This window comes from Pagrus major, chromosome 5 (assembly GCF_040436345.1).
Source record: "Pagrus major chromosome 5, Pma_NU_1.0".
NCBI classification, from domain to species: domain Eukaryota; kingdom Metazoa; phylum Chordata; class Actinopteri; order Spariformes; family Sparidae; genus Pagrus; species Pagrus major.
Genome location: NC_133219.1, coordinates 12,426,988 through 12,487,935, shown reverse-complemented (window position 1 = coordinate 12,487,935; position 60,948 = coordinate 12,426,988). Strand labels below are relative to the sequence as shown.

The window sequence follows — 60,948 nt, the reverse complement described above, 5'->3', positions numbered from 1 at the left end:
AAAGATCAGTATGGCCACATATTTTTGAAAAATAAAAATAAAATTGCAGCTGCCTTATTTACAACCAAAGTGCACAATGTCTAAGAGGAGAAGGGAGGGAAAATCTGAAACTACTCAAGCATGCATCTGTAAGTCATTGTCTTATTATGCATTGTAATAAGATAAAATAAGATAAATAAAGTTCTATCTTATCTTATCTTATCTTACCTTATCTTATCTTATCTTATCTTATCTGTAGGGAAGGTGTTTGCTGTACTGTTTGCAGTCTTTGTGTCTATTCTGGCTGATCAGTCCATCTAATGTATTACATTCTGAGTTTTCAGTATATGCTGAACATACGTATTATATAATGCATAATAGCAGTTTTCTTGCACATGTTGTAGGCTGTTGCTTAACCTTAGTTTATAGAGTACTGCAGGCCTACATATCAGGTTGTGTGTTAAAGTTGTGTCATTTCACACCAGAATCAGCAGCAGCCAGTTTGTTTAATTTCAGTGTTCTTATTTGTTGGCTCATGTTTTTACAAGCCATTTTTCATTTAGGACAAATTTTGCTTTTGTGTGATGGTGACAAAAGCTGATGGGGACATGTCCTCAGCATCCCAGGTCTAAATGACACCTGTGACCTGGGTGAGTAAAACCAAAACTGCCATTCATCAGTATAGACGTAATGTAGAGGCAAGAAATTAGATACATTTTGTATTTTGAGTGAGCAGAAACTCTTCATCTTCATCAGTCCTGTGCAACAACAAGAGGCCCTGACTCTGCCTCAAACCGGGGATGGGCCGGTGGGATCGGCGCATGCGCAGTCTGTTTTACTATTTTATTTTTGTGTACGTCTCCTTGGCCTTTTTTCACTGTGAGGAAAGTTTTGCCTTTTCGTAAACCAGATTACAGATTTCTGTTTATTGAGCCTTATGTCGAATCTCAACGATGTTCGAGCAGACGATCAAGAACTTCATCATCAATCTCAACGCCCTGAACGAGAGGAGTACTTTCTCCAGTGGTGATCTAATCACAGGACACATCTCCTTCCAGCTCACAAAGAAGACGACTGTCACTGCGATAATGATGGCAGTGAAAGGAATGGTGCACGTCCAGTGGACCTCAGGAGGGAAACACAAGAAAGTACACAAGGCAAAACTAGACTTCTTTGAATTAAAAAGCGTCATCGTGCCTGAAAACAGCGGTATGACCACACTGACACAATCTGGACACAGTCAGTCATTGTTGAGCAAAGTCACTCAGTCTGTGTTCCTCTTGCAGTTACTGGTGGTGGGACAAAACTTCAGCCTGGCACGCATGTGTATCCGTTTACATGTCAGCTCCCACAGGGGTATGTATGTCTGAGCTTTCTGCAGCTCTCAATTCAATTCAACTGGCTTCAATTCAGTGTGCGTGCGTACGTGTGTGTGTGTGTGTGTGTGTGTGTGTGTGTGTGCGTGCGTGCGTGTGTGTGTCGGTCACTCACTGTCCCTCAGGTTGTGGCATGTTGACACATATTGGGCAGCAAGGTATGCCCTATCTCCCTCTTCCAGGAGTATTTTTAATTTTGATATGTCGTTCAGCTCTTTGAACTCTGAGATTACAGAGTTGAACTTGTTAAAATAGATGTTCCTGGTTTCGTTGAATGTTTTACATTGTAGGAGAAAATGCATCTCTGTCTCAACCTCAACTGTCGAGCAAGCTCTCACAGCTCTCCTTGTCTCTGTTGCAGCAGTGTTGTACACAAGTACAGACAAGTCACACTTTACTAAAAACTAAAGATTTGTGTTGAAATCAGGGGTGGGAGTAACTAATTACAACTAGTCAAATAACTGTAAAGAAGTCATTTTTTGGGTAGAAAACCCTGACATACTGACAAAAAACCAACAAGTCTGCAGCAGTAACAGGGATGGAGTGGTGACCATGACCACTGAGCAGAACAGGAGTTGGGACTTATATATGCATGAATCAGGAACGGTTCAGAAGTAACTAATACTCTTGTGTAGCGTCAGAGAAGAATACTTTGTACTTTTACAAAGTGAACCATTAACCTATCAAAGGACAGTTATCACTTCTTCCACGAGTAGTTCTGAAAGAACTGATCTGCGTCTGGAAGAAATATGATATTTGGGTTGAAATGTCATGTCTCATGTTTTCATTAAGTTCTGTTCAGTTATGTTTATACTATATGATACAGAAAGAGAGTCAGAATAAAGCATTCAGTGCCATCTAGTAGTTAAATGGCCGCAGGGTCAGTTCACCCAAAGTGGAGAAAGACATGCAGTATTTTCTCTGAGGTATGCCACTATTGTTTTCTTCTACCATGTGATCGCAGGGCCTGTAGATGCTTTAACAATGTTTTCTCTAACATCGGAGCTTGCTGAATCTTTATTCCGCACCAAGATGTTTGTCTTGTCTCCAGGTTGGATCTGTTCCTATTATTTCCAGTTTGTAAAAAAATATATATTTTGTGACAATGCAGAGACTTCCCATCTTCCTTCAGTGGATACCATGGAGAAATAAAATACACCGTGAAAGTGGACATCAACAGATCCTGGCATCGGTCCAAGGACTTTGTGACAGAGTTCAACTTCGTGGACCGCATTGCTATCAACCAGCCAGAGCTGTCGGTAAGTCACTGTGATCATGTAAACCTGCCGAGGAGCAGCTAAAAAAGAGCTGATGGGCCTTTATTAACTCCAGTGTTCCTCCCACTTTATGTTTAGCTTGTACAGTTTCTATACTGTAAGTTTGCTGAGTGGTAATTTGATTGAACACATTAATTCAGGAAAATGCAACATGTAAGCATAAAACTGAGACGATAGAGGTCTGAAAACTTTTGTGACTTTGACACAAGGACCTTTTACAAGACATGGCTGCAGTGAGTGATGAAATGGAGGCAGTACTCACAGCTGCAAGAAGTTCAAAATATTTGGAAAAACCGATTTCCTTTAAAGTGTGAAGTTAACTTTGCAGTGGTATTCTCCCATGCAGTAAAAGAGAAAAGAAATCTTCTGGTATCCCCGCCCATTTTATCCAATCAGGACAGAGAACTCCATATAGAGGTGGTCCTGTCTGCACTTAACAGGATCGTCCTGTGTAGTGCTATGTCTAGTGATCACTGCTAGAGAGGAGGGAGGGGATTGCTAACTGCAAAACAGACAGGAAGTTCACTAAAATGACGCTTTCAGCAGCTTTAACGATTCATCAGATGCATTTATTTCCATCCCTCGCTTGTTCTCCACCACTGTCTCTGTGTTGTTTTTCTGCAGGCTCCTCTCTCAGGCAGCAACACTATGACAGTGTGCTGCCTGTGGTGTGCCTCGGGTCCCATCACAATTACAGCCAGTTCAGAGAAAAAAGCCTTCATCCCTGTTATTGTATCCATCCATCCATCATCCATCCATCCATCCATTTAATAATCATGATAACGAAGCTTGAACATTTTTAATTTTGTGTCTGTTCTTCCCTCAGGTGAAACTGCAAAAATAATTTGTGACATCAGCAATGCTTCATCTCGAATGGCTACTCCGACAGTAAAACTGAAGCAGAAACAGGGTTACTACTGCAGCAAAAGTGTCAACATAATTCATTTCAAAACCTTGAGTTCCTCGACTGGACAGCCCATCAGAGCTTACACCACTGACGTGAACACTGAGTTCATGCTCACTATACCCTCGTCTGCATCGTTGACCATCTCTAACTGCAACATCCTGGAGGTTGAATACTTTATTGAGGTTAGTACCAACAACAGACTGATGGTCTGAAGGTGCAGAATTTTAAGATGCTGGAAGAAATCCTTCATTCAGAGAGCTTTAATGTACTACTTTAAATACCTCTAAACAGTATAATAACCTGAAGTAATAATACTGAATGTGTTTTGATTTTCAGTGGATCAGAATTTGATTATTATCTGGTTCTTTAATACAGCCTCATGATGAATCTCACATCTGTGTCTTGTTTTCTTGTGTCTCCTATAGGTGAGCCTTAAAGTGTTGTCTTCCTCTGACCTCACAGTGATGATTCCCATCATCCTGTGCGATACCCCTGTAAACCCTCGTCCCCCACAATATTCATGAGTAAATGTGCGCATATGGTGAATTGTTACAAAGGCATTTAATATTACATAAAGGGAGGAATGCTTTTCTGTTGGGCTACACACTGTAATATCTCAGACTGGAGTTTTATTTCTCAGGGTTTTATTATCAGACTGAGCCTCAAGTGTGTACAGCTCAACACACAGTTTGTGTTGAAACTTTAGTTTTATGATATATTTTTTTCTCATATGCACTTTTAAACATGTTTCTTCTCTTTTACTTATTTGGTATTATTAAGCTGCTTATATAGTATTGCAACATTCAAATCCTATCTCTGTTTATATTATTGTTCACTACTTGATGTATCGCATGTCTCAAAGTGTTATAATAATTACCACTGCAGGTGGTATCACCGCTTGCCTTACTTTATTTTATCATTGAACCATCAACAGTGTAAACTGATTTTATGTTTACTGTCTCAAAGCAACTGATTAGTCTGTTAAACATTCCTCCATGTTTTAACTTGTTGTATAAGCTTTTTAAACTGGAATTGTAGTCAGTGTTGGTTATCAAACTACATAAATGTCATGTCAGGTTTAAAAGTATTGACACCATAGTGCTTTGTTTATACAGCAAGTGACTATTCAGTATGTTTAATATAAGCTAAAGTCACAAAGCTTGCTTGATGAAGCTGTGTTAAAGCACCATACTGCCTTAATTCAGCTGTCAGAGTAAGTTTTGTGTGTGTTTTATCTGTGTACTGTTTACTATGGATTATTGTTGACGTGTAGAGGAAATCTATTCTGTTTCAGGATATCACTGAGTAGATTGGAGCTCAGGGGGGAAAGATGTGTTACAGTTTGAATGTTTTTGCCACTTACACAATACCAAAGACTTCTGGAAAATATATTCCAGCGTGTGAAATCCCAGCTGAATCTTGAAGGGATTGTCTCAGGTATAGAATATAAGAGCCTCAAGAACATGATGCATTATAAATGTAATGAGAAAAATGATTGGGACTATATTATTGTAAGGATGTGTTTAGTGTATATGTTTAATATGTGTTGTGATTTTTCATCTTAACCACCGACATGTCTTTCAAAAAATATATAATATATATCATATAAATATGTTTTGGTAATTAAACCTATTCACTGCTAATTTTTAACTCACATGGTTTTTCCTTTTTATTTCTGTGCAATATGTGAAATATTCTCCTGTGGTTTGTAACTTGTAGTCTATTGCAGTATGACTCACTGTTATCGCGTATTTGTGTGTTATTCGTTACTCTGCCTTTAATGAGGGCTGGTCATCTGGCGCATGCGCATTGGTGTATTGTTTATTTTCAACGGGTGTTTCCTGCACATTTACTTTGACGGAAAGTTTTGCTTTTTCATAAACCAGATAAGTCTGTTGTGGGATTTTTGTTTGTTGAGCCTGAACTCGAATCTCAACGATGTTCGAGCACACGATCAAGAACTTCATCATCAATCTCAACGCCCTGAACGAGAGGAGTACTTTCTCCAGTGGTGATCTAATCACAGGAAACATCTCCTTCCAGCTCACAAAGGAGACGACTGTCACTGCGATAACGATGGCAATGAAAGGAAAGGCGAACGTCCACTGGTCCACTGGTTCAGGAGGGAAACGAGGCAACCGGAGACACTACTCGGCAAATTTGGATTTCTTTAAATTAAAAAGCGTCATCGTGCCTGAAAACAGCGGTATGACCACACTGACACAATCTGGACACAGTCAGTCATTGTTGAGCAAAGTCACTCAGTCTGTGTTCCTCTTGCAGTTACTGGTGGTGGGACAAAACTTCAGCCTGGCACGCATATGTATCCGTTCACATGCCAGCTCCCACAGGGGTATGTATGTCTGAGCTGTCTTCTACGGGAAGCCATTTCGGCCAAACCTACATACTTCACTTGCACATACATACTACACTTGCACATACATACTACACTTGCACATACATAGTTTACTTGCACATACATACTTCACTTGCACATACATAGTTTACTTGCACATACATACTTCACTTGCACATACATACTACACTTGCACATACATACATTACTTGCACATACATACTACACTTGCACATACATACATTACTTGCACATACATACTTCACTTGCACATACATACTACACTTGCACATACATACTTCACTTGCACATACATACTACACTTGCACATACATACTACACTTGCACATACATACATTACTTGCACATACATAGTTTACTTGCACATACATACTTCACTTGCACATACATACTACACTTGCACATACATACTACACTTGCACATACATACTACACTTGCACATACATACATTACTTGCACATACATAGTTTACTTGCACATACATACTTCACTTGCACATACATACTACACTTGCACATACATACTACACTTGCACATACATACCAATATACATCTGCTGTAGTCTCAAAATTTAGATCAACCAGTGATGGAAAGTAACTAAATGCAACTTACTCAAGTACTGTAATTAAGTACAATCTCTAGGTAGTTACTTATGTATTTTATGTATATATTGTACGTACTGCCTCGACCAACCGGTTGATTGAGGCAGATGGCCGCCCACCATTGAGTCCGGTTGTGCTCCGATGTTTCTGCCTGTTAAAAGGCAGTTATTTCTTGCCACTGTCACCAAGTGCTTGCTCATGGGGGAAATGTTGGCTCTGTAAATAAATGAATCAAGGACTATGGTGTAGACCTACTCAATTTGGAAAGTGTCATGACATGACTTTTGTTGTGAATTGGCACTATACAAATAAAGATTGATTGATTGATTGATTGTATTCTATGTATGTATTGTATGTAATGTATTCCTTTTATCTGATGACTTTAGTTACTAGGTGTTGCAGATTCAGGTTATTCAGTCTTGATAGGCTTACAGTTCTGACGTGTAACCAATCAGATATTGTTGTGGGCGGAACATTGAGTGAGACCACAGAGTGGTGACTACAGACACACGGGGATGCTGCAACAGAGGCAGAGTAGCACATTTTTAAAAGTCTTTATTTTGTTGGCAATTGGACAAAGAAAATACCAATAATGATAATAAAATGCAGAATAATCCAAATAATCAACCAGGTCGATAGCCAGTCTATCCTTAACTATAATTCCATCAATAAGTAACATGATGAAGGAATGTGTCACTGTTTTGGTCAATGGTTTCATATACTTTCTATAAGAAAACCTCTAAAAACATAATTCCAGACTAAATCTTATCAAATGTTTTTTTCTTTCTGTTAAAAGTTTCTGCTCCAGTTTCATCCATATACACAGTACATGATGCATGTTTTTTCTTTTTCTGTTTCATTTTTCTGTGTTTATTCTGATTCTATACATGACGGCACTGCTAGTACTCTACTATCACCTCATTCTTAATTCCTCTCGTGTCTGCAAAGTTTGCTTGATTGTTTTCTAATTCTCAATTCTTTGTACTTTCCTATTTCATGTCTGTATTGTTATTGTTTTTGTTTTAACTTGGGAGCCCAGGAAGACTAGAGGCACATGCATGTGCTTCTAATGAGGATTTAAATAAATACATTTCTGTCAGTTTGTGGGTCCTTGATGTGAAAAAGGTTGATGACCTTTGCACTGCAGGCCTTCTGAAATCTGGTCACACTGTAACATTAGCTCGGGATATTGTGTCAGGGATCTGTTATTGAACAGAACATCAGCTCCGGAGGCAAAAAGGCAACAGGATTATTATCACACAGTGTATTACTTCAGTTTGTTAGTTGCTTCTTATTCCTTACTCTGCCCTATTTTGATGAATAAAAGCAAAAAAAATCAAGGAAATAAGGGATGCCTGTGCTTTATGGGACAGCTTATCAATAAGCTAAACTTCCAGGAGTGTCCAGTCCAGTCTGAGTCTCCCAGTACGAGGAGATTAATGGACAGTTAGTTTTTATAACAGATGACGATTTACATTTCTTCATTTTGGATCTGTCTGCTTCGAAATGATCTGTCTCGTCAAACACTGAACTTAAGCCTGAAGTCCCGCTTATAAAGACTTAGCAAGTATATTGAACAATAGCCACACACTGTAGTGCTGCAGAGATGCCCTGGCCTACAAATCTTGTTGTCAAGATGGAAGACAACATGACTGTTTTGAACAGACCCAACTAATGTCGCATGATCTGGATTTTAAGAGTTTTCCAGTGCAAAATAAATATTTTTCAACACACAGTAGATACAAACCACCAAAGGGCAAATCTGATATATTGAGTAATGCACAGCATTCTATACATCTGTAAGAAGCCAAGCAAAAGTTGTGACTGGTCATTTGTACAATATGTTCTCCCTCTCTCCACTCCAGAGAAAATCTCATAACTAAGAGGAAACTGCTGGCAGGTCTGTTCCCTTCTTAAATAGAGCAAGTATGAAAAGATATGTGGTCAAGTTAACTTGTGCCAGGAGTTTTTATTTGCCTTGTGCTGTCAGTTTTTAATGGGTCTTTATGGGTGTATTGTGTATCATTAATCTGTCAAAGGGCAGTTATTAAAGTATTGATAAACATTGTGTTTATAATGCCACAGAGAAGCTTATTCCACGAGTAGTCCTGAAAGAACTGATGGGCATCTGGAAGAAATATGACATTTGGGTTTGAAATGTCATATCATGTTTTCATTAAGTTATGTTCAGTTATGGTTTATATGAAGTGATGCACAGAGGGTGTCAGAATAAAGCATTCAGTGCCATCTAGTAGTTAAATGACCACAGGGTCAGTTCACCCAAAGTGGAGAAAGACATGAGAGTGAAACCAGGACATGTCAACAGCTTCTCTGGTATATTGATGTGCACAGATTACCATTACATTTAGAAAAAGACTGATTACTAAACTGAGGTACATTACTATTGTTTTCTTCTACCATGTGATGCCTTAACATGGTTTTCTCGGAGCTTGTTGAAACTTTTTTCTGCACCAAGATGTTTGTCTTGTCTCCAGCTTGAAAAATATATATTTTGTAACAATGCAGTGACTTCCCATCTTCCTTCCATGGGGTTCATGGACAGATAACGTACACCTTGACAGTCGGCATCAACAGACCCTGGCATCTGTCCAAGGACTTCGTGACAGAGTTAAACTTCATGAACCGCATTGATATCAACCAGCCAGAGCTGTCTGTAAGTGATTTGTAAATGTTTGCTGCTATGTGATGATGTAGAGAGGAGGGAGGGGATTGCTAACTGCAAAACAGACAGGAAGTTCACTAAAATGACGCTTTCAGCAGCTTTAACGATTCATCAGATGCATTTATTTCCATCCCTCGCTTGTTCTCCACCACTGTCTCTGTGTTGTTTTTCTGCAGGCTCCTCTCTCAGGCAGCAACACTATGACAGTGTGCTGCCTGTGGTGTGCCTCGGGTCCCATCACAATTACAGCCAGTTCAGAGAAAAAAGCCTTCATCCCTGGTATTGTATCCATCCATCCATCATACACCCATCCATCCATTTAATAATCATGATAGTGATGCTTGAAAATTGTGCATTTTGTGTCTGTTCTTCCCTCAGGTGAAACTGCAAAAATAATTTGCGACTTTAGCAATGCTTCATCTCGAGAGGCTACCCCAAAGTTAAAACTGAAGCAGAAACAGGGTTTCTACACCCACAACAGGGTCAGCCGGAGGATTTATTTCAAAACCTTGAGTTCCTCGACTGGACAGCCCATCAGAGCTTACACCGCTGACGTGCACACTGAGTTCATGCTCACTATACCCTCGTCTGCATCGTTGACCATCTCTAACTGCAGCATCCTGGAGGTTGAATACTTTATTGAGGTTAGTACCAACAACAGACTGATGGTCTGAAGGTGCAGAATTTTAAGATGCTGGAAGAAATCCTTCATTCAGAGAGCTTTAATGTACTACTTTAAATACCTCTAAACAGTATAATAACCTGAAGTAATAATACTGTATGTGTTTTGATTTTCAGTGGATCAGAATTTGATTATTATCTGGTTCTTTAATACAGCCTCATGATGAATCTCACGTCTGTGTCTTGTTTTCTTGTGTCTCCTATAGGTGAGCCTTAAAGTGTCGTCTTCCTCTGAACTCACAGTGATGATTCCCATCATCCTGTGCGATACCCCTGTAAACCCCAGTCCCCCACAATATTCATGAGTAAATGTGCGCATATGGTGAATTGTTACAAAGGCATTTAATATTACATAAAGGGAGGAATGCTTTTCTGTTGGGCTACACACTGTAATATCTCAGAGTGGAGTTTTATTTCTCAGGGTTTTATTATCAGACTGAGCCTCAAATGTGTACAGCTCAACACACAGTTTGTGTTGAAACTTTAGTTTTGTGATTTTTTAGAACATGTCTCTTCTTCTCTTTTACTCATTTTGATATTAATGAGCTGCTTTTATTGTCTTGCAACATTCAAATAATATCTCTGTTTATGTTATAGTTCACTAATTGATGTATTGCATGTCTCAATGTGTTATAGTAACTACTACTGGCCTTACGGTATTATATCATTGAACCACAACAAACACAAACACTACAAAATACAATAACAGTGTAAATTGATTTAATGTTTACTGTTTCATAGAAAGTAACTGAACACTCTGTTAAACACTCCTCCATGTTTTACTTCTTGACAGCTGTGTGTTCACAGGCCCTCTTTGAAATTGTTGTCAGTGTTGGTTCTCAAACTATATAAAGTGTCATATCAGGTTTAAAAGTATATACACCATAGTGCTTTTCTTTTACAGCAACTGACTATTCAGTATGTTAAATATAAGCCAAAGACACAAAGCTTGCTTTGATGAAACTGTTACAGCATTTAAGTGCCTTTATTCAGTTACAGCGAGTGTGTATTTTCTCCATTCACTGTGGATTATTATAGACTTCTAGCAGAAATCTGTTCCATGTCATTGTATGACTGAGTAGACTGAAGGAGGGAAAAGTTATGTGGCTGTTTGAATGTTGTTGCCACTTAAAAATAACAAAGATAATATTATCGATGTGTATTTCCAATGTCGATTGTTACCATTCAGATAAGATTCTCCTGTTCTTTAAATGGAAAATATGTTAAATGTTATGAGAAAAATCTTTTGTAAATATTTATATTGTGTAAATATATCATTATATCAAGTATATGTTGGTATTATTCTTATTTTCTTCCTCTCAACTACCACAACGTCTTTTAACTGTGTATATTACTCTGTAATCTGACTAAATTAATAGTTTGGGTGCACTAATGGTGAATGTAATCTATATGATGATGATGATTATAGTGATGATGATGACAAAGACCTACCATGCAATCAGCTGAATTTTTGGCTGAACTGATTTAACACAATGCACCAAATTGTATCAAACGTTTTGCTCCCTTCAACAGAGAACATGCAGCAAGTACCGTGTTAACTAAATTCACTTATTTTGCCTTATAATGTGCGGCTGTGGCTCAGGGGTAGCGCCAGTGTCTTGTTCGCTGGTTCGATTCCTCTGGTCTGCACGTCGTTCCTTGGGCAAGATACTGAACCCCAAACTGCTCCTGATGTGCTGGTTAGCACCTTGCATGGCAGCCACCGCCATCAGTGTATGTATGAATTACTGTAAGTCACTTTGGACAAAAGCTTCTGCTAAATGCCCTAAATGTATAATTGCAAACACCATCAGCTTGATGTTTTGTCATAAAATGTGTTTTTTTCATAGAAAACATTTTAAAAACATTGATTTTTCCCTTTGACAGCTGTGCGTAACACAGTCTAATCACATATGACATAATGACATAATGTCTAACACATATTTCTAGTACTATAAAGTTGTTCCTGCGAATGATGTCATAAACCCCAGCAAATATCAACAATGTCACTGTCAAATTCGAGGAAAGTAGAAAATCAGTTGTCCAACATGACTGTATGGCAGGTGACAGTATCTTGACAACTGGTAAAGTCACATAAGCCTTTTTACAGACATCCATTTACGACTTCCTCATTAACTTGTGTAATGTACTGTAAAAGGTAATATACTCAATAGTACTATGATAAAATGAGACATGATTTAGTCAACATGGCACTGACAAACTGTATGTTGTATTTATTAGTTTCTGGTAACCGAAGCACTGTAGTTATAAATGACGTGTCACTTTCTAACTCACTCTCTTGATAAGAACTGCTTACCAAAATAACACTGAAAGATGATTAGTGCTTCTTACACACATTTCTGTAGAAAAGTATACATTTGCCAACATTATGATGCATTCAAGCATGTTTATCCTCACACCATTAATATATCAACTGACCTGCAGAGCCACTGAACCAACAGTCTGTTCACCATACTGCTGAAAAACAAGTAAAAGCAGACAATTATTAGAAAAAATGTTTACCAGAAATAACAGAAATACAGAGTATTATAAAAATAACAATAAAGAGTTTTTGCAGTGCACAAGTATCTGCTGTTTTACCACCAGAGACTCCTGAATTCTTCCTCGGCATTCCACCTTAAAAAATATATTTTTGAAATGTGTCTTTTATGAATCAGAATCAGAAATGAATTAGTATATATGGGGAGTACAGCAATCATTCTAGGATATGTGTCTTAAAACGATAAATAATTAACCTTGTTACCTTGTAACTGATAGACTTCTCATGGAATGCATATACTAAAATATTATTTTATTATTTCCTGCAACATGAACATCTGACATGATCCCTGCTGATAACATGTTTGACCCATATAAGGATAGCCCAGCCCATAGTGTATGCTGCCAGCAGTTCTAACCACTAAGCAAGATTAATTGAAGCGATGTGTGACTATTACCAAAACCAGAGTGTCTATAAGCATGTAGACACGCCTCTCAAGATATAAAATCTCCGTCCTCACTGTCTTACCTGGCACTTACAGCTTTGATTGGTGGTCAACATGTCAAGTACTATCAAGAGCTTTTCAGTGGGATATAATCCCATAAACAAAAGCAATACTTTCTCCAGTGGTGATTTTATTACAGGACAAATTACACTGGAACTGACACAAGACTGCAACATCAAGTCACTCCGTATAAAGCTGAAGGGAAAAGCAGAAGTCACATGGTATGAGTATGGTAGAAAAACACTCCTAAGGTTCCATTCTGAACTGAAGTACTTCAGCATCAAGCAATTTCTAATTGAGGAGGGCAACGGTAAGTGAACTACTTATGTCATATCATGCTGTAATCAGATAGTTTTCACCTATTGTATTTTTTAAAGGAAAACAATTTACATGGCCTTATGAAAAGGTGTTTTTGTATTTCCTCTTTTGTCTCTTAACTGTATTGTTTCAATCCTGCATTAAGGGTATCTGCACATACAATATGACACACAGCATAGTATTAGTTTGTGGTAATTTTAAGTTTTCTGCCACTTGGTTTTCCTTATTCAACACCTTGAAAAATGGGCAAACCTGCTGAAAAAAGTAGTCTTCGAGCATGAAATGTATTCATTTATGGTCTGGTTAACATATCCCGTGGTGGAAGCTACATTAAGGCTTTACCTGTTTTATTTGATATTACGCCCTCATGTGTCACTTCTTGCTTTTCAGTTCCTCCTGTGTTCTTCCCTCCCAGTGTTTTTCCGTTAGTTCTCTCACCTCCCCTCTTCCCTCCTCACTCCACCTGTTCCTGATCCCCTTAGTGTGTCTGTGTATATAGTCTTTGTTCTCCCTCTTGTCTTTGTCAGTTCGTTCCGTGATGTTTCGTTTCCCGTCCGTTGTTCGATTGTTACTACGTCTTGGTCCATCATCCTGTCTTCATCCAAGTTTCCCTGTGATGCCCCCCATGGTATGTTCCGGTTTTTGCTCCTTGTTGTTTCCATTGATTTGTACTTTGCTTTTGTTTGTACTTTGTTTAAGCTCTTTTGTTGATACTTTGTCTTTTGTCTTTTGACTTGCTTTTTGTTTTCGCTTTTTGGATTTTTGGATTTGTTTGCAGACCTCAGCTTTGTTAAATAAAGCTTGCTTTTTGTTCCCTTATTCCTGCCTCACCCGTGTGTCTGCGTTAAGGTCCTCACCTTACTAAAAAACAGTATACAACATTTATTGCTTTTCAGGCAATTGTATTGTTAGCCAAGGGTGCCATGACTACCCATTCACCTTCCAGATCCCTGCACGGTGAGTTCTCTCTAAAAAATACTCTAATAAACATTTTAGTCTTAAACATAAACACATATGATTTGTTTTTTATAATATAATATAATATAATATAATATAATATAATATGATATGATATGATATGATATAATATAATATAATATAATATAATATAATATAATATAAAATCATATCATATCATATCATATCATATCATATAATGTAATATTATATTATATTATATTACAATTAATAATCATTAATTATATATATATATCTTTTTCATTATCTATTATTAACAAGCATTTATCATAATGTAAACAATCTTTAATTTTCACTTGACCTGATATGTAGTTCCTCCTGCTGCTTTGTGAGTATCAGCCTTACACATGTAATTATAGTGCTACTGAAAGAGTACTGCTGTCACTAATCCAGTCTGTTTTTTACATTACAACTTGCAGAGACCTGCCACCCTCCTTCAAAAGCAGAGAGGGAAAGATCCTGTACACACTGGAGGCCAACCTGAGCCGGTCGATGAGAGTAGACAGTAAAGCTATGGCGCAGTTCACCCTCAGACAGGACTGGAAGCTAAACAGTAATCCATTGCTGATGGTACTGACCTTACCACAAAAACACACACACACACACATACACACAAAAGCATGTATATATATGTAATATATGACTTTGACACTGCTGCAGTGATGACGAGTAACACTATCTGAGGCAGTAATTTGTCATTTTCCTGTCAGAGTGCACAGCAAGATGTCAGTGAGAAGAAACTGAAGCTCTTCTCATCGGGAACAGTGAGCATGGATGTAAATATTGAGCGAACAGGCTTCTACCAAGGTAATTTTAGATCATGTGTCATCTGAAATTATTGAATTATACATACAGACATGTTTTATGGTCTACAGATAAGACATCAACAAATGAGACATGAAGCAATAGTGATGGAAAAGAGATAATCCTAATACTTTGTCTAGGTTGGAGGGTTTGCTCTTTCAAAGCACACAAAGCAACGTCAGAAATGTAATTTGAAAATAATTGTCAAGCTTTAAATTCTCTCTCCTACAATCATGGTTTTCTGATACAGCTTAACTTGCTCTGGCATGACCAGTAGCTCATAGTGTCTCATGTAAGCAAATGTTAGCAAAGTTGAGATAGATAATAGTTATATAACTGACGTTACTCAGTCAGCATGCAGATTTTGTAACCCTTTTGTATGTGTGCTTCTTTTTTGGCAAAATTATAGCGTTTATCGACGCGAGGGTTACATAGACTAATTTTAATATGTGAGCATTACTGAATAGAAATTGTGGATATTATTTTAATATCTTCAAAGGTTTCTAATTTGGTATTTAGTTCTTGTTAATTCAAGTACATTGCACACTTTAATTTGTCATGCGTCTACAACTAGTGCAGGGGTAAACACTCGACTTTAGTTTTGTAATATAAAATACTGTATGCAATAAGATTATGGCTGTCTATCAGTCAACCAGAGAATAAGAAGTTATGTTTAAGAGAGCATGTGTTGCGATTACAAGCATTGTGAATTATGTGCTGCTCTGTTTTGCAGGGGAAGGCATAAAGGTCCATTCACAACAAGTCGTCTCGTGATATTAAACCCAAGTACTTGTTGTATATGCAGCATAGTTACTTTGCGGACCGAAAGATGAGAGTCGGAGACAAAAAAATCCTGAAAGAAGTGGGTGACCCCATCCCACCCTCTGCAGCTCAGACTGTCACCAGGGTCCTCGCCATCCCTCCTGACACGTGTGTGTCCATCTTAAACTGCGACATCCTCAAAGTGGAGTACAGACTCAAGGTGTGTGTCTCTTCACAGAACATTTCAAAATGTCTTTATGTCTTAATCGCTGTGATAAGTGCTGACTATGTCTCCACCACAGGTCTATTTGGATGTGAAGTATGCTTCAGACCCCAAGATTGAGTTCCCCATAGTCATCCTGCACGCTTTACAGGGGCCTGATGAGGAGCATCTGCCTGCTGATCCTACCTTTGGCTCTGAAGCATCATAAGAATCTTGGATAATGGAGTTGATCAGCTCTTGGATCACTGGGGTGATTTGACTGCCAGTAAATAACTTACTTCACTTGATCTTGTGTTTAATGAGGCACCCGGACATGTTGTAGGTTACGTCATGAAGCACATGTATTCAAAATGTATAATATATAAAAATTTGGGTTTGATTGAGTTTGTATATGAACCAGATCCAGAGTGAAGTAACACCATGACAGTCATGTTTGGTTAGCATTAGCTGGAGTAGGATAAACATGTGTTGAGATGATTTAATTTTGATGTTCTGCCTGTAGATGTTTTTGACGCAAATATGATGCAGTGCATTTCGTTTCCTATAGGAGGCAGCAACACTTAGGGTCACTGTGTCAGGAGATTAATTTGGAGGTTTTGTTCGTCATGCTTGTCTGTATCATATCTTTTTTTATTCATTTATTTGTATTTTTATTACAATGGGTCACAAACCGGTCGGATCATGGCTGAAAACTGCCACACGTTTCCCATACTGTTGTTCCTGCCAGTGATGACATCAACCCCAGCAAATACTCATAATGCCACTGTCAAAGTTGTAGAAAGTAGAAAGTCGCCATCAGCTGTGCAAGATGACAATAACCATAGTCACATAAACAGGGAAGCCTTCATGACAGCTTTACGGACAGTCTGATATCAAGAGGCTATGGACTTCCTTACTAACTTGTGTAATGTACTGTAAAATGCAATATACCTAATTGTCATGTATTAAAATGAGTCATGATTTAGTTCACAAGGCACTGACACAATATGGAAATAAATTCTATGTGTTGTATTTAATGATTTATTTGTAACTATGACGCACTGTATAGATGGTGTGTTACTTTCTAACGCACTCTCTTAAAAAGAACAGAATGACACTGAAAGATGATTAGTGCTTCTTACACACATTTCTGTAGAAAAGTATACATTTGTCGACATTATGGTGCTTTCAAGCACGTTTATCCTCACACCATTAAGACATCAAGTGGACTTCAGAACCCTGTTGATGAAAAATAAGGGAAAAACAATCATCACAAAATATTTCTTACTAGAAATAAGACAAATATAATCAAAATTTTGAGTTTTTGCAGTGCAGAAGTATCCTCTAGCATACCACCAGACTACAGACAAGATTCTTTCATCAGGCTGTGGGACTCCTGAATTCATCCTCAGAATTCCACCTTAAATAATATACATTTTCAAATTTTTGTCTCACTGAGTATATGTGACGTCTACACCAACCATTTTCTTACACAACTCTGTGGTTTTGCTTAGCGTCTACCAATCTGTTCTGCAGTGGTCATCAACTGGCAGCCCGCGGGCCGGGTCCAGCCTGCCGAACCTTCCAATCCGGCCCGCAACTGGATTCCAAAATTGTGAGGATCAAAGAGAAAATATCGTGTGGTACCCGCTATTCAAGCAACAGAAAAAAACAACTGAGACTGAAAAAACTATCAGAAATCCCCACCTTTTATGACTCTCATAGTCTGTTTACATTCCAAAATGAGGACAAACTCGCTGCACTGTTTAACATTTATTGTTTTACATACTGTTCTTCTTTGACATAATTTTTCCACATGCCCTTGCTTAACATTTGTTTTTATTTCAAAGTCTCAACAACAAGCTTCAAACTAACAGACTTCTCAGTACAACAAGAAAAGAAGAGAAACCAACTGGCATAACCTAAAAGAGCATGGTAAATACCGTGGTAACAGAACAAATCACAAGTCACAAATAATGCTCGGCACATCAAATAAAACGTTGAGTAGGCTAGACTACTCCTGGTGGTTGCCTGTGGTATAGGTGATAGGAGCCTGACTGGTAAAGGCTAAAAATGCCTTCAGTTTTGTAATAAAATTAAAATATCTAAACAATAAACATGAAACAATAATGTTTTAGGCCAAAATGTGATTTTTATTTCATTTAATTTGAATGTCCGGCCCCCAAGGTGTCTGTCCAGAAAAATTCTGGCCCTCCGACAAATATAGTTGGTGACCCCTGATGTACTGGTTTATTACAAAAATCAGTGTGTCTATTCCCTGTCTCTGGCCTTACATTCAGCTTTGATTGTTGATCATCATGTCTCAGAGATTCAAATTTTCAAACTGTTAAGCTGATATTATCAATTCTAAGGGGAACATTTTTTAATGGTTTCAAATTTGAAACAAATACAAAATGGAAGTATATTGACAAGTAGTCTCAGACTTTTGACCACACTGTATTTCAAATAGTTGTTCATGCTAATGAACACATCAACCCTAGCAGATAACAACAACGTCACTATCAAAGTGGAAGAAAGTAGAAAGGTGTGTCTTGGACTGGTGACAGTAACTTGACAACTTTTATAGCCACATTCCCACAGTAGTTTTCAGGACGGCTTTAAGGACAGTCACCAGTCACCAGTCATACCACCAGGCTATGGACTTTAACATTAGATTATGTCATACACTTGTTAATATACTCAAGTGGAATATAATAAAATGAGTCATGATTAAGTGCACAGGGTGCAGACTCAATATGGAAAAAACGTGTTCATAGTAAATATAAAATTTTGTAACTGTATAAATAAGGTGTCACTTGTTTTCTTGCTGTCTAAGTAAGAACTGCCTACCAGAATAACATTTAAAGGTGATTAGGGACACTTTCACACATTTCTTTAGAAATATACGCATATATTCACTAGCATTGTATTGCTTTCAAGCATGTTTATCCTCACAACTTCAGACATCAGGTGAACTGCAGAACCACTGAACAACAGTCCGTTCACCATGCTCCCATCTGAAGTATCCACTGCTATACCACCAGACTATAGACTGTGAGACTCCTCAATTCAGTCTCCACATTCCACCTTAAAATACAACATTTTAAGGCTGTGAATTGTTGCTTTATGAAGTAGCATAGCTACTATAACATCTGTTTCTTACCGGAGACAAAGATTTATTGATGTTTTGGTTTAATTATTACCAAAATTAAAGTGTGTCTCTGTATGCAGACACACCTCTCAGCACATAAAATCTCTGTCCTCACTGGCCTTACTTACAGCTTTGATCAGTGATCATCATGTTAAGTACTATTAAGAGCTTTTCAGTCGGATATAATCCCATAAACCAAAGCAATATTTTCACCAGCAGCGATTGTATTACAGGGCAAATTACACTGGAACTGGCAAAAGACTGCGAAATATATTCGCTCTGTGTAAAGCTGACGGGAAAAGCAGAAGTCCGGTGGGTGGAACTAGATGGAAAAAAAAGTAAAACCTACTATGCCAAAGAGAAGTACTTCAGCATCAAGCAAGTTATCATTGAGGAGAGCAAAGGTAAGTGAACCACTGATGTCTGAAACAACCTGCTGTAATCAGATTGATTTGAATAATTCATTTCATTGTGGTCTTTTGTCACTCAACTACTGTTTTTATTGAGCAAAAAAAGTGTATTTGCACATACAACATGACATAGAGCCTGGTATGGTAAGACTTAAGGATGTACAGGAGGTCAAATAAATCCCATAATCTGCATTCAAACAAAAATACCGTACATACTGCAGATACTGAAACATACTCGTCTAAAGTGAAAGTTAGATGTTTGTGCCTTCGTGACCAACTCACACTTATAGCAAACACAGGTTAAAACAGGAGGTTTGTTCTTAAATTTTCTCGCAGTGGGCAACCATGCTGACTCGAGTAGTCTAAGAGAAATGTATTAATATGTTTGCTTAACAAACCTTGATGGAAGCTTTATTAAGGCACTTTATTGTCTTTCAGGCAGTGTTAATAACAAGGGCTGCCATGTGTACCCGTTCACCTTTCAGATCCCTGCACAGTGAGTTTCTCTCTTTAAAAAGACATAAAAACAATTTGAATATTTGTGTCTCTAAACATTAACACATTAAAGTTTGTTCTTTATTTGTCATTAATAACTAGTGTCTGTCATACTACAATCTTTAGCTTTATGATGTAGTTCCTCTTGATGCTTTTTGAGTATCAACTTTTGACAATCTACGTATAGTGCTGATGTCACTTATCCAGTCCATGTTTTTTACATTACGTCTTGCAGAGACCTGCCGTCCTCCTTCCAAGACACATATGGAAAGATCGTGTACACACTAGAGGCCAATCTGAGCAGGCCGAAGAGAGCAGACAGCAAAGCTAAGGCGCAGTTCACCCTCAGACACAATGAGAACCTGAACAGTAATCCATCACTGATGGTACATACACACACATAAAAGCATGTCCAATATGTTTGACTTTGACACACTATGCTAATTTGTCATTTTCCTGTCAGAGTGGACAACAAGATATCACTGAGAAGAAACTGAAGCTCTTCTCATCGGGAACAGTGAGCATGGATGCAAATATTGAGCGAACAGGCTTCCACCAAGGTAACTTTAGATCATGTGTGATCTGAAATGATTGAATTAAACATTGACTTTACAGATTATTTGAACAGTGCTGCAGCAAAACATAAATGCTTTGCACTTGAACCATGCAGAGCTCAAAGTCCATTGCCTTCTGACACATTATGTACTGTCAATAATGAAGTGGCTTTAATTGGTCATGTGTCTCCAGCTAATGCAGAGGTTAACAGCTGTAGTTTTGTTTATAAATATTGAATGCAGTATAAGATTATTGCTGTCTATCACTCATGTTTAGGAGTATTGTGTATTAAATGCTTCTCTGTTTTGCAGGAGAAGGCATAAAGGTTGTGGCCACCATTTACAACAAATCGTCTCGTGACATTAAACCCAAGTACTTGTTGTATATGAAGAGTAGTTACTTTGCAAAGGGGAAGTGGAGACTCGACAGCAAAAAAATACTGAAAGAGGTGGGTGACCCCATCCCACCTTCTGCAGATCAGACTGTCACCAGGGTCATCACCATCCCTCCTGACACGTGTGTGTCCATCTTAAACTGCAACATCCTCAAAGTGGAGTACAGAATGAAGGTGTGTATGTCTCCACAAAACATCTCAGTATGTCTTCATGTCAACAGGGCTGCATGATCATTATAATAAGTACGATGTCTCCACCACAGGTCTATCTGGATGTCAAGTACGCTTCAGACCCTGAGATCAGGTTCCCTATAGTCATCCTGTCCGCTTTACAAGGGCCTGATGGGGAGCATCTGCCTGCTGATCCTACCTATGGATCTGGAACATGTGCAGGCTCAGACATGCCAGGAGGAACCAACTACCTACAAAACCCAGCAGCCTCTGGCCCTCCACCTCCAACCTATGAGACATATGGGATGCACCCCCCATTAAAAGATTCCACTGAGAAATTATAGATTCTCAAATATAGATTTGGAGCAAGCACTCTTTTTAGACACTATCAGTGCATTGTATTGTATCCAGACAAAACAACAAGAATGATGGCATTGCAAAGATTTCTCTTTTCTAAAATGTTTGGGAAAAACTTTCTTTACTTGATCTTGTGTTGTGTTAAATGACGAATACTGACATGTTGCAAATTATGTCATGACAAATATGTATTTTGCTATGCTTGCCCCCTGTACATAAACAATAAATGCAAATGTGCATAATCTACTGCTCCTTAATAAAATCCCTTATTCCAGAGATCACCTAGTGCCACAGAGACATAATGCAGTTTTCAGTCTCTCTGGTGTCTGACAACACAAGACTTGTATGAATAAATTGTAATGGAAACTATGATAACGTTGTAATAGTAGGATTTCCAAATTTGGAATCTAACCTCTTTGCCACAAGCACGATACAATTATATGATATCACAGTGTAGAAATAGATTTGTAGCAAAAATCATGAATGGAATAATGTCAAATGCACCTTGGCCTATGGAACAAAGGCACCCCTCTGGATCCAACTGCTCTGACCCATAATCTTTATGACATATTGGTTAATACGAATATAAACCAACTCAAACTACAGATAAGCCTTCAGTCACTAGATGTTGGCAAACTCTCCTGAACATTTGACACATGGAAAATAAAATCTGATTGAGTCACATGCTGGCTGTGGTCATACCTGTAGTTACCTGTGGAAGAGTAAGTAAGTTATGAACTTAATGATCAAAAGTGGGCTGGAGGGGGTTTCTTGTGTCGACTGATTTCATGTGAACAGAACAGCGCAGAGACTTCAGCTGATACAGATCATACTTGTACATATAACGGTTGATGGAAGGAAGTAAATAAGGCACTGGGCAGCAAATCTTCCAAACTTTCTTTTTTATTGTTTGAGCAGCAGTTTTCTCACTCTGTAAAAATGAATGCTTATCATATAAATATCAGTATCAGAAATGTTATACTTGAAACCTCTGTACTCCCTATGATACATATTTGAATCTTATTAGTAATAATGTATGGCTATGATATTATTCACTTGTTTTAAATCAGGACTGATGTTTCTATAAACCTTCATAATAACAATATCTTACAACAACAGTCATAAAACAGCTGAGGCATCATAATAATTTATACAGTCAAGAATCCCAGTGACTCAGAATTCACACCACACATAACAACAGTCACAGAAATCATAGCATAATGAAGCCTGTAATGTTCAGGCTGATGTTGTAGTTAGTGATGGTTCCCTTGTTGAATTGCATTTAATGAGAGGTGTTGATAATATTCCATGCCTCCAAAGGGCTCCAAACACACACAGACACACACACACACACACTTACACACAGACATTTGTCATGAGTCCTCAGCAATTGGTGGCCCATGGTTTACCCACCAGGTTACAGTAATCATTTCGTTAAACAACTCTGTGTTGTAAACCCAGAAATAAATTAACCTTGTGAACCAAAGCACTTTTCATTGATTCCATGTACTCATTATTTCCAGCAGCATGATAAGCTCACATGATCTGTGCTGATGACCTGTTTGACAGGTATTAAACACAACTACATAAGCAGAGTCGGCTTGTTGTAGCGTATGCAGCCAGTAATGCTATCCTCTCTCTCACACAGACTGAACTCATTCATTAAATGGTGTGGTTTAGTCAAATCCGTGTAATATTCGATTTACACCAACTTTCCAAAGTACCATTTTATTTTTTGAGAGAGCAAAACTAATCAGTCAGCAAGATTTATTGAGGCACTGTGGTTTAATTATTAACAAGAAAGTGTCGATCTGCACGCAGACACACCTCTCAGCTTATAAAATCTCGATCCTCACTGTCTTACCTTGCACTTTCCTCTACTTACAGCTGTGGTGATCATCATGTCAAGTAATATCAAGAGCTTTTCAGTGGGATATAATCCCATAAACAAAAGCAATATTTTCACCAGTGGTGATTGTATTACAGGACAAATTACACTGGAAATGGAAAAAAGGTGCACTATAGATTCACTCTGTATAAAGCTGAAAGGAAAAGCAGAAGTCAAGTGGACTGAGAATTATGGAAAACAAAGCGTAACATACTATGCCAAAGTGAAGTACTTCAGTATCAAGCAATTCGTCCTTGAGGAGGGCAAGGGTAAGTGAGCTACTTACTACTGTCATTCAATCTAGAAACAACCTTCTGTAATTAGATTGGTTTCACTCATACTCTTTATAAAGAACTTACATATGATATGAAGAGGTTTTTCACTCTTTGTTTTTTGAAACCGAGCAGTATAGTTGTAATCCTGCATCAAGGGAGTTTGCACATACAACACAACATACAGCATAGTATCCTCCTGTGTTAATTTTCTAAATTTCACTGGTTAGATTTAAGGATATAAAAGAGTTGAATAAATCCTATGATCTGCATTAAATACACACTGCAGGATTCAAGAATCTAGACCCTCACTGACCTCACATTCAAGTTAGATAACAAACACAGGTTATAACAGGAGGTTTTTTATTACATTTTCTCCCACTTTTGTCCGCCTGATTTAACACTTTTTCCATTCAAAGTGGGCAAGCATGCTGACAAGAGTAGGCTTAGAACGAGAAACAAACCTTCTCGATAAACAAACTTTGCCATAATCAGTTATGTAACTTTATTGCTTTTCAGGCAATACTATTCTCGGCCAGGGCAGCAATGTCTACCCATTCACCTTCCAGATCCCTGCACAGTGAGTTTTCTTTAAAATATAGTCTAATAAACAATTTTATGTCTCTACAACACCTTTAATTATTTCTTCATTTTTATTATTATTTACAAAAATCTGTCATAAGATATAAACAAATAGTAATTTCCACTTGAAATGAGTAGCTTTATAGTGTAGTTTATCTTGATGCTTTGTGAGTATCAACCTTAAACAATCTTATAGTGCCATGGAAGAGGATTACTGCCACTCATCCAGTCTCTCTTGTACATTTTCTTTGTCTTCACATGAAGAGAACTGCCATCCTCCTTCAAAGACTCCTATGGAAAGATCGTGTACTCACTGGAGGCCAATCTGAGCAGGTCGATGAGATTAGACAGCAAAGCTAAGGCGAAATTCACCCTCAGTCACAACTGGAACCTGTACAGTGATCCGATGCTGATGGTACCGACCCACCGTACAACACACGCACACTCACAAATGCATGTCTAATGTGTTTGCTGTGTGACACTGCCGCAGTGATGAGAATAACACCAACTCTAACTCATTTGTCATTTTCCTGTCAGAGTCCACAGCAAGATATCGCTGAGAAGAAACTGAAGTTCTTCTCATCAGGATCAGTAGGCATGGATGCAAATATTGAGCGAACAGGCTTCCACCAAGGTAACTTTAGATCAATTGGATCTGACATTACTGAATCAACACTTCACAGAGCATCATAGCAGTGCTGCAGCAAAAGAAAAAATATTTGTATTTGAACCGTGCGGAGCTCAAAGTCCCTCTGCTCACAGAGACGCTCTGTGGTCCATAGATAAGACAACAACTAATGAGGCATGTAGCAACAGTGATGGCCGAGAGATAATCCTACTATCTTCTCTAGGTTGGAGGGATTGCTTCTTCAAAACACACCAAGCAATGTCGGCAATGCATTTTGAAAATATTTAAAATTTAAATTCAAATTTCAAGCTAGACTATACATTTTAAAAGGAGTAGTTAGATAGTTTTTGTTGGAGTTTGATGTACTACTGAAACACACAGATACTCTATTGGTGAATTGGCAAAGCATCATACATGCCAGTTTGTTTGTTTGTTTGTTTGTGTGTTGATTGCGCCTTGCTGATGTGGTTTTATCTTGAAATGGATTACACGAATAGAATCACGAGAATATAAGAATTCTAACAATGTATTGAAAGATTATAAGCTTTAATTGAGGTGTGGTGTCAATTCTGACACAGCATGTATTTTAATTTGTTGCATCTACAACTAACGCAGGGGTTAACAGTAGATCTTTGTTATTTATGATATTGTATGCGGTATGGCGTTACTGAAGTATATCACTCATGTGTGCAGTCATGGGATATTCAATGTGCTGTGAGTATAAGCATTGTGTATTATGTGCTGCTCTGTTTTGCAGGAGAAGGCATAAAGGTTGTGGCCTCCATTCACAACAAGTCGTCTCGTGATATCAAACCCAAGTACTGTTTGTACAAGAAGATTAGCTACTTTGCGAAGGGGAAGAGGAAGGTCGAAACCAAAGACATTGTGAAGGAGGTGGGTGATCCCATCCCACCTTCTGCAGGTCAGACTGTCACCAGGGTCATCACCATCCCTCCTGACACGTGTGTGTCCATCTTAAACTGCATCATCCTCAGAGTGGAGTACAGACTCAGGGTAGGTATCTTTCTCCACAAAACATGCCAGTTTGTCTGTATGTCTTTATAGCTATGATAAGTGATGCTGACTACTTTTCCACCACAGGTCTATCTGGATGTCAAGTATGCTTCAGACCCCAAGCTCAAGTTCCCTGTAGTCATCCTGCCCGCTTTACAGGGTCCTGATGGGGAATATCTGCCTGCTTATCCTACCTATGGATCTGAAGCATTTGCAGGCTCAGACATGCCAGGAGGGACCAGCTTCCTACAAAACCCAGCAGCCTCAGGCCCGTTTGCTCCACCTCCACCCTATGGGACATATGGGATGTACCCCCGCTTGAATGATTTCTCTGAAAAATCATAGAAGATCACATATAGATTTGGATGGTGTAAATTCACAGTATGACACATGACTTTAAATTAGGGACTGCCACTATACAGTATTAAAGTGTTTTGCTTAATGCCTGTTATCCAGGCAAAATGGCAAGAAAAAAGGCATTTTAAAGATTTGTCTTTTATAAATGTCATGTAGAATATTTACACATTTGCTATGCTTGCTTCTTGTATATAAACAATAAATACTACTAAGCCAAAACCATGTCTCCTTTACAAAATCTTTTATTCCAGAGACCACAAAGCACCACACAGAGAAACACAGTTTTCACTCACACTCTGACTAATGTGTACTTTGAAAACTATGACAACTTTGTAACAGATGGATTTTTAAAATATGGAATCTAACCTCTTTGCCACCAGCTGCAATATATGCGACTCAATACCATGAATAAAGATAGAGGTTCTGACAAACAGCTGCTTATAGAGAAAGGAGTTAATGAAATTTAAAATAGGACATTATCAAAAAGCTGCAAAGCACACTTTTTAATCCCACAATCATGTTTCTTCTTCTCCTTTAACTATATCTTCATTTAAAAATATATAAATAGTTAAAATCACTAATGGAATAATATCAAACGCACATTGTGTTGTGGAAATAAGGCGCTCAACTGGATGAGTAAACTACTCTAATCTATATCGGTTCTTTACAGTCAAACTAAGAGATAAGCCTTCAGTCACAAGATGTTGTCAAACTCTACTAAACATTTGACGTGTGTATTTTCTTTCCACTGGAAAATTAAATCTCACTGAGTCACATGCTGGTTGTGGGCTAATGACCTTAATGATCAAAAGTGGGTCAAAAGACACACTATGTGATAACGATCATACTTAAGATAGTTGATGGAAAGAATGCAGTGGTTAAAGATTACTCACATTGTAAAGATCAATCCTAAATGTTCTGTCATGCTCAAAACGTTTTACTCTGTTTGATCTGTATTTGTAAGTCTAATACTATTCAGTAGTATTCATGTCATTTACATGTCTTGGTTTTTCATAATCACAGCATACAGTACATGATAAGTGTTACTATAAACCTTTATACTGACGATATCTAACAGCAACAGTCATAAAACAGCAAGGCATCACAGAGTCAGGTATCCCAGTGGCTCAGATGACAAATTACAACAGTCCAGTAACTCCGCCCATAATGAATTTTGCATGTTCAGGCTTTGTTGACAGTGTCAGAGAAATATTGACTGAATTCTGGTCACTGCTGATGTGTGGTGGTGTTCTATTGGATTGTATTTACCAAAAGGTGTTTCTAATATTTTGTCCATGCCCACTGACATGACTTGGGGTAGATAAAACACTACACTAAAACACCAGCACTGTTGGTAATTCCACCACAGCGAGGAAAACACCACTACAGTCATCTGAAAATAAAACATCAAGTGCCGTAGAAACAAGTGTAGCATCAGCTATTCAGATATAATACAAGATATTATAAATACATTTGTAGTAAATGTAAAAACACACTGTGCAGTGGTTAGGAGTCTCTGTGTGAAACAGGGCTTTTGACTGTCGGGGCCAAGAGTGAGTGGAAAAGGGCTGCGTATGTGCTGCAGCCCTGATAGGGGAGGGAGGGTAATAATAATAATTATAATATTGCAGAGCGGAGGGAGTGGCTGCATGTGAGCGTGAGGTGACTGGGACAGGAGAAGAAGTCAGAGGCCATCTGTTGTACAAAGAGAGAATGGCAATGAATTGGTTTGAGGAAGTGGGACAGAGAGGCAGGAAGTCACGTCAGCACATAAAACCCTTCACTGCTGTTTGTGCTAACATGTGGGTCATTACATGCCAACTCGCCCAGGGTCTCCCAGTTGTTGAAACTTCTCCAGATACTTCTTAAGTTGTGAATTCTTGAAGTCTGGTCCTCTGAGCTAAATTTCAGCATTTTTAGTTTTTTCTAGAGTATCTATTCTAAGATTCACCAATCGCTTATTTTTTGACAGATTGACACTAGTCTCCACTAGTTTTTACTTTCTTGCAACCAAATTTTGGCTCTGTGAACTGTAAGTGTAGTTCTGTCACATCTGGAAATTATTTTGCCCTGCATAAAAAATGGAATGCCATATATTTAGTTAAATATAGCTTTTGAGCTGAAAAACCCACTTTTTGGGTTATTTTGAGAGTAGATCGAAGGATTAATTTCATTTCCTTAGTATGTGAAAGGGTTGATATTCATTGCATATATATCAAAAAATCATAGATGTTACATTACTCAGTCTTTGTTTATGATTTGTTTTAAATTAGCTTCTTTTGGTGCATTTTCCAGCTAATCCAAGAAGACTTTTAAATGGCTTATTCTTTTTAAGAAGAAGAGGAATTTTCTCAGTGTATAAAGGAACACCTTGTCCCTCACTTTATTAGAAACATTGTAAATCGCCATATTTTGAGATTTAAGGTTTTTAGTGGACAGGAAAGGTATGAAAAGGTGTAATCTGAAAAGTAACTAACTACAACTGTCAGATAAATGTAGCGGAGTAAAAAGTAAATACCACAAAGTACAGTAGAAGTAGAATCTTACATATAATGGACTCGTGTGAAGAACATGTGCCTCAAATCTGTTCTTTAACTCAGGGTTACTTTAAAAATGCATTCTGATACAATTACAAACCACCTGTTAAAAAAATGTAGTTAGTAACTTAATCCAAGTATCGCAGTATTAAAGTGATGTAACTTGATAACTTTAATTTAATGTAAACAACAACGGTACCCTGTAAAAATACAAACGTGTATTTGTTTCACTCAAGACCAGAGTGATGTGTGTCACAAACTGTAATCCTCTTTTTACTGAATGTATCTGTAATCTAATTACACATTTTCCTTTTCTGCAACTTTACCAGAATACAGTTAATCTTTTTGTGTAGCCTAATTAGGCAATCACCTTATTCCCCAAGCCTGAAAATACTCGAGTAAACTCAGCTACTTAGTTACATTCCTCCACTGAGATCTCTAACAAGAAGACGGGCAGAGGATGAAACGTGAGGTGTGTACACACGACTGAATGATACTGAATAATAAGCCTCCATGAAAGGGTGGATGAAGAAATAAATATGGGCGGAGGTACAGCCGGGGTGCGTCCCATTCCTCTCAAAGCATATTTCCTCGTCTCCTCTCTCCTCCCGTGGTTTCCTCGCGTCTCCCCGCGTAAAAAGTGAGGGAAACATGGATGCAATTTAAGGGAAATGGGATGCACCCTTTTCCCCAAACCCGAGCCAAACATGCTGAAGCACTTCGAGGGTGTCGGCCTGTCCGGTAGTGGGCGTGTCAGGGAGCTCCAGTGCGTCCTCCCCATAATAGATCCATGGTCCTCCCCTTTGAGATATTTACTCCAGGTCATCTTTCTTCGGGAGTTTTCCGTGTATACAGCCCAGCATGTCGAGCACCGTGAAGAGCCTCAAAGTCACCTATAACCCGATCAATGACAGCGGCACGTTCACCAGCGGGGACAGCGTGTCGGGGAAGGTGACGCTGGAAGTGGCCAAAGACTGCGAGGTGGAGTCTCTGATGGTGAAATTCAAGGGGAAAGCCAGCGTGCTGTGGACAGAGAGGCACGGACAAGTTACTGTCGTGTACTCATCCAAGGATAAGTACTTCAGCATCAAGCACTACTTCATTCAAGACAAAAATCACAAAGGTAGGCGGGTTCAGCCAAGACACAGTGCTGATGAATAACATATGGAGTTTGAACGTCCAGGCGCAGGCGCGGTTCCTCATATGGGCGGCCGCCTTGTTTGTAAACAAGGACTGAACTTCAGGAAACAAATCGGGTGTAATGTGGAAGATGAGCTGCAGCACAGAGGTGATGCATGATGACGGGTGTGTGAAGTGTCCAGTGCATCTAACTGTGGTCATAGTTGTTCATTGCACAGGCTGCTGCTGCCAGCTTCCGCTTGCAGCTTGGACTGATTTGTTGTTTGGGGGGTGGGGGTGGGGGGATGGGTTGTCTGCCTGCCACTCGCACAGAGCAGCCCATAGCGACATATTGTACTTCTCACTCCATCACAACTTTAGCGAGCCCGCTAGCAGTGTTGTGAAAAGTACCCAAAGGTCATACTTGAGTGAAAGTAAAGGTATCAAAATATGACTTTGGTAAAAGTGAAAGTCTCCCATATGTGTAGTACTTGAGTAGAAGTATTAAAGTATACGGTATTAACTGTACTGAAGTATCAGAAGTACATTTCTGGCAGTAAAAGTCATTTCAGTATCAAAAGTACAAGTAAAAGTAAATTTTTGCAGTAAATATGGTCACATGTTGACAGTCACAATTTTCAGTTTCAGTGCTTTTTTGTTTTGTTTTGTTTTTAAAAATGTGATTGCTGATGAAATAAATTGATTTAAATGTGTACTACTTTGGTTCTGATGCGTTATGCAATCTTCAAAGTAACTAGTAACTAAAGTTATCAGATAAATGTAGTGGACTGGAAGTATAAAATATCAGAAAATAGGAATACTCACATGAAATACAAATACCTCAAAATTGTACTTGAGTAAATGTACTTAGTTACATTCCATCACTGGTTACTAGTTAACAGATTATAACATACTAAACATATAAAGCAATTATAAAATATGATGTTTTGTCGTAAATTAAACTATCCAACAGTTTATACAAGTACTGCTGAAATGATACGTTGATTAATCAAATAGTTGTTTGACAGAAAATTGAATGGGAACTATTTCAATAATCATTTTTCATATAAAAACATTTCATGGTTTCAGCTTCTCAAATAAAACGACTTGCTGCTTTTCCTGTACAATAACTTCAATTATTTTAATGATTTAAGAATCACAGTCACAGCTGTATCAGGCACTTTTACTTTCAATACTTGAAGCTAATTTTCCTGATAATGACTTACGCACTTTTACTGAAGTAACATTTTAAATGTTAAAAATAAATTCAATTAGTCAGTAAAGTAAACATTCTGACTGCTTATGAGTGACTCATTCATTCAGTATGTAGAGGTTATACAATCCAAACACAGTCAGAGCGTGACAGGCCATGGGATCTCATTATTCATCCTTCTGGGGGTGAAGGTTGCAAAGTAAATATCCAGTATACTTCTCTTCTGTTTAGAATTTTATCCATGTTACCAACACATTGCAGGACTTTTAACAGAGTATTCTGACCTTATTATATCAGTATTATTACTAACAGACAGAAAATGATCCAGTACTTCTTCCATCACTGCAGATGACCCAGACAAACCTCCTCACAACCACAACCAACTTACTCTATTAAGATTTCAGGTACAATTAGATTTTATTTGGACACAAAATCATGTAAAATGCTAACACAATCTCAAATGAGCTGTCAGTCATTTATCATGCAGAAGTGCCAACAGAATGTCTGTTTCCAGCACCTCAGCTTTGAGGATTTGTTTCATTGCCTTGGCTACATTGATAGTAGACTGAACTCCGTTGGGTGTTTGGACGTCATCTTGTGTTTACGGAGCTTGTGATGGACACCTTCTACTATTTTCTGACATTTTCTATAGTTCAGTAGCTCAAGTAACCAATGCTAATTGCAGTTGATTCAGCATGTTGTTTTTTCTCCAGCCGATGACGACCAAGTGCAACTGACAACCCATAGCGGAGAGACATGTAAGTCTTTCATGATTCTGTCTCCGCCTGTGGGAGGTCCTGACATTCAAAGGGCCTGTTCACACTTGAAAAGTTAAAACGGCTGTAAAAAAAAAAAATAGATGTTTGAAGATCTACTTCGCTTCTAACTTTATAACTCTTTGTTGCTTTTCAGACAGCAATGTTCTTGCTCCAGGTGTCCACATTTACCCATTCACCCTCCAGATCCCTTTCAAGTAGGTAATTGTTCTTTTAACGGACGTGGACAGACAATTTAAAATGTGTCTGCTAGCATTCATGTGTGAACAATGAAAATAAAATCCTGTACATTTTCTCATGTTTTTGTGCATTAGGGAGATGCCCTCCTCCTTCAATGGCTCTGCTGGTAAAATTGTGTACTCGTTGCAAGCCAGGCTGAGCCGATCACTGAGGATTGACAAGAAAGACACAACAAAGATCAACTTTGTGTCAAACGCCAACCTGAGCGGCGACCCTCAGCTAATGGTATGTGCTGATACACATCTTCATACTTGGCATTCCGACAGGGAAAAAAAAGGGCGTGTGTCGTTGATGGCAGTTGAATGAGCCCTTCTTCAAAACCTTAATGCTTTCAGGTACCGCAGCACGAGACTAAGGATAAGAAAATGAAACACTTCAACTCAGGAACGGTAGCCATGGATGTGGATCTTGAAAAAACAGGTTTCCTCCAAGGTGAGAGCCCTCCAACTGATATTGACACTCATTACTCTCATAACAAGGGTTGTTTTGACATGGCTGGTCTTTTTTGCAGGAGAGGGAATAAAGGTTATAGCCTGCATCCAGAACAACTCGTCTCGTCCAATCAAGCCCAAGTACTGTTTGTACAGTAAGCATAGCTTCTTTGCGCTAGGGAAGAGAAGACTCCACACTAAAGACCTCCTAAAAGAAGTAGGAGAGCCCATCCCTCCTTCTGCTAGTGAAAAAGTCACGAGAGTCATCACCATCCCACATGATCTGGAGCCCTCCATCCACAACTGCAGCATCCTCAAAGCAGAGCACAGACTCAGGGTAAGCATCTGTATCTCTTTTTCTTATGTGACTCTGCAAGTCAAGACAACTTTATTTATATAGCCGAAAATCACAAATCACATTGCCTGTGGGCTTTACAATCGACATCCTCTGTCCTTAGACCCCCGATTCGAGTAAGGACAAAACTTAACCTAAAAAGGGAAAAACATTGAAGAAACTTCAGGAAGAGGCACAGATCTGGGGGGGATTCCTCTCCCAGGACGGACAGACATGCAATAGATGTTGTGTGTACAAAACAGACCAACAAAGTCACAGAGTAAACAAATTACAATGACAACATATCTGATGCAAGTAGATTACATAAAACGTGAAGAGTGTGGATACAGGACGACTACTGAGCAGGCTGAGGCATCGCCAAGTTTTGTGTGAGCCACATGGCGGTGACCTGGAAGAGGACAGGCCAAACAAGATAGATAGCAGAAATTTATTAGAGAATGTGCACAGATTTGATAAAAAAAATAGTACAGATGTAAGAAGATTGTAAAACAGATGAGAGCAGAGATCGATGAGGGGGCCTTAAGATGATGGTCCATCAGAGAGGAGCCTGGGAGAAAAGCGAGAAGGAGGAGAAAGCTTAGGGAGATCTGCTGCAGCCAGAGACTGAGATGATCTGCAGAAAATATTAAAACTGAATAACTAAATGTCTAATATAAGTCAGCTTTCAAGAACTATACGGACATTCTTACTGACATCTTGGCAGCCAAGATGTCTCCTAAAAAGTATTTATTGACAATTGTAGGGATATTTTAGATTAATTTAATACATATTGCAAGTCAAGAAATTTCTTTTTCTATGTAGCCCAACGCTATTGAGAGGATATTAACCAAATGGCATCAGAAAATGCAAGAAGAAAAGGAGAGTAACCCTTTAATAGCTAGTGCCTACTTGTGTTTTAAATAATCTCTGAATTATAATCTCTGAATAATATTATATTATTACTGCAGCCAAAGTGAAAATGAAAAGTGAAGGGATATTGTGTGTTCTGTCTACTCTTGTATGAACATGGGCTTTGCAGCACATTTTTCAACTTTTGCCAGTGTTGAGCTTTTTGCACACACCATGACTTCTGTTTAATATCCTACGGCTGCACTTCGCAGATCCAGAAGGCTTATAACCCATCTCTTTCTCATTGTCCACTGTGTTTTCCTAATGTTTGTGAATGTGCGAGATGCTGTGGTGTAATCATGCTGACATAAAGAAGAAAAACTTAAATCCAACATTATAACATTAACAATGTTTTCCACAGGTCTACCTCGATGTGAAATATGCTTCAGACCCAGAGATCAAATTTCCCATCATCGTCTTGCCGGCGGCTCAGGTTGCTGCTTCTGCACCACCACCTGCTGCTTATGGCTTCGGATTCGAACCATCTGGGAACACAAATTCACCATGGGGCACTGTACCACCACCAACAGCACCCCAACCTTTGGACCCCCCACCTCCCTATGGTGCATATGGAATGTACCCTACTATGACAGATGTTGGCAAAAATTTTTAGTAATGAGACTAAAGATACTTTGATATGTCTCACAATGCAATTATGAGAAATATCTTTATTATTTAGGGCTTTATATAGGCTTTATTATTTTTTTATGCTTTTGTATGTTTGTGGTTACAGCTACAGTAAATGAATTGCTGTCATATCATTTCATAACTGCCACTATAGTCCAGGCCTATGGTCCACAGCTCTTTTGTCCAATAGTGTTATGTATTGGGATAATAATGGGAAACTATGTTGCGTCATTTCCGAAATAATCTCTAACCACAAATAGTGGTGAAGAATGGATCCTTGCAGAATTTCAAATACCAGATGCAGTATTTTGCAGAGGGAAGAACAATGCTGTTACATCTGTGTGTCTGGTGAGAAGAAAAGATTTTTACTGCAACTTTCTGAATTGTAAATGTTGCTGAAAACAGGCATATATCATGAATAAACAGCTCTCCTGTTTCAGAATGTACTGTGATACTTTCTGTATGATCTGCGCCACCATGTTTCTACAGTAGCCAAGAAGGGACAAACCAAATACTGCTCTAGAGGACAACCCTATGTGTTTCTTGGTAGGGTCAAGTGAGGGTTTTTTCAAAGTGCTAGAGAATGGACTCCATGGATTACCATTTTAGTGTTTTTTATTATTAAATTGTTACATGTGATGCTGATGTTTGTTAGTTTGGTTGTTTCTCATTTTAAAGGAGGATATTTTTTAACACTTGCCATCTTCAACGTGGGATTCATTGCTATCACCACCTGCATTCACTCAATCAAGATTGGGTGATACTTAGTTAATAAGAGTTTATAAAATGTTTGCTTGATCTTTGGCCACCATCTTCTACCCCGATGAAGACCAGTCGTGTCATAGTTCTGTAAGCAGCCATATTTTGAACAAAGGCTTTTTAATCTAATTGAAGTATTTGTGTTGCTGTTCCTTCAGTGCCTGGAGTTTGTTTTTTCTTCTCATAACCCTTTTCTTCAAAAGCACCTGCTTTTTTCTTGAGGTTGACAGTCCTTGAGCATACCGGCACCTCTGACTATTCAGGCAAGATTGATTGATTTAGTAGAGATGAGTCACACTGGTTTATGGAAAGACGTTGTAAGAGCAGGTGAAACAACTTTCTTTTAGTCATTACATCATTCACATTCCCCAACTTCAGAGTAAAATTCCGTGATGTCAAACATCACATGCAATGCTCCCACTGGATGCAGGCTAGGTTGACATGATCGGAAAAAATCTGTCATGTGACACATTGAGAAAGTGTAGCATGTGACAGTCATTAAACCAGGTAATACTGAGGTTGTTATCAGAGAGACTGCTCCTTTTCAGCAGCAGTGTGATAACTCGCTTTGACTATACCATCCAGTTCATGTTGACATACTGTTTTTAAATCTTCTATTGAACTGTGGTTAGTTCTAAGGGCTGAATTATTTTTCCTGTCACTGTGCTTGCATGTGTTCCTCTCTCATGTGACCTGTGGTTTGAAAAACAGGCTTAACAAGATCTGGATGCTGGAGTTCAGATAAAAACAGTGCCAAACAGCGTGGTTCAGGGTTTACAACACTTTGAGCTTCTTCTTGGTTTCACAGGAGATTTTAATTTGCTCACTGTGTTTTTCTTTTTGGAGAATGACCATCAACAATTTCTCAATCGAATATGATGTTATCAACAGCAGAAACACCTTCACAAATGGAGATACCATCAATGGAAGGATCATTGTGGAGACTTCTAAGGAAACTAAGATTCAGGCGCTTGTTTTCATAGCACAAGGACGAGCTCGGGTTCTCTGGAGTGAACATTACGGGCAATATGCACATTATGTGTACTGCGCTAATGAGAAATATTATGATGTGAAGCATAATATCTTGAGAGAGGCAAGACAAGATGGTAACGTATTAAATTGATTCAGTCATATCATACATCGAAGCTAAGACAATGCCTTTGAACTAAAAAGCCATTATTAATAAAATGTTTTAAGATTTCTGATTCATTCTGTTCCAGGCACTGGAGTCATCGGGAAAGGAAGACATGTGTTTCCTTTTTCCTTCAAGATTCCTGACAGGTGCCCATTCTTCACTTAATCTTTACTTTAGATTGATGTTTTACTTCAGTTAAATTAATTTCTATTATTGTACTTCACAGAAAAGTCCCATCATCTTTCAAAGACAGTGTGGGCAAAGTTGTTCACAAGTTGAAGGCAGAGCTGAAACAATCAATGAAGCTGACGAAAAAAGCCAAAACCCACTTCACATTTGTGTCCAAAGCAGACATGGACATTCCCAGACTTATGGTAAGAAATCATTAATCTTATCATTTAGAATTGAATGTTGTCTAAGCAGAAAAGGCAATTATCTGACTGTGTTGATGTTCTTTTAGAAACCTCAGCACGGTTCCAAGGATAAATCTGTCTCAGTTTTTGGCTCTGGGAACGTTTCTATGGATGTTCACACCAAGCGGATGGGATACAAGCAAGGTAATCGTCCATTGGTCGAGGAAATCCTGCCCCTGAAGGGTTATTATTCATTGCCTTTAATTGTTGAGTGACTGAACACACCTCCCTCATGTCATTAAACATCAGGGAGGTGTCTATGAGGGACGCTTTATGCTGCATTCCAGATAATGTGGGAGATCGGAATGTCCTAGCTGAAATGTCCAACTTCCTACCTGAAAGTTTTCCAGGTGCAAGATGCCAAAAGTGAACAAGAAACTTGACTGACTGTATCACAATGGTGTCTCTTACACCCTCAGCCTCAGTTCAGCCTCTTTGAATTACAAATGATTGGTTTCAGAAATTGACATACTTGTTTTTCCCCTCCGTTTTCCAGGTAAGGATCTCCAAGTCACAGTCGAGATCAGGAACCACTCAACTCGTCCAGTGAAGCCCAAATTCCTGCTGTACGAAAAGAAGAGTTACTTTGCCCAGGGTCATAGGAAAGTTTGCACAAATAAGATCCTTAAGGAGAAGATCAAGGCTATTGCACCCTCCAGCAATAAGACTGTGACCCAGGTGATTACCATCCCCAGGGAACTGCCTCCTTCCATCTTGACCTGCTCCATCTTCAAGTTGGAGTACAGGCTGAAGGTAAACTGCAGTACATTATCGTGAAAAGAAATTGTTTGTGGGAGAAAATCCTACATTTCCTCTGTCTGAAACATTCTTGCAGATGCAGACTACAAATACACGTAATCACCACAGGAAACTCTAACGAACACTCATGAGCTCACCAAAGTCGGCATGAGAAAACCTACAGTAAACCAGAGTGGACATCAAGCAACAACATTTAACATTAACATTAATAATGTCTTTTTCCTCAGATCCATCTGAAAATCAAATGTGCTTCAGATCCAGAGATCAAGCTTCCAATAGTCATCCTACCTGCCTTTGAGGTTCCTACTGAGAAACATCCACCTCCTTCTGCTGGCTTTGGATTTGAAGCTTTCAGGAGCCCAAATCAAGCACCCTGGAGCAGGGCACCACGACTACAAGCAGCACCCCAACCTGTGGATCCCCCACCCGCCTATGGAGCATATGCAATGTACCCCTCCTATCCTGATTCTGGCAAATATCAGGATGCACCGTAAATATGGCACAGATTTAGCATCGCACTCAAGATTCCTCATGTACAGTTGAGAGAAGTATCCAAATCGATGCAATTAAACCAGAGATATCTTATTTTTCTATTCCATGCATTTTCCAAACTTCCCTTCTCAAAACCTGGTGCCTATATTACCCACGATGCAACTCGACCACAGTTGAAGCAGTTCGCCCCCTCTGGAGCCACAGAAGGGTTTATAAAACTTCTCAAGACCTGTGAACAATCTTTAATCTGTCATGTTTCACTTCCTGTCTTAAGACTCAGCATTATGGCATCACATCACAGCTGGAATAAATAAGGCTGAGATGAATTACTCACAAAGCAAACTATTGTACAAATTGTATTTATTTAATGTCCATGAAAAAATGTGCATAGAGTGTTTTGTTGTCTTTAAAGTAGTTGTTGTTGGGCGAATAATTAGATAGAGTTCTTATGGAGCCCCAAAGTGTTTCATGTTAAGTTATTATGAAATCAATACATGAATAAATTGTGCAAAATATGTGATTGTACCTGTAACTGTGAATATCCCAAATTCAGAGGGATTCTGAAATGTGATTTTAATATTTTTATAGACGTTTTTATTTCATGGCAGAATGTCACTTTTTATACAATAAGATGACAGTCGTGTTGTCACGAGTTACTGGCCCTCACCTTTCAGCCAATCACATGCCCCCTGCCTCTCCTAGAAACGTCATCAGCTGCTACCAAAGGTTGCCAGTTTGCTCCTGTTAGCAGAGTTTTACTTTGTGTTAATATAGAACAGCAAAATAATGCAGGTCAAACCTATTTGTTGCAGTTCCTCTAAGAACTGGTTGTTCATAAATAGTAACTTCTCACTCCATTCGCTGGTTACATGAATGTAATAGAACGCCTTTTTTTGATTTCCTTTTAATTTGTGTGAACAGTGATTCAACTTTCTTGTAGTCATTTATATTATTTCCATTCCCTCACTGTGAATATTCCTGGTTATTCATCTGTAACTTCTTCTGGACTAAAATCCCATTATGTCAAACATTACATGCAATACACAGGGTGTGAATGGAAATGTGTTTGACATGATCGGAAAATGTGTCATGAGACACACTGAGTGTGTGTCATAAACCCAGATTAAAATACATTGATGCATTTAAAATTTGACTGATTAATTGTTTTATGTTCAGGACCATAACTGTCAAAATAAATTGTACAATAAATGTTAACTATTTTTCTACAGGTTGGTGTCTGCTTATATACATTCAAATCCTTAGAAAGAGAATGATCACATATTTAACACAACAACAGGACCACACATATTTATAGTTGAGATAATCACTGTGTTACAAAATCCAACACAAATCATGTGTTACAACTCTCAACATAGTAGTTGTGTTTATGTGGAAGTCTTTATTTTTCACTATATTATTTACAAAACACAAAACGAGTATTAAGCCTAAGAACCAAAATAATTCCTCCCACAATCTGTGAGAAAAAGCCTTAGTTCATGAGGAAAGAGAAGAGCGGAACTTATGAGCACAGGTGGTGTTGCGCCCAGGTTCCTTACTGCGAGGGTATCCGCCCCCTCCCCAGAGGAAAACTGGGAAGAGAAAGCATCGGTTCGTGTCTTCATTCCTCTCAACTTTCACCTGTTTTTCAGGAACCTGAATGGCACTGAACCAAAAATCATTTGTTACTGAGGTACTTACCGTGTTGAGACCTGTAACATTTACAGTAACACAAATGTGTTGTGTATATTAGTGTGTTGGGAACTTACACAACTTGTGTTGATATTAACACATCTGTTTTAAAAGTGTACTTTCAAAGTACTTTTTTTGTGGTGAGTTTGCTCAAGGCTAAATGGTATTCTTGTTTTCTTTTTTTTTTTCACTTCCGTATGTGCATGTGTGCCTCTCACCTGTGGTATGAAGAGCAGGTTTAACAAGATTCCGCTGCCTGACGCCAGATATAAACACCGCTGAGTAGCTGTTCAGGGTTCACATCGCTTTGACTTTTTTCTAGGTTTCACAGGAGATTTTGATTTACTCACTTTGTTTTTCTTTTTGGAGAATGACCATCAACAATTTCTCAATCGAATATGATGCTATCAACAGCAGAAACACCTTCACAAATGGAGATACCATGAATGGAAGAGTCATCGTGGAGACTTCCAAGGAAATTAAGATCCAAGCGCTTGTTTTCATAGCACAAGGAAAAGCTAGCGTTCGCTGGACTGAACATTACGGGCAACATCAGACCCGTGTGTACTGGGCTGATGAGAAATATTATGCCGTGAAACATCATATCTTGAGAGAGGCAAGACAAGATGGTAACATATTAAATTGATTCAATCCTTGATATGTGATACATTGAAGCTAACGAGCCAATATTCATAAAATGTTTTAAGATTTATGATTCATTTTGTTCCAGGCACTGAAGTCATCGGGAAAGGAAGACATGTATTTCCTTTTTCCTTCCAAATTCCTGACAGGTGCTCATTCTTCACTTAATCTTTTTAATTTAGATTGATGCTTTACTTAAGTTGAATTCATTTTCTATTATTGTACTTCACAGAAAAATCCCATCGTCTTTCAAAGGCTGTGTAGGCAAAATTGTTCACAAAGTAAAGGCAGAGCTGAAACAATCAATGAAGCTGACGAAAAAGGCCAAAACCCACTTCACATTTGTGTCCAAAGCAGACATGGACATTCCCGGACTTATGGTAAGAAATCATTAGTCTTTATAAAAATGCAAACATTTAATAATGAATGTAGTCTAAGCAGAAGAGGCAACTATCTATGTTCATTTAATTTGGGGACATGTTCTTTTAGGAACCTCAGCACGGTTCCAAGGATAAATCTGTCAAAGTTTTTGGCTCTGGAAGCATTTCAATGGATGTTCACACCAAGCGGATGGGATACAAGCAAGGTAATAATCTAGTCTGGTAGAGGAAAACCTGCTCCTGAAGGGTTTCTATTGTTGCATCACCCTTCACACACCTCCCTCATGTCATCCAACACTTTCCTCTTCCTTAACCTGTCTCAACCTATCTGAAAATAGGGAACCTCTGATCCACTGAGTGCTATGTAGAAAATGTTTTTGTGAGTTATACCGGAGATGAAACTCTGCACTGACAACGTGATATATATATAACTACAGCCGTTCATTCTGCAACTGCTGAAATATTTCTCTTCTTTTGTTGCTTACTGAACTTACTTCAAGGCAACAGGGAACTTAACCCCAAGGCACAGAGGGTGTAAGAAGTGGGGGAGGGTCAATCCAGGCTGAGCAACAGATTTTTGCCGTGGTGCTCTCTAACTTCAGAACTTTGCTTCAGTGCTCAAGTAAAAAGAGTTATTCAGTCCTGCTTCCTACATTCTACATCCTACATCCTCTCGTTTAGACTACTGCAACACCCTCCATAAGTCAAAGTTCACTACATCCAGTTTTGGCCTCACTTCACTGGCTAGCGTTTAAATTTAGATTTTAATATTTTATTATTAACTTTGAATACTCCTCATGGTCTAGCATTTAGCTGCCTTACAAAATCTCCTAGTCTCAAATGCGACAGGTTGTAATCTCAAGCCCTCAAGGTTGAATATGAGAACGGCAGAGGAGGAGAGGTGTGGTTGAGGTGTGGTCCTGCTCCTGTAACTTGTAGTTTCAACAAAAGTCTTATCACGCTGAGCATAAACTTTTCTCTAATACAAATTGCAGCTTCATCCCATGTGTAATCCACATTAGCACTTAAAAGTTTATTTACCATCCATCCTTTGATTCTTGTATTATTTAGTTTTAAATCATTTTAAGCGAACAATATTTGTGACATATATAAAATAATTGCAATAAATCCACAATCATTCAGCACTTTTTTAATTGTATTTGTCTTTCACTACAAAAGTTTATTATTTAGTTTTTTTTTCAGTTTGTATGTTATGTAAAATTAGTAGTGCTTACATAGAACAATAAACATCACACGCTACAGGTAGTTGTACACAGTTCGGCTCATGCTATGCTCAGGGCAACTGCCATGAGACAGGAAGAGTCCACATTCCTGTGTTTTAGGAGCAAAGGAAATACCTTTTTCAACACGCTGAAGAACATTTTTCTGTTACTATGGTCACTTGTCAGTCTAATGTGCATCATACAGAAACTAAATACACATTATCCTATCACAAAATCATAATCAGCGTCAACTACTGACTGGGTTTCTTTTCTCTTCTTTACAGGCGAGGATCTCCAAGTCATGGTTGAAATCAATAACCGCTCAAGTCGTTCAGTGAAGCCCAAATTCGTACTGTATGAGAAGAGGAGCTTCTTCGCCCAGGGTCGGAGGAGAGTTCACACAAATGAGATCCTCAAGGAGAAGGTTGAGGCCATTGAATCCTCCAACAAGGAGACTGTGACCAAGGTGATCAACATCCCCAGAGAACTGCCTCCCTCCATCATGAACTGCTCCATCATTAAGCTGGAGTACAGGCTGAAGGTAAACTGCAGTATATTATGGTCTTTTCTGAGACGTTCTTCTGCTTATATGCTTGATTACTATTAGCGTCGCTACTGATGGGGAGCTTGTGGGGCTTTTCTCCTTGTACTTTTAGTTGGTGAACAAGGTTTTATTTTTCAGTTACTGGTGACACAAAACTTAAATACTGATAATAAAACAATCTAAAAAACTATGCTGATGATGTAAAATATACAAAAGGGCAAAGGAAGTATTTTCCTCACTGACAGTAAAAATACTGAAACTACAGTAACTAAAGAAACCTTTCAAAGGCAGAGAACAAATAAACATAATCAAGACAATGAGCACTACTGAACTCAACAAAGTCAAGGGAGAGAAAACCTACAGTAAACCAGTGGGGACCTCTAGTGACCAAATTAAGAAATAGGAATTAAGAAACGTAAGAATGCACCAATCCACTGAACTAAACACCAACATCTGACAATATAACATCTGCAATGTTTTCCACAGGTCTACCTTGATGTAAAATATGCTTCAGACCCAGAGCTCAAAATCCCTATAGTCATCCTACCCTACTCTAAGGTTCCTGATATGAAACAACCATCTCCTTCTGCTGGCTTTGGATTTGAAGCTTTCGGGGGCCCAAATCAAGCACCATGGAGTGGGGCACCCCAACAACAACCAGCACCCCGACCTATTGATCCCCCACCTGCCTATGGAGCATATGCAATGTACCCCTCCTATCCTGATTCTGGCAAATATCAGAATGCACTTTAAATGTGCCACAGATTTAGCATCACAAGTCACATACTCAAGTCAAAGCTTTTATTGTCATATGCACAGTTACAAATGAAGTGTTTCTGTACGTTAAATTGGTCCTTTGAATGTCGTTGTACAATGAAGCAGAAGGTATAATTAAAAAATATTTATGAAATACAAAAAAATGAAAATAAAAATAAGAAGAGCAAAAAGATATACAGATGTGCAATGTACAATATGCAAATATAAGAGTCAGAGTCATGATGGACAGTTGAAATAGTATTAGATTTGATGCAGTAGGAACAGATATGCCTTTTTTTTGTTCCATGTATTCTTCTTTCTTGTAAAAACCTGGTGCCTACATTACCCACAATGCAACTTGATAAAGCGCTGATAAAGAGAGGGCTACAGAGGTCTACAGGGCATGGCAGAAAGAAATATAAGGATGCGCTTACCTACTGAGGAGGCAAACTATTGTATATGGTTTTTTTTTATGTCCAGGACAAATTGTAGAAGTATGTTGTATTAAAGTCATTGTGACCATTGTAAATAATAATGTAAATAACACTTCTTACAGAGCCTCAGAGTGTATCATTAGATCATTCTGGAAGAAATCTTCACATGAATAAGCTGTGCAAAATATATAAATGTACCTGAAATCATTTTTTCAATATTCTTATTCAAGTACATTTTTATCATAACCATTTTAATTTCATGATCACATTTTTCCCAGCCAAACTTTTATTCTATGCCACATTTTATTTCATGTGACCTTCTCGTTGACCCTCACCTCTCAGCCAATCACACACCCCCTGCCCCAACAACTGCTTCTAAGTCTGTGAGCTCCTGATAGCAAGAGCAGGGACAACGTCAAAGTCACTCTGGGCAACTAGAGGATGCTGCTGTAAATAAACAGTACAAAGACATAAAGTAATTACCTCTTCTTTTATTTAGCTTGGCAAGACTACATGCTACCTTCTTGGTAGGCTAACTAGCCTTTTTGGTTGTGGGCTTGGATTGTTACTCAGCATTTAGGTTGGTAAGAGTCTGGGCTAATGGTATGAGCTTGCTAACTTTAACAGTAACAAAGGGAGGACAGTTGAACAATGGGTGTAAATGTTTCACTAAACTCACAGATGCTGCCTCTTCATTCATGTTTTTGAATAAAAAGTAACTTACTTCTCATGCTTCTGTAATGTGCATTTATTTACTCTCAGACATCTTCAAATGAGGCGAGTCCACTTCAGTGTACTCAGTGTTTTGTCTTTCTTTTTCCTCCAGCTTCTCTTCCATTTTTTTTCTTCCCGACTGACTTTTCTGTTGTCAGGTTTAGTCAGGTGGAGCCGGGTGTTTTTCTGAAGCGCAGATAATCCAGCAGTCTACCTTGGAGGACTCGTCACGCTTATCTTCTCTGTAAACCCCAATTTTATTGACTAAACACTTGAAGTCAAACACAGTATGATTGGCCACACAGTACAAATAGGCTCTGCCTCTGTCCCAATTTTCATGTTTCAGCAGTTGACTCAAATGGACGTTGAGACTCAATTTGCATCCTGTGTATCTCAGTATGCAAATTGTTTGAGTGCCTATATAATACATGTTAATCATGCTTTAGTTGTCAGCTAAACGCCTCACACCCACCTGCTCACGTGTTTCCACTCACCTGCCCCTCTTTCCCTCATCAGGCCTGCAGTAGATAGAATACACCTGCCCATTTCCACTCAAACACTACCAGCCTGTACATTGTACTTATGCCTTAGCTTCACAGCCTTTTGTTCTGCCTGTGACCTGACCTGCATGAATCCCCCACCTGTTCCTTTGGCTTCTGCATTTCGGCCTGACCCATTTTCAGATTTGTTTCGCTGTTTTAATCCGCCCTCCTGGCTTTGACTTTTGCCTGTTTTTTACAAGTAAAAAGGAAATATGAATTGTGGACACCCAACTTGCTTGTCTCTGAGTCATGCATCTAGATTCTACTGATCCTTTACGATATAAAATAAATGAAATGTGTTGTCCAACAATATAAAAACTGTTTTATGGCTTTGCTGTTAGGTGGACATATTTCCTCATTATGCTGACAAAAATCATTCCCAACTGGTGACAACTTTAGCAAATGAATGAATAGAAACTGACATTAAACAAACCAGATTATTAAAATGCCAGCAGGACTAATCAATATTCTGAAAGTTCTGTATTATTTTTTTAATTATATTCGGTATATAATTTCATTAACATAATGTTAATGATAAAGTAAGTATGTTATGCGGTGCTGTACTGTGGTTTTGACCTTGTTTTCAATAGCATTCACTGAGTAATAGCAATGAGTTTACACACATATAACACAGTGTTATAAGTGCATGCATAATGTCAGTCTCAATTTATTTGGCCTAATCTAGCCTGCAAGGCTGGCTGGCTGGCTAGAGTTACCTGCATGAAAGTGACACCTGCAGCCCTGGATCACGTGACCTTGTTTAACACAGATACAGGCTCTGGAGACGTCCCTGGCTACAGTACGTACGCCTGCCAAACAAAAGGCCATCGTGGATCAATTCAAACCTGCCTTGAAGGAGATCATCCTCTCGCCTTCACTCCACAACCTTTAGGAAAGGTTATTTGATATAGTCTTATCATGACTGTTAGGCATTTCTTATTGGATTACAACAAGCTGAATGAACGAGGCACCTTCTCTCCTGGGGACACCCTCTCAGGAAGGGTGACAGTGGTGACCAGCAAGGAAACCAAGGCGCAGTGTTTTTTGGTCAAAGCCAAAGGAAAAGCGAAGGTGACATGGTATGAACAACAAGGACAAGCCACAAGGGTCCACAGTGAAAAGAAGAAATACTTTTATTTTGAACATATCATTCTACAGGATAAAAACAAAGGCGATGGTTTGTATTGTTGCTCTCTTGTGCCAATAGAAAGGAAGTAAAATAGTTTGAAGCTGTGATGAATGTACGTGTAACAAAAAACATTTATTTTTATAAGGTTCAGAAATCATCGGCTCTGGGAGAAATGTGTATCCATTCACCTTTGTGATTCCAAATATGTAAGTGAGCTAATGTAACCTAATTCTTGGAATTTCACATTTATCCAAAGCGCTTCCTGCCAGCCGTTGAGATCAAATAATCTCCCTCATTTATATGGATTATTTCCCTACAGAGACATGCCTTCATCTTATGTTGGGAAGTGGGGCAAAATTACATATAGTTTGCGAGCTAAACTGACTCAGTCCATTTGGCTCGTCCACAAAACCAAGACTGAGTTCCCTTTTCTGACCAAGTCTGAGTTCCCCTTCGCCTCCAAATCAGAAATGATCATCATTGGACTTAAGGTATGGAATTGATTTTCATTCAGGTTTTCCAGTCAGATTTGAATTAGCCTAGCTCAGTCAAAAGTATCAAACGTCATCATCATCGACCTTTATTTTGTAGGAGCAACAATGTGCAACCAGGATTTCATTTTATGGCTCTGATAAGGTTACAATGGATGTCACCTCAGAGCAAATGGGAGTAAAGCAAGGTAAACACGTTTCACTGAGAATATATTTTTCTGAACGGCCTTGACAGAAATATTAATGATGTTTTTCTCCTAAATGTAAATAGGTGAGGCGTTGGGGGTCTCTGTTGAAGTACTCAATGAGTCAGCGTGGACAGTAACCCCCAATTTCTACCTGTGTGAGAAGCAGACCTTTGCGGCTCAATCAAAGAGGATAGTGCACACTAACGACACGCTGTTTGGGAGCGGAGACTCTGTTCCAGCTCAGACCAGTCAGACTATAACCAAAATTCTGAGCATCCCTCCACAGCTGCCCCCGACCTTCTTCAACTGCTGCATGATGAAGCTCGAGTACAGACTCAAGGTATTCATACTGTGTTCACAAATATAGTATAATGGCATTAATTCACAGTTAACACTGTTTCTCAACCAACTCAAGCCAATGGGTATCCAAGATGATCTCAAAGGGCCCCTCCAGCAGATTATTTTAATGGTTAGAGATTATTTTAAGGCCTCTTTGGGCCCTCCAAAGACCCAGGGCCTTGGACAACTGACCCGGGGTTCCCCTGCCGTCGGCGGTCCTACAAGTATCACATCCTATTGGGGAGGTAGTGGCAGTCATTGTGGAGACAGCCACAGATCAGCAGACACAGATGAGAAAGTGTTTCCTTGACATTACTTAAAGGGTGGTAGATGAGTTTTTAAGTGCTAATGTTGATTGCAGCAGTTTGTATTAAAGAAAACTATATATTTGATTTCACACAATATGCAAATTAACTGTAAATTTCCTAAAATAACAATGATCTGTTATTGTTGTTTTCAGACGACATTAATGACACAACTAATAATGTTCTGAGAAGAAATAAGTCACTTTTTTGGATAATATTTCTTACTAACCATCATTAATAAATGGTAAATGTATAGTTTATTAAACTCTAGCTAAAACTTCAGTTGTAGGAAGAGCCACAGAGGAGGGATCCCTCTCACAGGACGGACAGACATGCATGTATCCCTCTGTGCATTTCTGTGCAAAGCTAACCTGCATGCAAAGATGACGCATGTACAGAACAGAACAACAAAATCACAGTTTACAAACTGTCCATGATTTGCTTGTTGAAAAATACACTTGGATGTAGCTGGTTGCACAAACACATCTACCCTCAGTAAGGTTGACAAGGAGTATGCATGATGATAACAGCGCCACACTGTGGCTGTATGAGAGAGGAGAAAGGCAGAGAGAGAGAAGGCAGGGAGGAGGAGGAGGGGTTACAGGGGACAGCCCTCATGGCTTGTCTACACACTGGTGAGCATACATGTAGGAGAAGGTGTCAAATTACAGCCCAACCTGTTCTGACCGACTATCAGCTCAAAAGGTTTAGGGTCCGTGTGTTTTCAGTAAACACTGGTGTAGAGCCAGAGAGAGGAAATCACTAACCCCAATGAACAGTGTGGTAGAAGATTTTTAGTCATATCAACATTATCATGCTTTTTTAAATAGTGGAATTTATATGAACTATATAAACTTAAGTAATACAAATGAGTATATCCAAATTGAGTATGCATGAGCTTGAAACACTATCAGAAGTTGTGTTTCTTTGGTTACAGGTCACTCTTGATGTCCCACTGGCAAGAGACGCAGTGATCAGACTTCCTCTGGTCATTCTGCTGGGTTCACCAAAACCAAACCAACAAAAACCAAAGAGATCAATCTGGTTTAGAAAGCTTCCTGGATAAAAAAAAAAAAAAGTATGCTGCTGAATGATTCTTGGAAAAGTACACAAAAAAAAAAAACTACCTCAAGTGCTTGAAAATGTGTTCACTGTGTGCTCTTTTGTCCACTAGATGGAGATGTGTGTCACTAAGTCTGCTAGTACGAGTTGACTCATTTGAGTGACTCAGATTCTTTACTTTAGTAAAAGTACCAATACATGGATGTGAAAATACTCCATTACAAATAAAAGTCCTGCATTTAAATTGCACATCTGACAACTTTTTACTTTCACTCTGTACATTTTAACACACATATCTGTACTTTGTACAGAACAGGCTTGTTACTTTAGTTTTAATGCATTTTAGGGGATTATTGATTATTTATGACTCCTTAACGACCCAAAATATCTGTATTTGACTTCCTGGAAATGAGACTATCTTTCTGGTGCATTTATGAACCGCCTGGTACTGATTCTACCTTTAAGTTTAATAGTCTTTGCATTATATTATTATGACATGAGGTTAGGTTAGCTTTGCACAGAAATGCACAGAGAGATACTTTTTGCTTTTATACTTTTCAGAGTCTGTAGAGTAACTGTACAGTAAAGAAGTTGAATCAGTACTTCTACTTTTACCAGTCTTTTCTTTTACGTCGGTATCTGTACTTCTGCTTGAGTAAAGAATGTGTGTACTTTTCCCACCTCTGAAAATACAGATGTATTATTAACTTGATGTACTTAAAATATCCAAAATAAAAGTTCCTTGAAAAATGACCCCTGTAACTGACATTCCTGTGTTACATTATCAGATTGTTAATACTGATGCATCAATGAGGTGGAGTTTTAACTACTTTATACACAGTTTGGTAGTTCAGTTGAATGAGAAAAAACAAAGTTCTGCTACACAAATCTGTTTTCATTTCCGTAAACTATTAGGGAGTTTTGGATTGTTAAGCCTCAAACAGTCAGTTAAATGGAACCATGTGAAAAGTTTATGGGATAAATGTCTCTTTGGTGGAGCTGCTAACAACTCATAGACATCTGAATCATGACAAGAGGCCACAGGCCAAAGCATTTCTGAGTCCCTGGTTATGCTTTAACCGTACATTATATCGTACAGATTCACTCTGTTTTTTATTTCAAAATCTTGTTCTGACAAGTAGTATGAGATGGACTGTAACTAAGTTGTACTTAAGTATATTTTGAGGTACTTGCACGTTACTTGAGTATTTCCCTTCTCTGCTAATTTATACTTCCACTCCACTACATTTTGGAGACAAATATTTTACTTTTACTCCATTACATTATTTTTTTTTTTATAATTTTAGTTACTTGTTACTTTGCAGATACCATACTGCATCAGAGTCAAAGTAGCACTTTTTTTTTTAGTTTTTTTTATTATTGGCAGTCAGATTAAAAAGTAGACTGATTTCAGTTATCAGAAAATATGCTGAGTATTGGATCCAGCAATCGTCCACCTACAGTATACAGTGGATACATGCATGCAAATATCTGTAAAATGGACTTTGACTTGTACATTTGATATCAGATACTCTAAGACTTTTACTCAACTACTACTCATATTGGTGACTTTCACTTTTACCAAAGTAATATTTTAACACATTATCTTTACTTTAACTCAAGAATGACTTTTGAGTACTTTTTACACCACTGTGTAATAGAGTAAAAAGCACAATATTTTCCTCTGAATTATTGTGGAGTTGAAATAAGGTAGTATAAGGTATTGTACAAGTACCTCAAAACTGTTCCTCTTAAATGCAGCAGTTGTGTAAATGTACCTCTCCAAAACAGCACTAGTATGTAAAAAGCTGAATTTTGATTTTTGGGATGAACTAGTCCTTTAATAAGATACATCTGTAAAGCTAAAGAATTCCTTCTCTATTAGACCCTCTTTAATTTGACCAGATATAACCAGTTTACATTTAAGAAGTCGTTCACTGTCTCCTCTCAGAGCACCACTGTTGGGAAATGAACATTCATACACCACAGCAGAAGGACAAAGAATGAATCAGTAAGAGCTGGAGGATTAGATGTTAGGGGATTCTCACGCTCATCCTCGTCCACGGACTCGTTTTGCAACAGAGGAAAGTATTGAACAAAGGCACATTCATGATTCTAACTACATGTGTTACCCAACCAGCGGTTCTTAAGTGGAACCAGGCCCAAGTTCTTGAGCAGAGACTCAGAGATCTCTCCCTGCCCAGGAGGGGAAACATGTTGAGAGCTGAGCATTTTATGGTTGGGATCCATCCTGGAAGCATTAGATCTGGCTATTGTGACACCACATACAGCACACCCACCTACCCAGAGAGAGAGTGACAGAGACTGCTGGCTCTGACACACAAACAGGGATTCAAGATTTCACGTTCAGCTCACAAAACAGAGAAGAAAATTGACTGTGTTCGACAGAAAATGCACCAGAGTGACCAATACAGGCTTCACATTCCACTGTCCTCTGCAATGCTTTGTGGGAATCTGGAAATTAAACTCATATTTCAGCTCACGTCTGCTGCAACTGACTTGTCATCATGTGTCACCGGAGTCTATTAGAACATGTATTAACATTTAAGTGGAAACACGCAAAACATGATTCAAATAACATGTCAAAACTGCCTGAAAACCACTTTTGATTTAACAATTATTGTTATAACTTTGATAGTGTAATGACTATGTTGGGAGAGGAAGACTGACAGCCGTTGACATAACTCAGAAAATGTTAGAAAAATGGGAAAAAAACAACAGGGTCTTAATGCTGTAAGACTGAGTAGAAGAATAGAAATGTGCAGTGTGGTTTTATGAAGCACAGAGCACAGTGACGATTTAGCTAATTGAGCCTCCCACACCTGCATGAAGATATCTGCAGAGCAGCAGCGTGCTTCATGTTCTTCAATATACTGGAATTGGAGCTTTGACTTTGGTTTGGTATGAAGCAGAACAGAGCGTGACAGATTCTTCTAATCCCTGAATCCTACACCTGCATTAAGATGTCTCCAGAGCAGCAGTTTCATGTCATTCAGTTCATTTTTGGCAGCAGTCGTGGTGTTGGCTATGCTGTAGCAAAGCCTGCCTGGTAACCAGTCTGGCTCCGTGTACAGTGTGCAGGCTGTCAACCAGCCAGCTCCCTACACACACACACACACACACACACACACACACACACACACACACACACACACATGCACGCACACACCACAGCCTTGCCTGGTTTTGGAGAAGGGGTAGGGAGGTGTGGCCTCTGGCACCTCCCACCTCCGTAGCCAGAGCGAGTACCATGACAACCATGCGGGCCTGCTGGCGACTCCCTGTCTTCATCGGCCACGGTTGCCATGGTAACTCCCCAAAGGGGCTCCCGCAGATCAGCGGGATGGCCGTCCAGTTGACTAACCCTCTCCCAGCTGGGGAGCGGCTGAGGGAGAGCGAGAGCAGAGTGAAGGGGAAGGGAGGGTGTGTGTGTAGTGTGTGTGTGTGTGTGCTGTGAGTGTGTAGGATGGCACAGAAGAGCCTGAGGAGGGAGAGAGAGAGAGAGAGATAGACAGTGTGCTACAGAAGGAGAGAGAGGAAGCAGAGAGAGAGAGAGAGACCTCAGAAGGAGACACAGGAGACGGCTAGTCTGACCTGCTGAAGCGGACTATCTCTGCCCACATACCGCCTTTAGCCTGTTAGCCTGATAACAGCGTGGACAGTAAAGATTTGACGAAAAGACACAACATCAGGTTTCACACTGGTCACAAATATCTCTTAATTAAATTGTCCTCCTCTCTTGAGAACAGCTTTGATCCAGCACACCCTCATTTAGCTATCGTGTACATGCTGATTTAAATGAACATCCTCATACTCGTCTTACTTTAACCGAGCACGCATTAAGATTCTTCTTCCCAAAAAAAAAGTGTGCCTCTTTCATCTTTCTTCCATTTTTTCAATCATGTCAGTAACAAGTACCACTTTTTCGGTTTGGACCCAGTGTAATAGAGCCACAGATGGCTGTGTGTCTGAAGTGCGGTTGGAGAAAGAAATGGCATCACTTGGTCCGCTGGCTGGAGAGTACTGAGGGGCTTTTTCTACTCTCTAATTGCTCCAAGCTGTGTCCCCTTGAAGGCCCAGAGACACACAGATTCTCATGTGTGTTAAGGGAACAGAAACATCCAAAACTGAACCAGTGATTCATTTAAAGCTCGGATTTCATTCACATTGTTTTTCCTCGTTTGCTTTAATAGCACAGAAAGAAACAGGTGATTCAGTAAAAGTACATCGTAATGAAGTTTTTATTTTGGAAAAGCAGAGAGATAAACTTCCCATAGTAAACATTTTCTGATCTATCTTAAGTGCAGAAAAGTTTGATTTCTTCTTTTTCATATAAAATCCTTCTCATTATTTTAAACGTATAAAAAGTGACACAAGGCAATTCTGTCAGTGTTACAGAAGGCAAGTTGCCAAAACATTCTATACTAATTCAAATAATCTACAGTTTCTCCGTTTATTTTCTCTATGATACGTGCAATAATACTTCTATCCTAAAACTAGCTCTACATAAAGTGTGTGACTATATTGTGCACTTGTAGTGGTAACCTTTGGAATTACAAATAGTTTTCAATGTTTAAAAAACTCCCTTGACACAAGTTGTTTGATTACACAAAGGATATAAAAACAAAAATCAGTTCAATTTTATTTATGAAACTCAGAGAAGCATCCTCCCCTGCATAGGTGGACATTGCATATCTTGCAGCCGAAGACACTTTCATGTCGCAGTCCCTTGTTGGTGCAGTTCCTGCAGCGACGAGAGCGCTCTGACATGCGCTCCAGGCGGTGTCCGTACTCTATGGGTGAATCTGCGTGTCTCTTGCGTGCTGCCCGCTCCATGCCCCTCGCCCCTTGGTAGTCTCCAATCAGCTGCTGTGCCAGGCGCACCCGGAAGTGACGCTGGGTGAACTGCTTGCCGTTAAAGCCTGCTGGTGGCGTCCCCCCTCTGCTCTCCCTCAGGATGATGTAAGCGTTGACGATGCACAGATTGACGTAGAACCACAGGAAGTAGCGCCACCACTTCTTGCATGGCCTGCCAACCTGGTAGCATTCCCTCAGCTGGTCACACAGGTCGACACCCCTCATGTTCTCCTGGTATAACAGCAGGGGCAGAGGTCGAGGGACACCGAAGGACAAACCTGAGCTCTCCATGCTGTCGCTCTCAACATCCCCGTCTGGTTCACGCAGCTGCCGGCCTGGACTGATACCCACAATGCCTGGAGCAGAGTTGGTGGAGAGGCAGCTAACCACCTTGGCATCCCGTGTCACCGTGGCAACCAGGTTGCCACGCTGGCACTGGTAGAACTCCCCCTGGGACAGCTTGCCGACATTACGGGGGCGGAGGACCTCTGGGTAACCTTTGCGCCCCGGCTGGGTGGGCCCGCAGGCGTACAGTCCGTCCCTCAGCAGCCGCTGGAGGAGGGGCACTGAGGTGAAGAAGCTGTCCATGAAGAGGTGGTGGTACTGACCCTCAAGGCCACGCACTAGTGACGTCACCACCCTGTAACCCAGCGAGGCCGCCGCCTCGTCTTCATCGGGCTTGCCTACATAGATCTTGGCCCGGTGGCAGTAGCCTGAGCGTGAGTCACACAGCATCCACACTGTCAGCCCCTTCCTCAGGGGCTTGGAGGGCATGTACTGGGTGGGGGAGAAACGTCCCTTCATGACAATGGCACACTTGTCCACGGTCAAACAGCGGTTGGGCGTGTAGGCATCCCACATGGTGTTCTCCACCACATCTAGGAGAGGCCTGACTTTGAAGAGGGCATCGTACCCACGCTCTCCACGCACAGGCTCGGACTCACGGTCACACAGCTGGAGGTACTGGGTGAGTTTCTCAAAGCGCCTGGCAGTCATTGTTTTTTTAAAGCCTGCATTGCCTATGAAAATGTCACTGGCCCAGTACATGCCAGTGTCTGGAAGCTGATTGATGCCCATAAGAATGTTCAGACCTACATAAGCCTTCATCTCCCTCACATCAGTGGGGTGCCAGTGGGGGTCTGATTTTCCACTCCTCCTTTGCCGATAGAGGGCGTATTTGTTTGTTTGTTCTACCATGTGTTCAAAAAGAGAATCTGGGAAGAGTATCCGGAAATAGTCACGGGTGTCGGCATCGTCCCCCAGCGAGTGCTGAGGGCCGCTGACAGCGGAGAAAGGTTCGATTGAAATCACCTGGTCAGGTTCACCCCAGAAGTCGGGAGAAGTGCAGTCATCGTCCAAGTCATCTTGGAAGCTGAAAAAACTCCTGCGCTCCTCCTCCTCCAAATCGGAGAAATCAATATCCGAATCGTTTGAGGTGGTGTCGGAGCAGTTAGTGGAGGTAGAATAATAGCAGTCCTCTGCGTACTCCTCCTCGTCGTGCTTGATCCCATTACTACCAGTGACCAAAATTATGTTGCAGCCTCCTCCCGCGATGAAGCTGGCCGCGTCCGCAGTCTCCGCCGCGGCTGCTGCTGTGCTCGTGAATCCATTCTCCCCCTCGCCGCCGCCGTCCTCCTCCTCCTCCCGCACTTCGTCTTCCTCGTCCGAGTCTGGCTTTCTGTACGGAATTTCGAACCACTTCACATCGGCCGAAAGATTAAGCGGAGAGTCTTGACTGTCGCACACCGTGCTACTTTCTGTGTCCGCGCTAGTTTCCAAAATAGTAAAAAGCTCTCTCCCTTTTCTTGCCGTCGCCATGTCGGGGTATTAAAGTGCCCCTGCATGAGTCTTTTCATATATATTTTTTCAACGTGGGGAAATAATCGCACAAACCGGTCATCCGAAATGAACTGATGTGCACTTAACGGCAGCCTCTTCCCAAAAACTTGCTGGTCGTGGACCTATGCGGCGTCTATAAGCTTGATTCTCATTGTTTCCGCTCCTGGTTTTTCTGGGCTTTGTAGCGCAGTGTGGCCGCAGACGTCAGAAGCTGCATGCATGTCCTGCTTTGTAGGGCGTTTTGCGACTGCAGCTGGTGGGGTTGCTAGTTCGCTAGGCTGGCAGATGGCCGCTTGCTGTTCTAATGCCCGCTGGCATTCAGCACTATCAATAAGCCGGATACCCATCTCTGAGGCCGCGGAGAGACACAAACCACTGCGTAAAACCCCAAACATCAAAAATCACAAACTGTCAATCAAGCGTCTCACCTAACAGCTGGAGATGTGGGGGAAACTTTCTCACAGCCACTGCACACGGCTCACAAACTGCACATCCTCTCATTATTAGACACTTTATTAAGGCTTTCTCATAATCATCATGCGTAAAAACACACACACACACACACACACAGCAGCATTAAAACACACTGATGGATGCTTCCACACCACACAGGGCTCCTTCTCCTCCCTCTTCCTAAACAGACTACACACTGAACTCGGGCAGAGAAGCAGCTTGTTCATTCATAAACATGCTTCTTTCCTCTGACAGGTTCCTACATGAATCTGAAGCCCTATAGGCTATTGTGGAATTAGGGACCTCCCTCTATTTTCTGAATGTGGGCAGATACTCTTGTGTTTTATTCCAGGACACAGGGGTGAAGAGCTCTGCCTGATAACATTGATCCTCTGCTGCCGACAGTGTGCAGGCATTTTCTGTGTGACCGCCTTTTGAAATTGTATTTTATGTGTCCTAAAAAGTATTTTATATTGCCAGAGTCTTTTAAGTACCTGTAACATTTGCCAGCTGTCAGGCCAACAAAACAATGTAGTTCTGCTTATGACCTGTAGGCCGAGTCATACCTGTGTTTATTAATTAATAAACAAGCCACATATTATCCCCTGCCTTTGTTTTTCAGTGTTCTCCCTCAGGTGTAACACCCCTGTGATCAGCGCGGAAAGCTCCAAATAGACTGTGATATGTGATATGAGTGGATTGTCTGATCCAGGATGTATTAGATTTGCTCCTACCATCACAGTGTGAGTGCAAGTTAAATACAATGCAGCGTATTTTGCCCACTGATTGACATAGTGTTATAAACCAGTCAGTTAGTTTCACTACAACACGACCTTTGGGCTGAAAAACAACAAACCCCTGGTCATGGATTCCTTGCTCACTTGGGAGGAGACTAGTTAAGTCGTGTCTTCTCGTATGGGGGGATGGGCTACAGGAAGGGTCCTTTCCAAATTCTTTTAGCCGTGGCCTGAGTACATGGCTGGCTGAGCACTGGGTTGCTGCCCCTGGGCCCTGCAACGGAGGCACAATTTATGTGTCCTTCCTCACCAGCTTATTGCACAGATTCTTGTTGTCTCAGTGGTATCATATTGCCTCTCTGAGCTACGGGCCTTATTGCTGTTTTCTATCTGCAGAGTAGGCATTAAAGCTCCACTGTACAAGCGCTGCACACTGGGAACCAGTATGTTGGAAAACAGTGGAAAATGAGGGAGGCTGTGGACCTCCGATATCCAGCCCAAAAATAGAAGTAAGGAGAGAAAAAAATGGCTCACTCCAGCGTTTCCAGGCCCCTGGAGCAGAGTACTGCAGCAGACCCCTCAGAGACTCCCGCGGTGGGGTGGAGAGACGCCGACCAATGGGGGCTCAGGCGTGCAGTGTGTGTGTGTGTGTGTAGCAGTGTGTGTGTGTGTGTGCGTGCGGCTAACTCAGCTCCTCCACGGCTCTGATCTTTTTCTCATGGATGAGTTCATGGATGGTTTCTGTGTGTGTGTGTGTGTGTGTGTCCCTCTCTCTCTGTGTGTGTGTCTCTCTCTCTCTGTGCATGAGTGTGTGTGTGTGTGTGTGTGTGTGTGTGCATCTGCCAGCATGTGAGCAAATGGTGCAACCACTGCAGCCCCGTTAAAGACAGACCAACCCTTCTCTCTGTCATTCCCTGACAGTGTGTGCTGTGTGTGTGTGTGTGTGTGTGTGTGTGCTGTGTGTGTGCGTGTGTTGGTGAGAGGCTTATTAATAGTGATGTCTTCTTCCACTGCCAGTAGCATCCTGAGACTTAGCTGACGTGGAAGCACATAGTAAGCAGTGTGGTGGATTTGTAAGTAACTCATCAACTCATTTAAACAGAGGAGTGATCATAATTGACCTTCGAGTGCTATCTAAATAAATTCACAAGCATTTTTAAGGAAAACCATGTACATCTAGAGAACCATAGAGAACCATATCACCTGCCTAAATAATGTGATGTGTAACACTGACCTTGAAAAACACTCACCTGGTTGCCCCGTACCTTTAGCAACAGTGGCACACTGCCCTCTTGTGGTGTGAGGAGAGAACTAACCACTCGTCAGCACAGGATCAAAATGTTTCATAGTGTGTATTTTATTATATATAGAGTTTAAGTCAGATACTCTGGACGATCCAGTGAGAACAAAGAAGAGCATGGTTGAAGATAATCTGTGCCATAAAGCATATATTCCATATTTTGCTTTAAAGTAGGCGTGAGGTGTACTGTACGCAATCCAGGTCAGCAACCTCCTCACCACTGTTCTTGTTTGTTAATGTTAATTATACATATAACCCAGAATGAATGATAATTAACATTTGTTGAATGATTAAAGAGAGCAAACTGTGATTTAACAGTTTTTTGAAAAGCAGTCAAGCCTTCTACAGTGTTTGTCTGCTGCATATCAAAAAGCTATACAAGCAAACAGATTATATTTATACCCTGCGTCAGAGATTTGGAAATACTTGGTGGAAGGCAACAGGTTATGCTATAAAGCAAAAGAAGCTGCCCTTAGAACTTTATTTGCTTTTAACCACTAGATGGAGGTAGATGACAAAATACAGAGGGAGGAGGAAAGTTGTGTTGTGCTTTTGATGAGAGTATACCTCTTTGATTCTGCCTCTCGCACACCTACCTCAGATTTGACTTGGTCCCTGGTTGCCGGACAATGTGTTTCTCTTTAAGCCTGTAGTGCTGGATCAGGACTAATAGAGCTTTTCAGGGAGGCCTTGGCTCTGGTCTTGGCACACTCTTAGGCCCTCTGCATGATCTGGTCAACGCCAAATTCAATAAATGATGCATCCTGAATATTAGAGTAATTAATCATTTTTAGTCACTTTTTAAATCCTTCTTATTTAAAGGCCCTGAGAGAAAACTTATTTTCAAATCAAAGCGCAGATTGACTGGTCTGAGAAAGGGGAGGTAAGGTAGGTGAGTTCAACGATGTGAAGAATGTAAGTATGCAAAAGTTAAATATCCCAAAATCTTAGTATTCAAGTATCCTGCATTGAATTTGAGAGTTTCTCCATTTTTCTACACCCTGAACTGCTCTTGTCAGCACGTTTCATGAGTTCATCAGCATATGAATACACTGTGAACACATTTCTGTTTGATTCAGATGGCTATATGCCACCTTGGAAACATGTTTGCCTTCTCTTCACGTGTTGCTTTCTATTATTGAAGGTTCAAAAGTCTGTCGGAAGGCATTACATTCTGACCACTTAAAAAGGGACAATTCACCCCAAAATGAAAATGCATGTTTCCTCTTACTTGTAGTAAGTACCTGTACTCTTTCCAGAAATCATTATTTGGTCACTTAAGGTAATCCAAATTGTGAGCAGTTTCTTAAAGGGGACTATTTTGTGTTTACCCTAACTACATTTGAATCACTGCACACAAAGAAGCATGAATCTGTTAATGGATGAGAGGCACGGGCTCGTGACAGCATGGGACGTGAACATTACAGGCGCAATATGTAAGGATTTAGTTGAAAACATTAAAAAATGTACTAAAATTATCAACAGAATATGAAGAAATAACAGTTTTATCATTAAGATGTCTAGGTTTTGTCTTTCAGAGATATCTACTGAAGTTAACATGCTACCCAGCTAACCCCGGCCTGTCCTGGTCAAAAGCTCCTTGGCTTTCAAACACCAACACTTCCCCACTGCTCTGAGCTCCCAGTCTGGACTGCTAGCTGCACAGCTAACTGTGCTAACCAGCTAACAGCAGCTACAGTTAGGAGCAGTTAGCAGTTACTCCAGTGATATGCGGCCCCCTAGTTGTTTTCAGTATGAATTTGAAAGGTGGCCAATTCTTACGCAATGCACTTTTAACAGCGTTCTCCTCAGCTGAGCTGTAACATTAGCCAGCTTAGGTAGCCAGCCTCTTGTTCATGAGTAGATGCAGGCCTGTGCCATCTAGTTCCATCATATTTGACAGAAGGTGGGCATGTCTACAACTGACATCTCCGAAACGCCAAAACGCACACCAATCCAATGGAGATGAATAAATTGCGCTACAGAGAAAATATGAAATATGTATATGTCTCTTTAATGCCTGTCTTTATCCTCAAAGCATCCTGTGCATTAAAATAGACATCACAATGTATTTTAATAGATACTATCTTATCAATAGGACAGAGGATTAAGAGTCTACAGAGTCCAGTGTGGGAAACTGTTATAATTTTCCAGCTCAGAATTATATTATTTTATGAGTTGTGAATTATTGGCCCTTGTGAAATGTCTCCCATGCAGAAAGTTTTTTAATGTTTTAAGAAATAAATGCTGTGTCAGTGAATCCTATTTTTTTCATCTTCCCCGGCACAGCATATGGGTGTTGTTATTGTTGACATGTGACATGTTCCCAGGGTGACACATCCAAGACCACAATATATGGCCCATTCGGGGATTGTGCAAAAGGGTGTTTTGTCTGCTCTGCATACAGCGAATGACCGGAACCATTTTCAGACTGTAATAAACAAACAAAACAATCGTTCTGGGGGATGTGTCACTTGTCCTCAAACATATGTGAATAATTCACGTCACCCTTTGTTTGCATTCATGGGAAACAGCATCGCTATTGGTTGGAAACCTATAATTAATGTTTTATATAGGGGGACAGTCGACGCAGAGTACTGATCATTGGATTTCCCCTCCGGTTTAATGCTCTGCTGTGTTTTTATTATTAACAATAAATCATCCCTTGTTGCGTCGGAGTCTCCCGGATTACAAGAACTGTTTACATGTTGCTTTTAATTAGATCCAAATGGCCTGGATGGGAAACCTCTCAACAAATGGATTGCGGGTGTTGTGCACAATTATTTGTCATTGGTGAAAGAAACAAACAATGCATTCATTTCACTGGCAGATGGTTGCCGCTCAACACACTGTACTAATCCAAGAGTCAATCACTGTAGTTATTTACCAACAGGTCTAAACAACAGAAAGCCAAGGCTGTAACTAAGGCCATCCAGGGCCATCAGAGAAGTGTCTGTAAAACCAATAGTGACTGCCTACGGTATTACATTTTTCTTGGGCCTAAACTCCATGGGTTGATGTTTCACTCTTTATGTTCCTGTGGTTCAGCACTCCCTAATGAATTACGACTATGACCAATCATCTAACTGATAATATCTGGGATACTTGGGGAAAAAGTACTTCCCTCGAACTTCAAAAGAAGCACATTATCCCTGTGACAAATGAATTTCTCAACACTTGGCTGACGTGACACAACCACTATGCTACCTGAGCCTTTGTTTCAAATGTTTTCTCAGACGCATTCATGCCTTCGTTATTTGAAATGCTCCCTCTAGCCAAAAATCTGACTTGTGGGAGCTTGAGCGCAGTCATCTATGTATCTGCAACAAGGAT

The 60,948-nt window shown here is 39.8% G+C and overlaps 8 protein-coding genes and 1 pseudogene across 8 annotated transcripts; all 9 read left to right on the top strand.

The window, feature by feature from the left end:
* The first annotated feature begins 932 nt into the window (after positions 1 to 932).
* LOC140996724 (arrestin domain-containing protein 3-like) lies at positions 933 to 4,198 on the top strand. The gene is made up of 6 exons (XM_073467200.1): positions 933 to 1,188; positions 1,266 to 1,335; positions 2,467 to 2,614; positions 3,257 to 3,356; positions 3,456 to 3,721; positions 3,965 to 4,198. The coding sequence occupies exons 1-6, from the start codon at positions 933 to 935 to the stop codon at positions 4,061 to 4,063; spliced, it is 939 nt and encodes a 312-aa protein (XP_073323301.1). The 3' UTR covers positions 4,064 to 4,198.
* A 1,216-nt stretch (positions 4,199 to 5,414) lies between these two features.
* On the top strand, positions 5,415 to 11,172 carry LOC140996798 (arrestin domain-containing protein 3-like). Its single transcript, XM_073467288.1, has 6 exons — positions 5,415 to 5,745; positions 5,823 to 5,892; positions 9,046 to 9,193; positions 9,379 to 9,481; positions 9,581 to 9,846; positions 10,090 to 11,172. Exons 1-6 carry the CDS (start codon positions 5,478 to 5,480, stop codon positions 10,186 to 10,188), a joined length of 954 nt encoding a protein of 317 aa, XP_073323389.1. The 5' UTR covers positions 5,415 to 5,477; the 3' UTR covers positions 10,189 to 11,172.
* A 1,770-nt stretch (positions 11,173 to 12,942) lies between these two features.
* On the top strand, positions 12,943 to 16,181 carry LOC140995500 (arrestin domain-containing protein 3-like; annotated as a pseudogene).
* A 1,703-nt stretch (positions 16,182 to 17,884) lies between these two features.
* On the top strand, positions 17,885 to 21,472 carry LOC140995499 (arrestin domain-containing protein 3-like). Its single transcript, XM_073465505.1, has 7 exons — positions 17,885 to 17,899; positions 19,393 to 19,507; positions 19,952 to 20,009; positions 20,244 to 20,394; positions 20,472 to 20,568; positions 20,875 to 21,131; positions 21,221 to 21,472. Exons 1-7 carry the CDS (start codon positions 17,885 to 17,887, stop codon positions 21,470 to 21,472), a joined length of 945 nt encoding a protein of 314 aa, XP_073321606.1.
* A 1,947-nt stretch (positions 21,473 to 23,419) lies between these two features.
* Positions 23,420 to 26,265, top strand: LOC140996612 (arrestin domain-containing protein 3-like). Its single transcript, XM_073467049.1, has 6 exons — positions 23,420 to 23,642; positions 24,165 to 24,225; positions 24,492 to 24,642; positions 24,765 to 24,861; positions 25,613 to 25,869; positions 25,957 to 26,265. Exons 1-6 carry the CDS (start codon positions 23,489 to 23,491, stop codon positions 26,212 to 26,214), a joined length of 978 nt encoding a protein of 325 aa, XP_073323150.1. The 5' UTR covers positions 23,420 to 23,488; the 3' UTR covers positions 26,215 to 26,265.
* Positions 26,266 to 29,562: 3,297 nt separating this feature from the next.
* Positions 29,563 to 34,854, top strand: LOC140996120 (arrestin domain-containing protein 3-like). Its single transcript, XM_073466386.1, has 7 exons — positions 29,563 to 29,886; positions 31,809 to 31,853; positions 32,008 to 32,068; positions 32,186 to 32,336; positions 32,447 to 32,543; positions 32,623 to 32,879; positions 34,147 to 34,854. The coding sequence occupies exons 1-7, from the start codon at positions 29,625 to 29,627 to the stop codon at positions 34,396 to 34,398; spliced, it is 1,125 nt and encodes a 374-aa protein (XP_073322487.1). The 5' UTR covers positions 29,563 to 29,624; the 3' UTR covers positions 34,399 to 34,854.
* A 1,164-nt stretch (positions 34,855 to 36,018) lies between these two features.
* Positions 36,019 to 37,972, top strand: LOC140995498 (arrestin domain-containing protein 3-like). Its single transcript, XM_073465504.1, has 6 exons — positions 36,019 to 36,277; positions 36,392 to 36,452; positions 36,533 to 36,680; positions 36,767 to 36,863; positions 37,216 to 37,472; positions 37,706 to 37,972. The coding sequence occupies exons 1-6, from the start codon at positions 36,019 to 36,021 to the stop codon at positions 37,970 to 37,972; spliced, it is 1,089 nt and encodes a 362-aa protein (XP_073321605.1).
* A 2,057-nt stretch (positions 37,973 to 40,029) lies between these two features.
* LOC140995497 (arrestin domain-containing protein 3-like) lies at positions 40,030 to 43,201 on the top strand. The gene is made up of 6 exons (XM_073465503.1): positions 40,030 to 40,288; positions 40,390 to 40,450; positions 40,534 to 40,681; positions 40,791 to 40,887; positions 42,189 to 42,445; positions 42,935 to 43,201. The coding sequence occupies exons 1-6, from the start codon at positions 40,030 to 40,032 to the stop codon at positions 43,199 to 43,201; spliced, it is 1,089 nt and encodes a 362-aa protein (XP_073321604.1).
* A 2,611-nt stretch (positions 43,202 to 45,812) lies between these two features.
* Positions 45,813 to 48,412, top strand: LOC140995492 (arrestin domain-containing protein 3-like). The gene is made up of 6 exons (XM_073465496.1): positions 45,813 to 46,071; positions 46,169 to 46,229; positions 46,343 to 46,514; positions 46,615 to 46,702; positions 46,786 to 47,042; positions 48,284 to 48,412. The coding sequence occupies exons 1-6, from the start codon at positions 45,813 to 45,815 to the stop codon at positions 48,410 to 48,412; spliced, it is 966 nt and encodes a 321-aa protein (XP_073321597.1).
* Positions 48,413 to 60,948: the final 12,536 nt, after the last annotated feature.

Coding starts and splice junctions, on each gene's coding strand:
- LOC140995498 (XM_073465504.1), top strand. CDS start 36,019: ATGACCATCAACAATTTCTCAATCGAATATGATGTTATCAACAGCAGA. Junction 36,278..36,391: donor GAGAGAGGCAAGACAAGATG/GTAACGTATTAA, acceptor ATTCTGTTCCAG/GCACTGGAGTCATCGGGAAA. Junction 37,473..37,705: donor AGTTGGAGTACAGGCTGAAG/GTAAACTGCAGT, acceptor CTTTTTCCTCAG/ATCCATCTGAAAATCAAATG.
- LOC140996120 (XM_073466386.1), top strand. CDS start 29,625: ATGTCGAGCACCGTGAAGAGCCTCAAAGTCACCTATAACCCGATCAAT. Junction 29,887..31,808: donor TCAAGACAAAAATCACAAAG/GTAGGCGGGTTC, acceptor TTTTTTCTCCAG/CCGATGACGACCAAGTGCAA. Junction 32,337..32,446: donor GCGGCGACCCTCAGCTAATG/GTATGTGCTGAT, acceptor TAATGCTTTCAG/GTACCGCAGCACGAGACTAA.
- LOC140996798 (XM_073467288.1), top strand. CDS start 5,478: ATGTTCGAGCACACGATCAAGAACTTCATCATCAATCTCAACGCCCTG. Junction 9,482..9,580: donor GAAAAAAGCCTTCATCCCTG/GTATTGTATCCA, acceptor TTCTTCCCTCAG/GTGAAACTGCAAAAATAATT. Junction 9,847..10,089: donor AGGTTGAATACTTTATTGAG/GTTAGTACCAAC, acceptor TGTCTCCTATAG/GTGAGCCTTAAAGTGTCGTC.
- LOC140996612 (XM_073467049.1), top strand. CDS start 23,489: ATGGAAAAAAGGTGCACTATAGATTCACTCTGTATAAAGCTGAAAGGA. Junction 24,226..24,491: donor ACCTTCCAGATCCCTGCACA/GTGAGTTTTCTT, acceptor CTTCACATGAAG/AGAACTGCCATCCTCCTTCA. Junction 25,870..25,956: donor GAGTGGAGTACAGACTCAGG/GTAGGTATCTTT, acceptor TTTCCACCACAG/GTCTATCTGGATGTCAAGTA.
- LOC140996724 (XM_073467200.1), top strand. CDS start 933: ATGTTCGAGCAGACGATCAAGAACTTCATCATCAATCTCAACGCCCTG. Junction 2,615..3,256: donor TCAACCAGCCAGAGCTGTCG/GTAAGTCACTGT, acceptor GTTTTTCTGCAG/GCTCCTCTCTCAGGCAGCAA. Junction 3,722..3,964: donor AGGTTGAATACTTTATTGAG/GTTAGTACCAAC, acceptor TGTCTCCTATAG/GTGAGCCTTAAAGTGTTGTC.
- LOC140995497 (XM_073465503.1), top strand. CDS start 40,030: ATGACCATCAACAATTTCTCAATCGAATATGATGCTATCAACAGCAGA. Junction 40,451..40,533: donor TCCTTCCAAATTCCTGACAG/GTGCTCATTCTT, acceptor TGTACTTCACAG/AAAAATCCCATCGTCTTTCA. Junction 40,888..42,188: donor GCGGATGGGATACAAGCAAG/GTAATAATCTAG, acceptor TCTTCTTTACAG/GCGAGGATCTCCAAGTCATG.
- LOC140995492 (XM_073465496.1), top strand. CDS start 45,813: ATGACTGTTAGGCATTTCTTATTGGATTACAACAAGCTGAATGAACGA. Junction 46,072..46,168: donor GGATAAAAACAAAGGCGATG/GTTTGTATTGTT, acceptor TATTTTTATAAG/GTTCAGAAATCATCGGCTCT. Junction 46,230..46,342: donor ACCTTTGTGATTCCAAATAT/GTAAGTGAGCTA, acceptor ATTTCCCTACAG/AGACATGCCTTCATCTTATG.
- LOC140995499 (XM_073465505.1), top strand. Junction 20,010..20,243: donor ACCTTTCAGATCCCTGCACA/GTGAGTTTCTCT, acceptor TACGTCTTGCAG/AGACCTGCCGTCCTCCTTCC. Junction 20,569..20,874: donor GCGAACAGGCTTCCACCAAG/GTAACTTTAGAT, acceptor TCTGTTTTGCAG/GAGAAGGCATAAAGGTTGTG.